Source organism: Sinohyriopsis cumingii, chromosome 16 (assembly GCF_028554795.1).
Source record: "Sinohyriopsis cumingii isolate HCF-2022 chromosome 16, ASM2855479v2, whole genome shotgun sequence".
Lineage (NCBI taxonomy): Eukaryota > Metazoa > Mollusca > Bivalvia > Unionida > Unionidae > Sinohyriopsis > Sinohyriopsis cumingii.
Genome location: NC_142976.1, coordinates 38,005,838 through 38,074,730, shown reverse-complemented (window position 1 = coordinate 38,074,730; position 68,893 = coordinate 38,005,838). Strand labels below are relative to the sequence as shown.

Here is a 68,893-nt window from a genome sequence, read left to right as displayed (position 1 = left end):
AAATCAAGCGCAGCAAGGATTTGTTCTTTATTCATTCACCCCGAAAGATGTACCACCTAGATTTCTAATCGTGCAAGAGCCGATCAATCCAGTCTATCTACGATGTCATAACCCGTGGCTGACCAGAATAAATTTCAAACTAACAGACCAGTCTGGTCACCTTCTTGATTTTCGAGGTGAAATAATACATATTAATTTACTTGTGAAATCCTAGAAGTCATAGAAATTGTAAGATTTCCACTTCCAACTCGTAAGATTTTCAGTCTTAAAGACTTTCAATTCGCCTTGATTTCATCAAGGAAGTAAAAAAAATATATATACACACACACTGACAATTAATCAAGTGAGTATTATATAATGTACCACCGCGTAAAATGTTTCATACATAACAAAGAACTTCTTGATGAAGCTGTCAAAACCGGAAAAGTTACCCCGGAAAAAATAATTGTTGACGAATACGGCACTGACGATTTTATATTAACTGATACGCAACTAAAAAGACTAAAAAAAGATCATATTGTGATCGCGCATTGCAGTATACCTCAAATTTTAGAATATGTACGTATATTTAGATCTTAGATCTTAAATATGTACCACCACATAAATGTTTTCGTGTATGACAAACAAGCGCTCGAGCAAGCAGTTAAGGCTGCATTTACCCAAGAAGAAATTAACGTTAAATTCATTATTGACGAATGCGGAGACGAAGATTTCTTACTAACACAGCAACAGTTAGATAGTCTCAGACGCGAGCATATTATTTCAGTTGTATGTGACCGAGATCAAATTCTCAATTATGCGCACTCTTGCATTAAATCCGATCGACTAAGGGAAATATTATCTAACTCGGACTGATACAAGTCATCTTGATTTTATCAAGGAAGTAAAACAAAAATATATCACTTTTTTTTACTTTCAATTTCATTTCCAAGTACTTGATTTCATCAAGGTGACTTCATTTCTAGGTATTTACTTCCTTGACTTCGTCAAGGGACATACAATTTTTTAGTTGTCTTACACCAGTATTTATCACCTTCCTTGTTTGATATTCTTGGCCTAATTCCAACCTAATTTTTTCAATTGCATGAGACAACGAAACAAATTCATTTATTTGTGCTTCTTCTACTGTAACCAGCGATTTATATAAATTCGTCTGGATACGCTTTATAAATCTGTACTGAGCAGGCAAAATATAACGCCCTGCGCATTTAGCTTCATGTAGTGATTCAAAATCAGACATAATTTTTTCAGGATTTAGTTCATTGGACATATTAAATCCGCGCTCTTCTAATTTTTTAATAGCAACAATCACATCATTGATATTTTCGTAATTCATATATATATATATATATATATATATATATATATATATATATATATATATATATATATATATATATATATATATATACACACACGTTTTAGGTGCGTTGTGGGCAGTCATCCCGAAAGTGGGTTTACGGGAAGGACATGATATAGTTTACATTTCAAATCAAAATACATATACATAGGTTGTATTTCTTACATAGTAATTATGTATATGTTGAAAATAAGTATATACACTTATGTTATAGTCCTATTCATGTTTTCGGTTCGTGGGCAGATATATATATTTCATGGGCAGTTTTGACCTTTAGGTTGAAGATGACAAAGTAACTGCCCAAAAATACGTTCACGAAGAACAAACATATAGCATTCTGCCCGTGAATAAGGCCACGGGAACAATATATAGCGTACTGCCCACGAATACGTTCACAAGTAACAAATATATAGCATGACTTTCCGGTGTGCGCGCGCAAAATGGTTGTCAAGACACGACGATAAACATTAATCTATTAAAGCATCCTTTGCAATGGCCAGCGTACATATAGCGGACGTGAGGTTCGTTTTTCACAGCTTGTTTGAAATAAATGGATGATTATATATCCAGTGTAACAACTTGTCTTGACAGCTTATGGATGCTAATGTTTGACATTTATTGTGAAGATGATTGTTCACTGCTTGTTGATGAATTCGTAGCTTCTGTTAATCGATGCTATAGCTCAATTTAACTGTCATACACTGATATGTTTAAGTCTGCTTGCACAGTTAACTATGCAGAGTTATGGAAATATAACAAATTGGTTTTAATAACTTTCAGAGTTTGTTTTACTATTACTCAATATTTGTTTGAAGTACTATAAAGGCTGTGATAGGTTGGGTGGCTTAGATTACAAATCAGGCCCTTCTCACTTGGGGGGGTGGGGGGTGGGTACTGCCCATTATGAATATTACTGGTCCTAGATGTCCAACCTGATATTTATGACATATAGGTTCAACATCTTACTGCCAGCAGAAATGGTGTTCTGTAGTATTTTTCCCAGTCAATAGTTTATGGATATATTATGTCATGTACTATGCTTGTTTAATTCTCTCATCTCAGTTCTGACGTTACCATTGAATGCTATAATGTTCCCAGACATCCGGTATTCTTGGTTATTAAAATTATATATATACACAGATAACTGAAGGTGAGTTCTCATTATTCCCTAACAATTGTAATTAGTGGGGCTGTAGCAATTGATGGTCTGAGAATTCAAGTTAACTGGTTCAAAACTTGGGTAAACAACAAACTGTTTTCTTCCTTTGACAGGCATCATAAAGTTTTGCATCTTTGTCTCTCTGATGACTGTGGTACACAAGTTACAGGCTTTGCCTTAGAATGAGCCTGATTTTTGATACTTGTTACTGAATGGGGTGGGGTAGGGAAGTAACAAAATTATTAAAGGTGGAATGTATGCAAACCATGCTGGAAATAGATATGTGCCAGCAACTGCAACATGTAAGCTTCAATCAATTTGGAAACTATAAGCTTTATCCTGTAAATATTAACAGTTCACACCCTGTATAAAAGGTGATTTTGTGTTTGATTAACTGGAACTGTTAATTTATTATGTTAAGGAATTTATTGTTTTAACCCTAGTAAATGTAATATAATTAGGTCAAAAGTTCCAGTTTGTTTATTGTTTCCAGAGTTGATTATTGTAACTGGAAGAACCTGTTTCTAAGTGTTAAATGAAACGAAAGAGATATTGTTTACTCAAGTGATATAAAATAAAAGTTTAAAATGAACTGAAAGAAATATTGTTTATTCAAGTGATACAAAATAAATGCAAAAGTGTATATTCATTAAGAAGTGTATTGTCAATTGCAAATAAATGAAGATTTATCTTATTTTGTTCTTTACTTGTGTACAAAATTATACCTGGATTGGGCAATAATTACTTGGACTCCATTTGGAAAAGAAAAATCTATATGTCCTAAATACCTAATGTTCATATCATAATGCTCTTTTAATGGATGATTATGCTTTTCAGCTGACGTTACCATATTGCCAAGTGAACTAATAGTATGGCCTTCGGTGTGGCCCACTAATCACATTTGTAAATGAATTATGCATACAATAGAGAAATAGCTCTTAAAATATCTTATGAGTTGAACAATGTGTGTACACAAATAAACATGAAGCAAATCTTTGAACTTGTATGCCACACATGCAAGTGAATTGGTGGTTTTCATATGTAACTTGTGTACTCTTATGGCTTTTGTCTATATTACTTTTAGCCATTTCTATTCACACACCAGAACACAACCTTTTTTGTCTGATTCAGGTACTAATGCAAAACTTATTTCAGCTGTAACTGAAGTATACAGAATTTTTCCTGACATTGAGGCCTACTGTGTAGACAGTATAGCTGTAAGTCATCAAATCAAATGGAAGACAACAGTGTGCAGTTGAAGAAAATGATATATACCCAGTACCATTTAGAGTTCTTAAAGAAAAGTCACAATGCACACTGATACAAGTAGTTTTAGAAAATGCATTTGTTCCACATACATTTTAACTTAACCCAAAAGTTCAGTTTCTTGCCTAAAATTCAATCAGATGTATGCATTTATTCCATAAAACACAAAGATATAATGAACCAAATCATTTTCATTATTGAGTTAGGTAGTAGGCTATGTTAAAGAGTGCAATCACTTTATCGATTTTTTTTTCCATTACATTTTTATTTATTATAAAATGACATTTCTTAGTGGAGTGCTAGCAACTGTAACTTGAGGAATATTTTGTACATGCTGGCCTAAGTGTCATGAATATACTGTGCTACATTTTGCTTTATTAGGTATAATACTATCATGAGACTTGCTTGATTAAATCCTGAATTTGTCAGTTACACTTACAAGTCCACTGGTAGAATTTAAAATCTGTGACAGTTTGGGAACTTTTTTTGCAGTAACTGCAAATCACTTTGCCTTCACAGTCAATGAATTCAAGCCATTGATAATTGTCAAACCACTGTGACTGAAAATGTGATTGTCTCTTAGTTGTGTCCTATTTGATAATTTTGCTGCCACAGAGTCTGGATTGTGTCTCTGAAGAAATAGTTCATCTAGACTCTGTTGCAGTATTACATTTTATATGTTCAATTTAATGAATTTTCTTTCTTTGAATCATTCTTATGTCATAACTTGCGAAAATAGTTTAGTTAACAATATTTATTCAAACAGAAAAGATAACCTCGCTTGACAAATCATCCTACTAAAGTGATCATGGCATACACTTTTATCTTTGAAATTCAAATATTGCCCACTCGTTAATTAACATAACTATAATATTGCACATTGAAGGTGATCATATGTATCATCAGTTTAAAAAAAATAAAGACATAATACTATCATTTAATCACTGCATACAGGAAACAGACACTTGTGTCTGTAAAATGCCTTTCATTGGATTACTTTGGTTTATTAAAACCAAACAGCAATCCACTCAGGATTTTCTAGGATAGATACAGAGAATATATTATGGTCATTCAGAACGCTATCAATACATCAGACCAGATTGTTTTTATTATTATTTAGGCAAAATAACTTAGTAAGTCAGATGGCAAACATGAGGATGGTGATAGGTTATGTGGAATTTGCATTGAATCATCTGATCCCAGAAGATTTGATACAATGTCACTGGCTGTGGTAATCATCAAGTGCAGTTGCACGGCACCATAAGACTTATCAAGATACCATAAGCTAGAAAGATGAAGAAAAAGAAAAACGATGACCCAAAGACAAATCCTGCAAACTGTGTGCAAAAATGATTCCACAGATTATAGATGAAAACTTTACTATATTTAGCTTCAAGATATTAATAAATTCGGATTACTTCCTCCAGTCTGCTACAGTAATTCATGCCCATTGCACTCATAAATTGATTATAGTCCTTGCAGTATTTTGTGTGGGCCACAATATTTTAATTGATGCAGCTGATGCTCCATTCTTCAGTTCAGTGTTGATTCAAACATAGCAATGTCCCTTTGGGATGTGTGCATAAATAAAGAATGCCTGTCCCTTCATTACCACACTTGTTGAATTTATCGTGTCTCTCTGAAAACTGTACCATGTGAGAAAGAATTTTAAAAACAAACTGGACATAAGTATTGCTAGACATATACTCAGACCTGAGACTTCATAAAAGACTGCTTACTTGTGAGGCATTATTAGTGCTAGGGCTTGAGGTAATAACTTGCTATATGTTTGGTAAGGCAAAATAAGGGGCCTTATGACTTAAATTGAAACTGTGAAAAAACAAAAGGTTCAAATGCAATAAACTTTTGTTTTTCCTCATTTGTTATATTACAGTGCCATGAAAGGTCATTTCTTTTATCTTTTTAATCCCTTGCCAATTTTAAGTCATCATCACTAACCAAGTCTCTAAATCAATTCTTGGCATATTTAGCTAAAATGGTGTCTACTGTTCCATTATATCATTGATTGTTTAGCTTGCTTGTATGGAGCTTAACACCATTTTTCAGGACATCATAGACTTTACATGGCAGCCAACATATTTATTGGAAGAAATCAACACACATAACGCTACTGGCAAGCTTTCTCATATACACACATTGGTTGGACTAGAGAGAGTTGATTAGTGATGTGTATGCCTAGACCATTCTATAATCCAGGGCCCCATGATTGAATACAGCTTAAAGAAATTAACCCTAATTCAATTTCCTTGTTGCATTTAAATCATAACACCCACCATGCAAAGTGACACATGTCTCAAGATTTTCAAATTTGTATATGTTTTGCAACTTTTAATTCTGAGTTGATGCATGTGGATGTGGAAATTCAGTTACTGAATACTTAGCTACTTATATAAGGAGCTCTCACACTGGTAAAAGCATGCAATTGGGATTGTATTTGCAAGAGGGCAATTAATTGTTCAAAATACTGTTTTAGCTAACTACATATGCGAAGGGTTGATGTATAAAAAAGAGGATCAAGAAATCCTAGCTGGTAAAGATAATTGTATCCAACTTGACAGAAAGTGAGAAGGCCTTTTAATTTTGTACAGCAGTTTCATTAAGGAACCAACTATAATACCATTAGAAGTTTATGAGCAGCAAAAACCACATTTAGGACCAACTAGACATCAAAACCATATGCATAGTTCCATTTACGGCCAACCAGACATCAAATAGGTCATCTAGTGAAAGCACAATGTCAAAATGACCAGCCATCTAGGAGAAGTAGCAAGGAAGGGGTTTTCCAGATGCCCATTAAAACAGCCATATTGGAGGTTAGATTGGCACTATTTTCATTTACGTCCAACTAGACATAAGAAGTCTTTCACTGATATGACGATTCATTCAGGAGAAGTAGTTATACCAAGATTTTCAGGATGGCCACATTGGTGGCCTTATAGGATGTCTGTACAGCACCATAATTCTCATTCAGGACCTGCTAGACATCAACATAAGTATTTTGTACACATGTTGACACGCTGACACAATTATCCATTCAGAAGTAGCGATAAAAAGTTTCTTAATATGGCTACTGTGGCAACCACATTGTATGTGTGAGTGGCACCATCTTGTTTTTTCTTCCAGATATTTTCACACAAATATCATATTTAAAGATAACATGAATTCATACAAGATCTTGTCAGTTTATTTCATAACAGATTTTTCCCTCATATTAATATAATCTTTTGAAAACATTTATACATTATAGTTCTAGAAATTTTTCATGCTCTCAGAAACTATTAAAATCACAGCAGAAAGTGTTATGTTATATCTTTATTCAGCACTGAAAAATATTTATGAACTCTTAAAGTTTTTTCCCCTATATTAACTTAATTTAATGAAGATTTTCAAACTATAACCTTTCCATTGGATTTATTTTTTCAAACATGGCGTAAAAAGTATGTTATAGTAACCAATTTTTACATTGCCTTCACCATTGCAGAAATCTCTATAATCAATTTCCTAGTAAAGAAAAGCCAAGAAAATAAATGGACAGTTAATATTCACTTCAGGATCACAGACCTGAGGCAAATATGTCATTGTTAAATCAAACATTTTTATTGTGTTTCCTTAGACCTAAATATATATATATACTTGCTGTTACTCTAAACGAAGGCTGGTGATCCAGTTGATAACCTTTTGGGGGTTTTAAGGATGTCTTTAAAATTAAGGCCTTAAAAATGTTGAGATCTTATATTAAAAATGACAATTTGAGCCTTGCAGATTCATGTCCACAGGTGCCCAAATAAAAAAAAAAAGGGGGGGGGTGCAAGGGGCAAGCTTGTTGGTGTGTTATAAAATAACTGACTTATCATCGGTGTGCTGACAGGTGATGTGTAATTAAATCACTGTTGTAATATTAATAATGAGTGAGTCTGCACAAAGGAATTTCATACAGCTAAACTAGCTCAACAACTAGAGGCAATTAAGAAATATATCCACATTCGTGATTCTGTCAAATGGCAGATACAACAGCATCAGGAAGCTCAAGTGGCATTTACAGAAGGTAAAGAGCCGCTATACTTGTTATCTTTTTAGGGATGTGCTTGGATTTTGCCCTCAAGCTGGAGCAGTCATAGGATATATAATAAATCGCCACGGTCGGAATTTATCCCCAAGCTGGGGTAATCGATGGGTAAAGTCTTATCCACAGTCGGGGTTTTATTCAAGCTTCAGGTGCAAGTTTTTGTGCATCTCCATGCCCTTGCATAAAACACAGTTACACGTTTTTTTATATAGATATTTTTCAGTTGTAGACAGGAATAATAAGTATTTGCGAGTGTTTGAAATGAATGGGTTCATTATGAATTGAGTGGCACTACATTTCAAAAGCAAAATTGGATTGAAATGCAAGAACTGTAGTACGGAATTAGTGTTGGTTCTGGATCGTAGAATGGAATTGTGTGTGTGTGATTGGATTTTTAACGTAGCTTGAATAATTTTTCAGTCATATTGCTACGATGTCTGCAGTGTGGCAGTTTATAGTGATGTATAGCACTGGGGCATCATGCTGCAAACATGTAGTATGATGTTGCACCCAGTCACATTATCCTGACACCAGGCCGATCAGTCCTAACACTAACCTCTTAATGCTGAGTGTCTAGCGAGGTAGCTGTTAATACCATTTTTGTAAGTCTTTGGTATGACTTGGCTGGGGTTTGAACCCATGACCTCCCGCTTCTGAGGCGGACGCTCTAACCACTAGGACACCGGAGTGGTCAGAATGGAATTGTAACAATTACAATGGAAGCAATTTGTATTATGCTTGTTGGGGCATTCCTCACTGATGGCTGTCAGTGACATCATCATGGGAATGTGTAACAGCCACATTTTGTAAGAACAAGGTGTAGTTGGTGAACAATACAGACACTTTTCTGCCATTTCCACTGGCATCATCTCATATGATGTTATTTAAAAAAACTTCCTACAACATACTCACAACATATAAAACCTATATGCAAATCTGATGAAAGCTGCTTGTGTTTCTGAAACACATATTCCATACTGGTGGCAAGAATGTCCAAATCTACATTACAAAAATGAAAACATTACCATCCATCTAGGAGTTGCAAATGTATGAAATCCTCTTGTTGGGTAGTTTTACTAACAGGCTTTACAGCAGGGCCTTCCATTAGATTTAAATGTGGCAGGTAAGTTGACAAAGTAGGGTGGGGGGTTGGGGGGACCTACCCCAATGGGGATAATTCATTTTTTTTTTAAAGTAGCATGGTGTAAAGTAAAAGTAGATGGGCTGATAAGGAATCCACTGAATTTACAGACTAAAGGTTCAGACATTTGTTTTTAAGAGAAAAATGAAAGAAGGAAACAATACAACAGATATTTTAATATGACTTTAATGTTTATTTTCTAGATTTAATTAAGATTATGATTCAGAATCAGTCTCCAACTCCACTGTAAAGTTTATCTATTACTTCTTCTGCTCAGGCACCTGCAAATTAAAACAAAATTGTAATGCTTAAATAAATTCATATCATCTCAGCACTAGTTACATATGCAGAAGTCATGTTAATCAGCATTATAAAAATGTATGAAATTTTCTTCACTGCACTTGTGCTTCCCTTACTATCGTTAAGCCATGATACAAGATAACTTTGCACTTACTTGTCATTTCTGGCAAGTGGATGGTGCAATCAATTTGCACAAAGATGAATTTATTTCATCCAAATATTCCATGTGAATAAAAATTCCAAATGGAGGCACTTGTCCGATCAGACAAGATATATGCATATTGTAGTTAGCTGGACTCTAGCTCTGATAGTCCTGGGCAATAGGATAAGCTGATTTTGTTATCAGTTTAGAAATGCATCCGCTTTGCAAATACTATGCTTTAAAAGACGAAACTGAATCCAATATTGATGAAATAAGAGTCATTTGGATTACCTTGTTTTTTATCATTCTGCGTTGGTTGGGTGCATATTTGAGGGTCTCTGATATGGTCTCTTCCATTCCATTTGCCTTTGCTTTGCCATTAGTTTTCAAGCAGGCTTCTGCATGAGTAATACAATGTTTTAAAATAAGTTTCACAACAAAGGATGCATTGCATTTTTCTAAATGCCAGCAATAATCAATGGAATATTTTTAAAACATGTACTTTGAAATGTGTCTCAAGTTACTTTATCAATTCATTTAAAAATCTCTGGCAAGTCACATGAAAAACACAATTTAAATCAAGCCATACTTACTTATCAAAGACTTTCTCATTCACATCCTTTACCTCACACAATAAATATCAGCAACACCAACATTAAATTCACACAATCAGTACAAAACCTAGGTGTTACTCTGGACAGTACTCTCACATTGCACCAACATGTCATGAACATATGCAAGGCTGCGTATCTTGAGCTGAGACGCATCAGCTCCATTCTCAGATATCTTTCAGTTGATGCCACTAAAACACTTGTGTGTTCATTACTGCTTTCAAGACTGGACTATGGTAACTCAATTCTGTCTGGTTCATCTTAATATCTACTGCAGAGACTTCAAAAAGTTCAAAACATAGCTGCTTGGATCATACTTAGAGTACCACAATCAGAGCACACCTCCCCGCTGCTCTGTACCCAACACTGGCTATCCATTCGATCCAGAATCAAACACAACATTAGTTCTCTGTGCTACGTTTCACTGACAGACTCTAGTCCAACATACCTATCCGACCTCACCTATGTGTACACACAAGCAAGATACTTACACTCCTCTTCCGACAATCATATACTCATTATTCTCACTATGAAAACAAAGTCACATGGACAGCATTCTTTTGCATACCAGGGCCCAGCAACATGGAATGAATTGCCCACTGAACTTAGACACAAAGACGCAGTGATCCCATTCAAGAGTGCTCTCAAAACTACTTATTCTGACTACAAAAACAAACTTAATGACTTAATAATGTTAACTACCTTAAATATTCTCAGCATGTTTTTTATGTTTTCTAATTTCATGGTGTTTGTTTTTGTAATCATATCATTGTGTATGTTTTTATGTTGTCTAATGTTGCAAAGCGCTTAGAGCTTCTAAAGATTAGGCGCTATACAAAGTCCTCATTATTATTATTATTATATTTAGCTTGGATGAATATTTTTTAAATCCGTGGCCATAACTAAAAAATGGGATTTTGTTTTATGATCATAAAAGTATGTTGGACACCATCCATGATGTACAATGCTGTCTGACATTTCTATGCACCTAAGGTTTCCATCTCAAATATTAAAGCAAAATGCATACCGAATTTGACAGATTGATGAAAATAAAAAAAAGCAATGCTTACCATTTGAAAAGAGGCAATTGTCACTAGAATATTCTATTCAAAATGATATTAATTTTGGACACAGGGGATACCACCCCCATGTTTTCCTGACTCGTGATATGTCGGCCTATTCTGTGCACAGCTTTAAAAATGTAATGTTTATCCATCGAGCTATAGAAATGAAATACATTTACTGTAGACTGTTTCTGTCAGCAGTTAAGTTGAGTAATTAGGTCAGGTTTATAGCTAGTTTACAAAATTCAATGTAGAATGCCAATAAATGACAAGATATATTTTTGCAAACTAAAGTGATCTTGAAAAAAGATTAGTAAAGTTTAACATTTTATAAAAAATAAGCTATTATGTGGAAAAGAAACAACAATGAAATAGGATGCAATGTGTTTACGTCTAGTTTTGGAAGGTACCGTCTCTAAGGTACCGTCATAATTGTACCGTAGTTTAATGGGTGGAAAGGCCATTGAAAGGTAAGGGCAGTGCGGAGACCATCGAGTATGTTCCAGAATAGCTGAATCTTTGTAGATACATAGATCCATTCGTAACTTCAGTCCGCAAGCGAAACACTGTACTTCGTATCCCAATCCTGACTCAGGTCCGAAGTAGACAAATCCTGTTCTAGCTAAAACATACGAAGAAGGTAATCCTTCCCTATCCGTAGGCCATTTTTGAAACGTGTCCAATCGACGGGCACAATCACAATAGTCAGGTAAGAAGACTGGAAAATGGTAGGGTTTGAACTTGGAGTTCTCACTGGATTTCTCACTCGATTCTTGCTGCGGCGAAGTCATCCTTCTGGTGGGTGGCTATCCTCTTACAACCAATGTTTTATACCGACATGTCCATACGGCAAAGTAAAGTGGGTGGGAAGCCGCACTCGCTTCTGCTACACGATTTGATAGACTTTTTCCAAGGGTCGACTGACGATGTGGTGTGTGGGTAAACGTACAATCTTGTTGGGTTGATAGGTGGTCACTTTCTCTAGACTGCAAGGCTTCTTTCAATATGCCAAAGTTGACCACTCGACTGGTACGATAATTCAGAGTAAGTCCTTTCACTTTACACTTCGTGTGCACTTCTCCTTGTTTGGCCCAGTATTCGTAGCCGTAATTTTTGGGACCACCACTAACGAAACTTAGAATCTTGTCATCGGGGTGCTTGTCTGTCCAGGCTCCTAAACGGTCTCCTTCGATGTCAGGGTGCTGTTGACTCGGGTGATCGATATAAATGCAACTGTCCATGTCAAAGTACAAGACACGTTCCCCTAACAGTTCTAAAGCTTCGTACAATTTTAAGCGAGCATGAGCTGTCATGTAAGCTGCAATGATGACATTTCCAAAGGGGTCATCTTCTACAAAGTTCAGATCTTCTTCGTAATTCACCAAGATCAAATCCTCACGAATGACGTCCACGTGTTTCATGAATTTGGCTTTGTCGTGAATCATCTGAAAGTAGCGGGAAGGTTCGGTCAAATACTCCGTCTTGGGTAAACACGGTCATTGTGCCATTTTACCCCACAAGCAATTTAACATCACTTTGGCAAACGATCGCCTGCCTTCGTTTTTCTCAATGTGATCTAAAGTAATGCCTTCTTGTGCCCAGAATTTCTCTCTGAATGTCTTTTGGTCTTCGGGAGTGTGACACCAGGACAGATAGCCACTGGCTTCTTGATCAGTTTCAAAAAGGCATCCACGTAGTCTGCGAAAATGCCTTTCTGCGTGGGGTCACCCTTGTGGAATTATTGTGTCTTGGGAAAGTGGCAAATTTCGTACACTTCTAACAGTTGGTATCCCATGTTCAGAGCTTTGAACAATTCTACGCTGACCCATGTCCCCGTCAAGGCCCATTCTTCCTGGGTGTGATGACAAGGTTGATCTTGGTTGCACGTTTCAGCACAAGTACGGCACAAAGGAAACATAAGTTTGCCTTGGCAATGGCGAGGTAAGACGGGATGGTATAGGTTCGTGGGAGGCAAAACTTTGCACTTGATCAAGCCTTCGTATTGTCGAATGTTTTTTAGGTCGATGTGTTCGGTGAACAATTGTGGGTGCCCTGCAGGAAAGCAACAATATTTGCACACGTAGGGATACAGTGAACACACGTCCAAGTATTTGATTTCTTCTCCTTTCTCTTCGTCAGCTTGGTACAGCAAACAGGTGGCATTGGTCCTTCCTCCGTACAAACTATTACTTGGGTTCAGGGGGTCCATGAACTGGTAACTTTCCATGAGGCGTTTAAACTCGGGATCGGTGTTCAAACGGTGATTGTATTTGTGTTCCCACATTTCCACCACTTGGTATCCTTCCTGTTCTAACTTTAGGCGTGGCTGATAAATGGCCTGGTACAAGTCTTCCATGGTTCGTTGTAAGAACTGATTTTTAGTGCCGCGGTCAGGGTAACAGACGGGACATCCGTGAAATAAGCAACCGTTAAACTCGTACATGATCTTGGGGTTTTCTAAGTCCCAGCCATTGACCGAATGCATTCCGATGATCTTTCGTCCTGTCCGTTGCGGGCATGCTGAATCCATTTGTCTTCCTTGTCGCACAAGTAATGCAACCAGCATGGGGCTTTGATCGAGTATTGACGTTTGACATAGTTGGTCGTTTGAGGACTGATGACAGCCACAGTGTTTTCAAGCATGAATCGTTGTCGGTAGACTAAGGAACACGCTTTGGCAATGGTGCAAGCCTCTTTTAAATGATCAACCCCTCTATGTTCCATGAACAGTTCTCAAAATTTTCCACAGCATCGCCGTAAAATGTCCATGTCGGAACGACGATACTTTAGCATTTCTTCCTGAAAGTCGAAAGGGTCGGAGGCGTGAGCCTGGTACCAAGCATAGAAAGTTTCTCGTTCGGTACGCATGTTGTCAGGGTCGTAATAGTGAGCCTGAGGCAAATGGGGTAGAACGGCGTGTTGATTGGCTTCTGTATTGAAAAAGTGTGGAAAGTACCCTTTAGCCATTTCTGTCATTCCAAACATTTTAGGCATTCGACTCAAAGGCATGGCTAAGTAGCTCATCGAATCTTTAAACTGCACTTGTCCCACTTGCATGAAAATGATTTTGGCTCTGTTCAAAGTGATTTTAGGACGCTCGATGCCACGTTCCGTATAACATCTCAAAAGAAACTGTCCATCGTATCCGGAGAAATTGTGAGCCATCACCGTGGCATGACAATGACAATCTCCATAATAATGTTTGATGTCCTCTTGGCTCCACGTCTTGTCGATGGGGTCTAAGACCCATTGTGTGAAATCGGCTAGTGTGTTCGGTCCTTGAAAGATTTTTTCACGCCCTCCAGGAATCTTACTGCAGTGAGGGCAATAACTCAAGATAGGTTCTTGAATCACTTCTCGCACGCTCGATGAGCCACGCAGAAATTAGGAATGTGAATACTGGTCTCTTGCATGCATTCGAAATCGAAAAAGATGAAATTGCCTTTCTTCTTCTTGTGACCATCCTCTTTCTCTGGTTGGGATTGGTATTTTTGTATGTAGCATTGGTGTTCCAAGTCCACAATGCAGTGAAAATGTGACATTTTTTCTTTCCTGAACATACGTGTGCCTTGGTACTGTTGATACATAGACCTTGTCCACACATTGGGCACAATCTCAGGAGTTGACAAGCACATTTCTTCTGTGAACCTTGCATCTTCAGATGTTGTTGGTAACAGGCAGGGCTGACAAATGTGCGCAGACAAGCAGGACAATGCACTGGTTCTTGCCCTTCGCTCAGACAGGGTTGAGAGGCCAAACATCCTGAGCATTTCGATCCACAGTGTTTGTGTTGCTCTCGATTATTATAACCATCATAAGTCACATTTCTCACAGTAATATTTGTATCCCAGGAATCCAGTGATAGTGGTAATGGTATCGAAATGGTCATCGTGATGATAGAGGTGAATGTATTTTCCATCCTTAAAGTCTTTCCCTTGAAACAACAGAGACCCGCGCACTTCTTGAGGGTGCACTTTCAAGTTGTATCGTGGAGCTAGGGCATCTTGCAATTTTTGCATCTCAGGAATGCCACAGGATGTGTCTTTGGACAGGCATGCTTGTTGTAACAGAAGTTCTGCTTCATTTCGTTGTTTGGCTTGGTTCGATTTTCGAATGTTCTCCCAGGCTCTTTTCCATTCTACCGTGTCGTTCTTGTCGGCATAGGTTCATCCCACCACGATGGCTCGGGCTAAACACATGTGGTCTTGAAAATTGTTAATTTGGACAAGACTTGTTTTGGTAATGCGAAGGTTGTTGACCAATAAGGTCTTTCTGCATTGTCCGGTCCCTTGAGGAGGAGAGACGTGGGTCATGTCCAGTGTGGCTTTTCCATCGGTGATGTCAAACTGGTCATTAGATTGTTGCACGTGTTGAATCTTGTCCATGACTTTGGAAGTGGTCAATTCTGCAGGGCTGCTAAACTCGATCCAAACAGGGGATTTCAAGCCGTCATGTTGTATGGAAAGTCTCAAGCGATCATCTTCTTTGGGTTGACATTGTCGCTTGAGTGTGGTGAGCAAAGAATCCCACATGTCGGTGATGAACCCTTTTGCTTTCTCTAACAGTACTTCAGTCTTGAAATCTTTAAACTTCACTGTGTATTTGTAAGCCGTAGTTCTAAATTTTCTAGAGGGACGCTTTTCCGTCTCTCGAATGTCATAGTACTTTTCAGGGTTGACTAAGGGTGGTAAACTTTGTTTAGAGGGTTTGGATTCTGGTTCACTCATGTCCTCTTCAAAATCACTGGCATGAATTTGTGCCAAGACTTCAGCCCTAGTACGAGGCGATAGATCACGTTTCTGCCTCTTACTTTCTTCTTCTTTCTTCTCAAATGAATTGGATCATTTCATCTCGATAGCAAAAAGTCAAATGACTAAAGTTTAAACACCATGGATTAATTTATAGTCATAGCAGACCAGCGTATATAAAGGGTATGTGTCTTGTCCTTTCACTATTCATTTCACTCTCAAACTGAGCACAACAATGGAAGAGACTACCAAGATCGAACGTTTCATCAGAGCTTTGCGAGGGGTCATTAGAAAATTCTCTTCAGACCAGCCGAGGGACTACTCTCCTTCCTTTCAAGATAAAAGTCAAGATACTTGCTATATCTGTCAGAAGAAAGGGCATTGGTCTTCAGAGTGTCCAGACCGTCAAAAAAGAAAAAAAAGGGGTTAGAAGAGACAAAAGTCAAGATACCTGTTATTATTGTCAAGAAAAAGGACATTGGTCACCAGACTGCCCAAAAAAGAAACAAGAGGAGTCAGAAGAAGAGAGGGATTCTTCAGAGGAAGAGGAAGAAGAAGAGGAAGAAAACAGACAGGTGAAGAAAAAGAAACAGGAGAAGAAAAGAAGGGAAGAAAGTGAGGAGGAAGAGGAGGAAAAGACTATGACGGTGAAGATATTAAAAAAACAGAGAGTGAACAATGAGACAGAATAAGTCTATGAACTTTTTAAAGTGCTCTGTTGTGAATTGTGAATTGTAAATATTTATAAAAGAATAAATTAATTATAAAAGGTAAGTGTCTTTGGGTTTTGATTTTAAAATAAGAACCTACACTCACGCACACTCATACACAGACAGGTACTATTGGGTAAAATGGTTTTTTTTAGTTATTGGCAATTGAAAGCCTATCTCTTTTCGAGAGACGTGGATGGCCCTGAAAAGGGCCTTTTTTGGTGTAAGGGGTGAGTTTAAACAATCAACTTTAACTGTCTTAAGCCTTTGCCATGGCCAAGGCCTACTTCTGGACTGCGTACTGTTGATGATGATTTCGTTGAAATCACTAAGGATGGTGCAGTAGGCGTAGTCACAGGGTTGGAGTGTTTAGCTTGGGAAGGTCGTATTCTCTTCGGCCGTAATAAAGAAGTCTGATACATCTGTTTCAGACTTCTTAACTAAAATGTCTAACAGTACCGTGACCGTTTGATTTTGACACCCTTGTTTCTTTGCTGCTGCGTCTTCTTCTTCTTGTTTTTTTCTTACCTCTTCTTCTTGCTGCTGTTGCTGTAGGAGAAAAGCTTGTTCCGCTTCCTTTTGCTGTTGTATAAATTTCTCCAATTCTTCTTTCTGTCTCTGTCTAAAATTTTCCATGTGCGGTAATGAAGGAGAAGGTGACGAAGGTTCAGGAACAAATTCTTGCAAGGTAAAAAAATCCACAAAATCCCAATTCACCTCTTCTGAAAGTAAGTCTGGGTTCCCTTGGGTAGTCTCCACCATCAGTGCACCCAAACTGATCGTTTTCTGAGTTTCCGTCATGTTGAAAAACTGTCGCTTAGATTGACTACGCACAGGCGCTAGCGAATCTATATAGACTATGTGACGTCACAGACTGCTCTCTTCGGATTGGACGTGGGCTGACTGAATTTTGTAACGCGTGTTTGGATTGGTCAACAAACTCAATCCGTTTCAATCCTTCCTCCCCCTATAAATAAGTACAGTTCACTGCATTCCTTCACCTGTTACTCAGCACCCCAACATGTGGACCGATGTACAATCTTCAACGCTTGTGTCTTCGATGATGTTCCGGACGGACATATCAATGTATGTCCGATCCAACTGGACAGTTATCCACAGGACAGACACCAGCCTGTGGATGCGAAGAATCTTATGTGGGGCATCAAGGATGCCTCAAAAGAGTCTTAATCTATGGTCCTGCAGTCAGGCACAGCCTAAGGTCAAGAAGAAGATGTCACAGATGCCCTTTATGTATATTAACATAAAACCAAAGGCCCTTTTCAGGGCCATTCCTATCTCTCGAAAAGATCTTGACTTTCAATTGCCTACCCCTTTTTTTATTTTTTTGTTTAAAAAAATAATAAAAAAATAGAGACCCCTCCCTGTTTCAATTTTCGCCTGTTCCATTTTCATAGACCCATCAGGTCGGGACCTTATTAAAATAGGGTCCCGACCCTGTTCCATTTCCCCTAGTCCCAAGACAGTCCCACGATTTATTCCCCATGTTCAATTTCCCTTGTCCCTAGAGTGAATAGTTTTTTTTCTTTCTCCCATGTTAAATTCCCCTTGTCCCTAGAATGGATATTTTTTTTTTTTCTCCCATGTTAAATTACATAGTCCCCAGAGTGGATATACCCTTTTTAACATGGAAGTTCCCTAGTCCCTAGACCGTCCCTATTCACTACTACCATTGTCATTACCAGCCTGAAACCCAATTTAATGCCATTTGTATAAATTCATTTCAAATAAATATTATGATATAGTTGAAGTGTAAAGTCAAGCAAGTATTCTGTTTGCAGATTTTACATTTTAGATATTATAGTAAAGTCATATTTTCTCTTGTTTAGTAAACTTTATTGCAACTGGTTCCAAAATAGTAAATCTTATTTAATGTTCATTCACCAGAATAGGTATTAATACAATCCCGAATTAACTGTATGGTACTAAAATATACTCTGATCTTGTGTGAGATTGTAATATACAGAACTATACCTCAAGACAACAATAATATATTGAATTTATATTGTATCAAGACTGTCATGGTTATGAACTCCAACTTTATTCAGGTTTTTTCATAATAAATGATCATCTTGTGCTATGGTTGAAAAGAAATCAAAGTTCAGTTTAACTCCATTCTCTCCACATTTGTAAGTTGTTAAGAGGCATACTCATCCTCAGTGTTATAGTAAAATGTAATCTTATTTGGATCAATCTTGGTGGTGTAATATATGAATGGAGAAAGAATATTATCATCCAGATTAAAATATGTTTTATTCAGACTCTACTAAAATTTTTAGTTGGATATGGGTTACGGAGCCTGATGTGTACGAACAAAGCAATGTGTACCATGACCTTTTTAATTTAACATTTTAAACTCCTGCAGAAGAAAGAGATTTTTTAGATCCATTAATCTGTATTAACAAAAACATTTCTTCAGTATGATTTTCAATTACTTAGTATTGACAAAACTCATATTTTAAAGTTGTTGTTTTTTTGTTTGGTTTGGCCTTTTATGGTAAACCAACACAAGTAAGTTATTTAGTGCCAAGACACTTTAAGTATAGTGCCTTGCCCAAGGACACACCATGGTAGCTAACCCAGGTTGGTCTGATGGTAGAATTTGAACCTACCTTATTTCACAGGTCCAGAAAGCTAACCACTGAGCCACTACAGCTCCCCATCTTATAGTGGAATGCTGGTATACTTTATGATCAAGAAGGATGGGTTGGGGTATGCATGTTGCATCTGAAAAAAGTGATGGAATTTTTGTTTACATAATATTTTAGTCATACAATATGAATCATTTTCTATAGATTTAAGATGTATCAGATCAAGTTAAGAAAAATCATATATTCTGTTTCCTGGGAATGTACTAAAATTCACTGTTATTGTTTGATTTTTTGGTAGTAAGCTTACTTGGTATTTTTTTCTTTTTAACTTGAATACCTAATTTGTTAACATCCTATTCTAAATCTTCAGAGTTCTGTCTATTAAGTGACAACTGTTGATACATGTAGGGAAGTTTTTGTTTATATCTTTTGATTTTTGTGATTCTGGAAGTTGCAGTATTTGTTGTTGTATTATAACCATTTCAGTAATTTAATGAATGCAGAGTATACTGCTCTATAAATGAAATCTAAGTGAAAATAATGTAAAAGTATGTTTCACTGCAAATATAAATTGTTTAAAATAATATATCATTTATCATATGACTATTCAATTGTGGTAACTAGTATTCCATCCAATATCTATATATTAAAATATGTCTTTTCATACAGCTGGTGATCATTTAGATACAAGTCCAATTGAACATAATCAAATTATCAATGCAGGTGTTTTTATTAGTAGTAGTATTGCAAGTATAAGTGTTAGTATTAAGATTTCATATACAGGCATGATAAGTGTATCATAATGTTTAAATGATGCTCCTTGTTACAACATAAAATATGTTCATTGAAACAAATGGTTCACTGGTAAATTGGCAGCAAAGGTCTTCACTGAATTATGTTGCATAAACTATTTTACAATAAAACATATATGATGCATCTCAATTATGATGAATGTGAGGAGGAGGATTAATAATAATGCAATTTAAGTTATCTTCATAACATAAGTTCTAGCAGATGTGTAATTTTTATGTGGTTCATCATCAGTTTGAAACTGGTCTGTGATTTCTGGATCTGGACATACCTGGTCCCCTGCTGTTGTGCTGCTATGGTCTTTACAGTTCATTAGGATATCAGTTACACTTGGTTTACATTTAGAACCCCATGGGATGGAATGCCCAGTTTGAAACTGAGAGAATGGTTAATTATCCATAATATAACTCCTGCAGTTATTATTAGGTTTGATATCAAGGTCTTTCTTTAAAAGCTTTTCAACTCAGGTTCTGTTCTACCATACAGATAAATAAAGTCAAATTCAAGGCTTTCAGATTTGTCCAGTTTGTTTCATGTGTTGCGGCAGACAGACTGTATATTGCCACTGTACCATATAAATATCAGTGCTTAGTCTGCTCTCAGTTGCTGTGGTTTGATTAGTTACAAGTGTCATCACATGTGACTAATTATTGACCAATGTAATGAAACTTGTATAATTAGAAGGCTGTATTTAAAAACTCTAAAGACCTTAAAAAGAAAATTGGATCGGGGTAAGTAAAACCTTTTACTTTGACCATTTGGCTAGAAAATAATTTTCAATAAGTTTAAATTGGATAATAGTAATATAATAATTAATTACACAAATCAGAATAAAAGCTATTTGCATATCCCCTTACAGCTGTTGCTTTTTCATAGTACTAAGTAGAATAAAGTATAGTTAAGACAGATAGCTTTAAGCTAGAATTAAACTCAAATAAATTGCAAGAAATCAAAACAAACCCAGGATTAAAACTAAAGAAATATCCCGTCATATATACCTTACATCAAATAAAGAAACTCAAGATGGATAACAACAAAATTAATGTCACATCATCAAATAGTTATCTCAGCTGCCTGGTCAACCTAAAGGCAGATAAACTAAGGCAAACTTACTCCGAAGCAGTCTCATCCCCCCTAAGAGAAAAACGACAGATACAGTTCTTAACGCCAATTTTCAACTCGACCCCAACTGACTCGATGAGTAGACTCTACCTGTCACCAAGCGTAAACGAGAATGTGGACAATCTACCGAGTAACCGCAAAACTACATCCGACATGAGTACCCAAACTGAGGAACAATACTCAACAAGCACAAAAACAACCCAGACCACGCTGGTTAAAAACACTAGCAGCCAGGGGACTCAAACTGAGAACCTACTAGATGAAACAGAACGCCCTCACCCTACCACAAATAAAGCAGTCACACACGACTCAACAAAAGGTAAGAATAATAGGAAAACCAAATCCCAAATACCAGTTAGAAAGAATAAGGAACACACTAACTGTCAGAATACAAGACCCAGCAAGCCGGTTATGGACAACGAAACAAAGTCAGCTAAAGAGACAAACACCAGGGGAAAAAAGACCAGTCTGCAAAATATCCAAAACAAGAAATACCCCGCTGAACTGACTCTCTTCGTCAAGGGAGTAAATTCCAAAATAACGAAGTTAGCCTTTAAAACCATAGCATGGCAATTGAACAAACATCACCAAGGAGAATTCACGCTTAAAAGCACTAGAGACGACTTGCTGATAATCAAATGCACCACTGAACAACAGATTGCCAAATATATGGAAATTGAAAGAATAGGCCAAATAAATGTTCAGGTCACTAGACACAACAGAACAAAACAACACATAGACCCAAACCCCCCAAAAACACACAACAAAGGAGTCATATACGTATCAACTCAAAATAAAACCAATGAAATAGTAGACTACATAAGGAGTAAAGGACAGGAAGTAGAGAAAGCAATCTGCCTAAAAACAAGAAGGGGAAAGGATAGCACTGCAGTGGTACTCTTTTTTAAGGGCGCCACCCCAGAAACTATCAAATTAGCCGAAAAACTCGAGGCTAAAAAAATTTTTGCTTTCAAAAACAAACCACGGTTCTGTGGCAACTGCAAAAATTGGGGGCATTACTCTAAGAATTGCGGAAACCTATTCCGGTGCAATCAATGTGGTCTTCACCACCCAGACCGGAAAACATGTAGCGCCACCAATCAGCACTGCGCTAACTGTAGTGGTAACCACAAACCAAACCACGCAGAATGCCCCAGGGCTCTTAGAGAAGCCCTAATAGTCGAATATATGATCTCCCATGGGGTAAACTATAAGCAGGCCAAAACAAAAATCAGGATACCAAAAACAAAATAAATAGGTAGCACCCTCACTGGTAGGAAACACGCATAAAACGAAAACAACAGTAAATTAAACAAACTATTAAGACTTTTTGCACTAGAGATGGATTCCAGAGCAGAAATCAAAATATGGCAATGGAATGCACGCGGCCTTAGGGCCCACGCTGACCAACTAAATAACAAAATACTTGAACAGGAAAGAAAACCAGATGTTATATGCATACAGGAAACCCACCTAAATGATACCTCACGTATCCCAAACATCATAGGCTACAACACCAAATACCTAAAGCATCGATCCCCCACAGCAAGAGGAGGGGGGTTAGCAACCTTTGTTAGAGATGGAATTACATCAGAAATGCATAAATTAACAGATAGTAGACCGCCCAATGACTTCGAAATACAGATAGTCAAAATAACCGCTCAAACTAAGCAGGTACTAATCGTTAACCTCTATGAAACAAATGAGCAGCGCAATTTAAGTGCAGACGAAACAATCAAAGTGATTAAAGACTGTGGAGAATGAGCAGCAGAGGGGGCGAATCGGACATTTTGTCCAATCGTTATTTTGCTTAATTATTACTTTCTGCACTCAACGATCTAGTGTCGTCAGCGCCTGGTAAAAAAAAAACGACGACGTCGTTGGGGGATCGTCGCGTCGTCATTTGGTTTAATTAACACCTTCTGCGCGCCGATCCCCAGCGTCGTCAGCGTCCGGTAAGCACATCGACGACCGCGTCGATGTCATCGCCCCCTCTGCTGCTAAGTGGTTATTTACAATGATCTTACAAACAGAGTGATCACTAACTCCTCCTCCTGTAGATCAATTAGGTTATTTGACTGATCGGTGAGTTTAAAATTAATTCTCGTTAAAAACCGATCATGGCATCGCATATAGACCGGATTAATCGGACTCTCAACGATTAAAAATCCCGGAGGGGCTGTTGGTGAAAACGAATAAAGGATATACCCCTGTTGAGCTTGATTTGATTGCTTGGTATCCACCTGATAACTCCCTTCGATAACATCACACACTAGATTGATCGCTATCACCGATGCGATATTTACGTTGTATGGAGCAATATGCCTACCACCATCTCCGTTATCGTGTCTGAGGATAGTTGATGGGGCGAAAAAATCATTAAGAGACTTTCTTAGTTCTGGCGCGTTGTATTCTGGAAACCTAAAATCGGGTAAATCGGCTTCTGTGATATTATACTCGGTTAGGAATTTTTGCTTATTATCATCGCTGTTAGCAGATATTATCCCGACGATTCGTTTATTAATATATTCCATGTCTGATATAAGTTGATTTAACACCTCGATGTGTTTTTGTGCTTTTGTTTTCCGTAGTTGTTCTAGTTGTGATTGGCAAATACGATTAATCTCAGCAAACGTATTAATGATATCATCTAAACTAACTGCGAGCTGGACGTGTGATTCAGGAGTGTCCTCATACAAAAAATACCATTGCATGGTATTCCTGTTTTGAAATGCAAACTGACTGAGTAATAACGTGTTTTTCATAATAGACAAATTATCTCGATAACTGGGATTAATCTCATGATACGATCGCGCATTCGTGTAAGATTCCGGCGGACTTTCATGAGGTGGATTCTCAGGCCATCCTAGTATGGTTCTTATTGAACTGTTATAAATATCAACCATATACCCCGGTGTGCTTATTTCAATCGTCGACGATAACGTCGGTTCATGAACCGTAATAGCGATTTTTGATTCCTTTCCTGTGATCGATTTTATCCTGCGTTGAAATTCTTTATTGATTTGCTCTATTTGGTATGACCCAGTTGGTATTGTAACCTCCTCCCAGTTTGGGGTCCCATCGGGTTTATTTGTCCGTGCAAAAACCAGCGAGTTATTAGGTTGTTGTCCGTTAAATGCGTCCGCTCGGATATTAGGCCAACTGTGATATACTCGCAATTTTGCCAGCGCTATTTCCTTTACTGGAACCGGTGATGGGAAGTTCACACTGAATTCGGGTTTCGTTGACGTTATTGATATCATATTTGTTTGTACCGGAGTGGTGTTCTCCGCGATCCGCTGAAGTAATTGAAACCCTTCGGGGTTCAGCGACATTATTATTATTTGTTGTCTTTAGTGTCTAATTTCAACAACCAGGTGGTTTCGGCTTCCAGTTGAAAATCCTCGATTTTTGACATCGCGGAGCTATACAACTGGACCATCGTGGAGAATTCAACATCGGATACGAACAAATTATCAATCGATAACGAGATCAACCCGGATAATTTCGAGTATGCGTCGGATACTATTTGATGTTTTACTGTATACTCGTTGAGTTTTTTCTGAAAACACGATGATATCTTCCTAGTGATTGCGTTGGCAACTCCAGCAACTGTTGTCATTGCGGAGACAGCGATTGGAACAGCGATCGGGGTTATCGTGGTCACCGTGGATAAAATAACACCGGCGCCAGCTACTATACCCGACACCGAGTACACGACCGCGTCGATGGTGGTTATTTTACGACGGTATTTTTTTATTTTTACACGGTATTGTTCGGAAAGCGTTTTCAAGTTCGCGGAGAATTCTTTTGCGGTATCGAATCGATATTGATGTGACGTCGGTGATACCTCTGATTCAATTTCCTTGGTGGTCATTTTTATTTTAAAAGAGCTAGTGTTTTTAATTACTTAGATTCGCTACAAATTCCACATACCATGTGATGTTTGCCCTAAATAGACTGCTATCAACGGCTTTAATTATAAACCGTTCGATTGTATCCTTGTCGATGATTGTTGATATTGTATTGTTAAACCCGGATGAACTCGGCGATGATATACTGAACTGCATCGCCGAAATCAATGTCAATCGATAAATGCCCTTAACAATTGCGGTGACATCTATTGCATTACGCGTAGGAGTCCAATCGAATGATCCGTATTGAACCGTGTATACGCCACTGCCGATGATCCCATGAGGTGTTTTCATTTTTTCGAGTTGCTCTGTCATTCTAGGTAGTTTGTCCTTAATCGCTTCAACATCAGTTTTGATTGTTTTTATTTCCCCTCCATACGCGTCTACATTTTTTTTGTTCGCTTCAATATTAGTTTCGAGTTGCTCTGTTATTCTCGGTAGTCCGTCTTTAATCGCTTCAACATCAGTTTTGATTATTTCTATTCTACGCAAATTCGCGTCTATATTATTCTTGTTCGTTGCAACATTAGTTTTGATTGTTTCTATTTCCCGTGTATTCTCGGTCATACTTTTTTTGTTCGCTGCAACATCAAGTTTGATTGTTCCTATTTCATATGTATGTACGTCTATACCTTTTTTGTTCGCTGCAACATCAGTTTTGATTAATCCTATTCCCCGCCAATACGCGTCTACATTTTTTTTGTTCGCTTCAATATCGGTTTTGATTGTTCCTATTTCCTGTGTATGCGCGTCCACACCCTTTTTGTTCGCTTCAACATCAGTTTTGATTGTTCCTATTTCCTGTGTATGCGCGTCTACACTCTTTTTGTTCGCTTCAATATCAGTTTTGATTATTCCTATTTCTTGTGTATGCGTGTCCATATTATTTATGATCGTTGTAACATCAGTTTTGATTGTTTCTATTTTCCGTCCATGCGAGTCTACATTATTTATGATCCTTGCAACATTAGCGCCGATTATTTCTATTTCCCGCTCATGTACTACTACACCATTTCTGTTCTCTGCAACATCAAGTTTGATTGTTTTTATTTCCTGTCCATACGCAGTGATATCATTTATAGTTGTTGTAATCTCATCCGGTCTGGTATTTTTTTTACCAAAGAATTTATCAAAGTTGTCATCGATCCTGTTAACATTTTTCCGTAACGAGACAAATTGGCCCGACAGCGTTGCAAAATCCAAAATAGCACCCATTATTGCTGCAAGATTTGGTTCGGTTACCGCCGGGGTCCCGAAAAAACTAGCGGTAGTGAGTTGTATATCGGTGATAGATTTTTTCACCTCGGTGACAGATTTTTTCACCTGCGCGTCAAGTTCGGTCACCGATCTATCCAACCTTATAAAACCGTCTTTGACTAATGTTACCGCCGATATATGTTCACCCGGTTTGAGTCGTCCGTCGCCGGTATATAACGCGATAGTGTCCTCGGCGGCATCACGCTGTCGTGTTAAAACATCATTCAGTGACACATTACCGGATTTCAATTTACCCTGGCGGTCTTGAAATACAACTATTTCGCCTGGGTCAACACTGATTAAATTTAACATATCAGCGATTTCATCCTCAATTAGTTTTTTTATGTCGGCGGCGGCCGTTTCCGTGGATTCTTTCAGCGCCGAAACCGGTCGTCCCCAAATATCAATCATCGTTATTGTAGAAAAAAACGATGTTTCTAATTAACCCGCCGGGCCTCTACGACCCCACTAGTGTATTCGTTTACAACCACATGAGGTGGTTTTCGCGATGATGAAATCGCCGCGAGTACGTTCAATACCTCACGGCCGCATATCGGTGGGTCACTTAACTGCTGTGTTGGCAGCGTGGAATAAAAAACCCGGGCTGAACACGCCGGGGCTGAACACGCCCGGATATACCGCATGAACTCTTTCGGCGGAGCTAACCCGTATGAATCAAAATAGACGATCGCACGCGGATCGATCGCGTATGCAACCCAATGAGTCCCCGCTCCGGAGGACCCATCGAGGTTAATTATGCCGGTTTCAATATTCCTTGGTGCCGCCGGTAATTGATCCCTCATAAAAACACCTCTGAAGTTTTTTATCGCTAGCGCGTTTGCGGCGTCTATTAAATCAAAATTAGACATTGGAGTCATAGACTCAGGAGTCATTGACTCCCGAGTCAATAAACGGTTCCCGGTAGTCTTAGACCCTTTCCCGAATACCATGAATACGGGGTTCCCGGTAGTCTTAGACCCTTTCCGGCCACGGGTCGTTTTTTTTTGTAGCCTTTCCCGGTTGCCTTCTTTAATGCCATTCCCGCCGCGGTACCAACGGCCCCCAACGCCGCCGCCTTAGCCACTGCTGGTGCGGCCGCGGCAATCAACGCTGGAATCGCAGCTAACAGCGGAAATATCCCACCGGTCTTTTCCATGTTTTTAATTGCTGCGGCGGAAAAATCTATTTGAACACCCTTTTTATTCTTCATCGCATCATTGAAATGTTTTATTTGACGCGCCGTCAACGATATCTTATGATTACCACCCGCCATCTGTGACGGCTTCAGCGTTATTGTGGTTCCGCATTGTTTAGCCGACTTTGATCGTAATTTCTTGACTTGACCATCAGTCAACTCTACACTGACGACACTATACGACATTTTATTGTAAACGCGTTTGTGTTTTCAATTACATGTTTTCCACTGGTGCATCAACGATTCTCATTCGTCCACCAACGCCTTCCAACAGCATTGATTTATCGCTGAGAATGACAGCAACCGCTCTATAATTAACACCACCCGGGGCTATACGAGCTCGGAAGTGTATATCAACGACGGATTGTCTCGTTAAATCAAGATGTTCCAGCGAAAAATAATAAATCGGATACAGGTTTTTAAAATCAAGTTGTGATATTTGCAAACCAGTGTCGACGTTTTGATCACGACCCATATACGACAGCAATCGATGATACACACGTGCGATATGGTTGTCGCCGTAATTAAGCTGTATATCCTCGGATGGTTCCTGTTGCCCGTTTATTCTCAGCGAAACCTCCATGACTCCTAATCGATCAAATATCATATGGCTGCGTTCTTGACTGCCCAATCGTTCCCTATTCTGCAGCGCTATGAATATATGACGCGGGGCTGAAACACCCTGTTTTGACGCCAGGTGCCATGTAAACGTATCGGCGACGTTATCCTCTTTAGCATCAGTTGTTACCGCTAGCCAACTCAACAGCGATTTCCCTCCCTGTTCCATAAATGCTAACAATCGTGCTTCCGTGGTAACTGATGGAGTCAGCACCGGCATCCACAATGCCATTTTAGTTAAAATGACTTTACCGGCGGCGACACCAGCAGCACGCCATATTGCATTGTTATCATCGCCCCTTCGCGTCAGCGCGATTGTATGCTTAGCCCCATAGATAACTTTTCTGACATTTCTGCAGAATCCAAATATGTGATGGAGTGGAATCGCGCATGAAAACTTTCGGCGTGGTCCTTGCAACATTCCTACTCGTGTTGCGAATCCTAGATTGAAATCATTGTTGGTGCTTTTTATAACAGTGAAATTGTCACCTGGTTTTGCTCTGCGGTCTGGGTTAGCTGCTTCATCCTGGTCAGCTGCGGTATTTCGTGGTGTCAGCACGTTAACGTACTGAAGATGGTCAGCGTTATTGGTGGTGTCCTTCGAAAACATCATAGATGGGCCCGCCGATCTTGTATAATCATCCGAGTATCTCGCCAACCCAATTATCGTTGTTGCAACATCAACCTCGCGTTCTATTGATTCAATTTCTCGCCCGTCAATAAGATATCTGGCGCTCTCAAATAACGCCATGATACCGTTGTTGACGAAGCCAACTCGAACACGATGGTCATCTGCGTATGGTGCATTATCGGCGGCATTTGTCACGAGTTCTCCCTCGATTTCGATAAACGCTTCACACGGCAAAAAATATTTACTGGTATCTTGGACTTGAAGTTCAATTCGCGATCGTAGGTCAGGTTGCGCTGCATAATAAGAATAATATTGATAATCACGGACAGAATCATCCCTGCGTACTGGGGCGTCCATATCAAACGCGGGATCAGCGGTACGCGCAAACATTCTATTATTTATCATGTTGATGTTTTCAATTGCGATTTTTTCGTCGTAAATTCTTTGAATTTAAACCACTCCCCGCTATCGCGTTCATGAGCGCGTTGGTTGCCGCATCGGCGGATGGCGAAGTCGTCGCCAACGACTCTAATTTTTCTTCCACGGCGTTATTTATTACTTTACTGACATTTGCAGGCATCACTGTCGTTGATGGCATTACCGGTGGTTTCTGTTTTTTTCTCCTGAATTTCACCAATGACATTAGTTTGTCCCGCGCGGCTGAAAACGCCCTTCCGGCAACATCTCCAATGGCACTAATACCCTTATCACGAATAACATCAATAGCCTTCATTCCTAATTGTTTGGCTAACGGCGCTACTTTTGGAGCCATTCTTGTAAATAACCCCGCAATGGTGCTACCGAGACCATCTCCATAGTACGCGCGGTAAACAGGCAATCGCGAGTTTACCAAGTAGACGAGTACTGGTTTATCATGGTTGTAGTGTATGATCATCCTTATTAAAAACACCAGTTTTCCAATTAATCATCCACGAGTTCGTCTATGAGCGTTCGATATGCATTAATGTCCATAATACCGCCTGCAAATAACCGCTTGCAAATATCAGCGGCCTCATTGATTATTTCCGTAGAGTTATTTCCGGCTCGTTTTCCTCCAATTAGTACTTCCAGCCGTGATATATCACTGAGAACACTATTAGGGCAGGTAACGCCGTAGGATTCTTTACCAACAGGGTATCCTTTTCCTTTTTTTGGTGTTCTACTCTTAACTTTCTCGAGGAATTTATCGTAATCGGGATCACCACGATGTGGTAATGCTTCTCTATGTTTACTCGCTAAATACACTATTCTTGCCCAGTTCTCCGTCGAGGTTATTTTTTTCTTGTAACCTTCATTGATATACTCATCTCGAATGCTCTTAGTTGATGTTGTAGCAACAAAATTAACTAATTCTTCATCGTCGTCGATGTCTCTAATTTGATCTATTGCGGACTTTTTAAGAACATTACGGGGTATATTTCCCTCTTTCTTTTTTTCTTTCGATGTTTCTTCGGGTGTTTCTTCGGGTATTTCTTCTTCTGGTTCTTTCGCAGTAGCACCTAATTCTTCCTCGTCGGCCATTGTAACATAAGGTTCTTGTGGTTCGGTTATAGCGAGTGGTGGTGGCCTCCGTGTTGTAGCAGCCGCTATTTTTGCAGGGAGTGTTTCTAAAGACCTTTTTGTTTGTTTTGTCTCTGCCGCTATCTTTTCAAGCGCACCAAGAACGGGTACAGTTGCCGCTGTAACATCCTTAGTCGCTTTAGTTACCGGGGCAAAGAGTTGTTCGCTTCCAACAGTAAAATCGGTTTGCATTTGTTGTCGCGTTTGAAGTTTCTCTCTCACCCTGTCTCGTAACGGTATAAACTTTTTAAGCGCTGCTAGCCGCTCTCTGGCTAGCCGAGTAGTAAGTGATTCACCTACCATTATTGTAAATTGATCCGCAATTTTCTAATTTTCCACCGAGTGTACCATCGGGAGCTCCACGGAGTTTTCGTCTATAATCCTTCTAATGTTTTTGATCTTACTAGAAATCTCCCGGCGTCGTTCATAAACACGTCCGAGTTTTTTTCGTATTATTTCAACGGCAGTAAATAGTCCAATGAATGCATTTGCGTCATTGTGGTACAGGTTCTCATTAATCGTATGTTGTAATCGTTTTATAAAAAAATACTCGCGGGCCAGGGTAAAACGCCCCCGTTTCGACTGTTCGTTAATAATCTCATAATCGGATAATATTTTTTCACTGTCGAGACCATCAGATAATTCAATTCCTTGATTTTTTAATTTTGAAATCTCAGTTAATATATTATTGATGTCTTCGATATTCATTATTCTTATAAAACATCTTATTTCTAATATCAAAAATTTTAATAAAATTATTGGGGCCATTTTTGACCCCGTTTTTTGTATGGACAGTACAATGCCGTAGATCTCCACTCGAGTGTTGTGGCAGATTGCAGGCATATACATATACTTAATTAAGGACATTCACATCTTGGAACCCCAAAGCATACATCTCCGGGAGGGAGGCCTAGGGTGACAAACGTCATCGTAGACCGCCCAGAAGATATGCTTGGGGGACATCACTACATGTACTTAATTAAGGATGAATATATTTATAATGAAATGATTGATGGATGATGGGACGGCACAAGACAGCACAAACATAAAACGGCGGGGCGGAACTCTACGGCCAATTCAACCAATCAAAAGCAACCCAATTAAATTAACCCGGTTGCATGATTGTAAACAAAAGACAACCACACGCCCGGGTCAAGAGCGTGGGTTAGTTTTGATTAGTTGAATTGGCTTTCGAAAGCCCCAGGCTTATAACGAGTCATCTTATATATAAAGTGACTAATACAGCGGCGTCAGTCACAAGGTGTGTGTTAATTTGAATTCCCTTGAATCGTTTGAATCCTTAAATACTTATTAATGGTGTTTCACGGCATTTAAATGAAACCAAATACTCAAATAAAACATTAAAAAAAAGAATACAGCTGTTAGATAATAGCGTGTATTTCATTAGTTTTCATCGTAAAATGATTAATTAATCGCAACATTAATTGGACTTCAAGGGACGCAACATTAATTAGACTTCAAGGGACGTAACTCTTGTCATGCGACGCTATCACAAAACGAGTTATCTCCCTTTGATGTTATATATGAAAATCGAATTCTATGACCCGTCTTTTTTGAGATCGCTGTTTGATATATTCGTTCTGCAACAAATTGTATTGAGGCGATACAAATGTCAAAATATTTTCCTGCCTCATTCATCGACTGAAATATTTTTTCCTCGTGAGTTGTTGTATCAAATGACTTTACGGGTTTTGCTTTCTTTGAGTATTTACCAGTTTGGCCTTTTTTACTATTTTCACTCTGAGAGATGGCTTGCAGATTACACAGTCTATTATTTTGATAATTAGAATCAATGTGATCAATAACGAGACTATCTTTGATCAATCCGTGGAAACATTCATAGATGATTCTGTGACAGAGATATTTTTTCCCTCCAGCAGTAAACATTAAATACCCGTGATTGTTTTTCCATCCAACCGGCTTCTTCAGTCTACGATTTCTAACAATACCGTCGCGAGATGCCTCGTAATTGACGAGCAGGGGATGCGGCTGAAATTCTTGGTCCATTTGTATAATAATACTACTTGTCTAATTTATTATTTGGTTTAATTATGAATCTTTCAACGTAGTCTTGGGGGGTTTTGATGACGAAGTCGGCGGTGGGGTTGATGACGGCGTTTTTAATTCGCTTGTCATAATAGCGTTTTAGTTCCCTGTATCGCTTTCCGCCACAATTGATACACAACTGTGATTTTCCTCTTACACCGACGTGGCAAACCAAGCACGGGAGGGGGCCAAGAGAACCATTACGAACGCTTTGTAAATGATACCCGCAGAATTCACCTCTACATGATTTATTGCACGGGGTTGTCGACCCAATCATCAACCATTTGCAGTGATTCATTATACTATATTCTTTCATTTAAATACTTGTTTTAATTATATGGATGAGTTTGAGAGATTAGCAGTAATTAAGCCCTGGAAAAATATTAAGTTCAATCTCGATAGAGTCCTCAAGGACACACCAAAAGCGTTAATAAACGATAAAACCCTGTTGAATAAAATACGCGATTGTATCAATGAATTCAAACGTGATGGTGCATCTCATAGTTGGTCAACATTTCGAATTGATGGTGTTGTTGATGCTACCATGAACGACAACCGCGCAGCAATGATAATATCACAACTTGACGGTAAAAAGTATTTCTTCAGAGTAAAATTCATTGTCCGGGTGGAATCAGGCGATTGGATCATGCGTGATAAATTTGAACCAGTTCTCAGCGACAAGAAAACAGTCACTGTCAGCCGCGACTCCAAGCCGGGGTTGTTAACCGGAATTGACAAACCATACTATGAACGAGCGTATCCTGAAACAGCAGTTGTTTATGGAATATACCCGTTAAATAAGAAACCTGATATCGGAAAACTGAAACCGATGAAACAGTCAACTGGGATAAATTGTGTAGCAGAACGAATAATAGAGCATTTTACAAATGCATGTCGAGGAAACAAATTGACTGATTTACGACGTAGCAAAATCAACCAGTGGGAACTAACCGTAAAAGAGCGTGGAGCAACCATCAGCGACATAGCGAGATTAGAAACATCGCTGAGATTTCCAATAACCGTTACAACGATAACCGGTGAAGTATTATACGAATCGAAGTATAAATCGAAGGGAGCCCCAATCAAAATTATTGATCATAACGAACACGCATGGACGCCCGTGATCACAATATTTCCACGGGATAGAACAGTAAAGTATATACCCGAAGAATTCCTGGGAGAACAATTCTCCAAGGACGGTTTTCTCGCGGAGAGGAAACTATTTGATGCTATTGCCTACTTGTGTAAAAACGACCCTGTATCAATGTGGTTACTTCGCAGCGCTGAAAACGATGCGGATACCTTTGATCAGTTTGTAAGACCAAACGGTGAATTATATCGCACTGAAGCATTTCACAACAGGATGAAAAAAACCGCCATAGAATTTGAGGAGCATGATGAACAACTGCTAACAAATTGTTTTACGATTCCATCGGTTGTAGCTCATGTTGCAGCAAGGAAAAATGCGTGGAGACCAACGCGCAGGGAATTTCTACCGGATGTACAATCCAGTTGTTTGGAATACTATCACGGTGGACTATGGAACACTGAATACAACCGCGACGCTATGATCTCGGTTGATATGGTTGCCTGTTATCCAGCGAGTTTTCTCGGGTATGGATCCGCCGCTGAGTACTTTAGACGATTTGGACACCCCAGTCATGAAATGACTCGTGTTGCTATTAATGGACCACTGCCTGATTTTGATTTAACCGGATTCGCTCGCATAGTATCATTTGAATTCGCGGCAGGACTCCATCGCTGTTGCTATATTTGGATCGGTAGACACATGGCTGAAAAGAGATGGCTGCCAATAGCGCTGCTACGGTATATGATTGATTGTAGCATGCTAGTTTCGTTGATTGTCAGTGACGCGATTATATCATACCGGGCACAGACTGAAGTCTGGTTACCAGAACCGGAGTGTCTAGATAGCATAATTGACGAGTCCAGAAAAAACATTGATGCCGACGAGGAATATATCATCGAATGGTCCAGGAGGATATTTAACCAACGAAACCGCGAGGCAAAAGATCTCGGTAGAAGAATAATTGGTAAGTTCACACAAGGTGGAAAAAACCACGACTACAAACGATATTGCTCACGGCTGATTATAGATGACGCAGAATATGATTTCGTAATCAAGGACACAGTGGCAAAAAATAGATACGTGAACTGCAAAACAGCTTTCTTGTCCAATGGAACGAGGTTGGGTACAGTTGTTACCTACAGCGATGGAGACAGCCCGGCGTATCCACATTTGAGGGCGTCTATGCTGGGATATGCCGCTATCAATTTATTCTCGATGATAAATAGATTCCCCGATACCGCGGTTAGAGTAGCCGTTGATTCGTTTTATGTTGACGTAGCGTATAAGGGAAACGTAGCCGAGTTTACTAGTCCGGACGAGAGTTGGGGTACATGGAGAATTAAAAATGAAATACGACGCGATTATTCCCCGTCAGCAGATGTCACCGTTGAGAACAACTACTTACGCGGTGATAAATTGTCAGAATGGTCTAATGCACCATCGTGTTCTGATCCAATTTGTAGACACAAGACGGTTTATTTAAGCGGCTGTGGCGGGTCAGGAAAGACGACTCGGGCAATTGAATTATTTCGAACGCGGGCAAGTATAATCGTGCTTACACCGACTCATAGACTAGCGCGAGAGATAAAACAACGAAATGTTGACGCCGTTACTTATCACAGCTTCTTTCGATACAGCGGCGGTGAGTGGACTCCTGATCGAATGGGTGAAAAATTTATTCCCGACATTATCATCTGGGATGAGATATGTACTGTTTCGTTAGATACTTTACAAATGTTTCTTGAGTGGTTGCTGCGCGCGAATACAGCGGTAATCATGTGTGGGGACCATGGCCAACCACCACCATTTGTCGGCGAGGGTCCACATGATTGGTTAAGGGGTTTTGTGGACTATTATGAAGAAACCGATACTGATTACCGAGCACTTGATGAACAACTGCGCGAGGTTAAGAAATTAATCAGATTACAGCCGGATAGAATTCAATGTGAAATAATTCGCGAGGTGATTCCGGAAACGCCGTTAAATGAATTTTGGGAAACATGGAGACCAAACGATTTGATTGTAGCGAGTAGAAAGATAGTCAGAGACACACTTCAGCGGAAGTTGTTTACGTTGCATAAGGAAAAGTTTCCAACGCGTCCAGTGCCGTTATGTTATAGACCCGCGGACACACGGCGGCAGAACATTGAAGTTGAAATTCCAGGCCGGACAGAAAAACAAATTCTCGTGCTGAATGATATCGTGCTCGTTGATATCAGCGTCGTCGAGGACGCGCTACGTGCTGATAAATCCCCGTGGACGCTAGGATACGCAACAACAATACATTCCTCGCAGGGACTAACCATCACGGACACAATTGTTTGGATAGTTGATAATCGCATCGAATGGTCGAATCTAGTCTATCTTGCAGTGTCCAGAGTACGAAGGATAAATCAGCTTCGAAGAATTGTTATTGACGAAGCCACCGACGAAGCCGGCGACAAAGTCACCATCGATGCAAGCGTCATTGATAGAAAACTCTCGGGTTACCGCCAACAGGATAAAAAAAAACAGCGGCGTTTTGATATTGATGCCGAATTAATAATCTCGCTACGACAACAACAGAATAATCACTGCGCGAGTTGCAATTGTATAATGAGTTGGCGTTATTCGGATAAAGACACTCGCCAATTTACCGTGGATAGGATCGATAACAGTCTCGGTCATGTCAAAAACAATGTGAGGTTGACCTGTCTTGAGTGTAATAGACGCAACGGCGCTAGTTAAGACCACGCGGGGGTAATTGAGTATCGTTAGGTATCACTTGTAGTTGCTCGCGTGTAAATCCGCGCTGAGGAGCAATTGAATCCAGTCTATAGATCGGTGGTCTACCAGTTGATCGTGTTATCGTTGATATGTTATGTGTGGTAACACTCCAAATAGGATCGGTAGCCCTTTTTTTACCGCCTTCAAGCTCTCCTGGTTCATATAGATATCTAACAGTGACATCGCCAAGAATCGGCTTAGAAACGCTATTTATTTTTAATTTTCCGGGTATATACTCGTATTTAATCGCGTCGCTGGGCTTCATGTTGATTACTCGGGTAATCTCGTTATTTAACGCTGCAATTACACCTGGCAACCTTTTAACCCATTCACGAGATCGTTTTTCTTGGATGAATTCCTTCGCGTATTGATATCCAAATAACCGTTCAGCGAGAGTCCGATTGAATCGTTCAACAATTGCCTGATCACGATGTAGCGCAGTATGACCTCGTCGTATCGCGACGCTATGATGTTTCAGCGTTGATAAAACAGCGCCGCGAAATTCACTACCAGGATCAACTTGTAATAGATTTGGCCAGCGCAGAGGACCTCTTCGATAAATCCGCTCAAACGCATCGGCTACTTCAGTTGCTGACTTTGTTTTCAATGGTTCCGCTTGTTTGTATCGACTCGCAACATCAACTACGGTTAGCGCGTATTTGTAACCGTTGTCATGCGGCAGAAATAGTATATCAGCCTGATGAACTTCATTAGGTACGCTGACATCAAAGCGCGAGAAGTTGATTTGTTTAGGCGGTGGTAGATAGATTTGCCATATAGCCTGTTTGGATAACCAATTAGCCGCAGTGGCCTTTGTTACCTTTGCAGCGCTTGCAAGCTTACCAATTGCGGCCTTCCCCTTCCAGTATCCTCTCGGAGAATAATAGATGGATTCCATGTTGTTATTATAAACGCTATCGTTTTCAATTACCAGCGCCAGAAGCTCCGCTTCCAATCATTAATTTACCTTTCATAGCCGATTTTACCAACCATGAGGCCAATTTTTCTTTGACGGATTTATCAGGAATAGCATTTAGCGCGTGAATTAATTTTACATCCGCGATATGACGCTGTTGCAGATCGCTACTTTTGTAAGCAACATCATGAGCATGACACGCCTTATCGATAGCGTTTATTGGATACTCACCGGGTTTGGGCTGATTTTGATCATCGAGTCTAATATCTAATCGTGTTCCGGGGCCACAGTAGTTATATCCTGGGAGGTGTTTTTCTCCTGGATACTTTGCCCACGGTGTTCCGGGGAGTTTTGCCAATTTGGCTGCGATGTCACCTCCTCGCTTTTTTTAAAAACATCTCCGGGTCTAATAGAAATAAATCTAAATTTCTTTGTACCGCATTGTACACACTTACCAGTAAGCGCCGATCTGTTATTTCTTGTCGTAACGGTTGTCATATCATTTGTGCCAGTACGCACTCTACACTTCACACAATATAGATCCATAATTTATGTATAGAGATATGAATATAATTGATTTTTCGGCGACTAAAACAAGAGAACCAGTTAAGCATGTTGCAGCGTTACCAAACTCGATCCGGATGATTATCATCGGACCATCTGGATCCGGCAAGACGCAATTGTTACTCAATTTAATAATGAGATGGATGAAGTGGGATAAGTTGTATTTGGTTGCTCCTAGCGTAGATGATCAACGATGCTACGAGGTGTTGAAAGATTTCAACGAGAATGCATCAGCGATCGCTAAAAAGAATGTTATTGAGTTTATTACGGATATCAATGATGCACCGGGTATTGATGATATTGATGGCGACGTTAACAATCTAGTCGTGTACGATGATGTTATGTTAGACAATCAAAAGAACCCAGCTAGGATATTTTCCAGAGGCAGGCATAAAAACACTGACGTGATATATGTCACTCAACGATACACTCAGATTCCAAAAGTAATCAGAGATAACTGCAATATTCTTGCTGTATTCAACGGCGTTGATACACACACGCTACGAAATATCTGGCAAACTTGGTGTGGCGGTGACATGGACTTTAATGGTTTTCGAAACTTTTTTAGTCATGCTCAGTCGACCCCACATGGATTTGTAACGATAAATTTACATGATCCTCGGACACGATATCGTATCGGACTTGACCAAATATTCGGTTAGTTGTAAATAATTTTCATTGTAAATAACCACTTAGCAGCAGAGGGGGCGATGACATCGACGCGGTCGTCGATGTGCTTACCGGACGCTGACGACACTGGGGATCGGCGCGCAGAAGGTGTTAATTAAACCAAATGACGACGCGACGATCCCCCAACGACGTCGTCGTTTTTTTTTTACCAGGCGCTGACGACACTAGATCGTTGAGTGCAGAAAGTAATAATTAAGCAAAATAACGATTGGACAAAATGTCCGATTCGCCCCCTCTGCTGCTGAATGGGTGGTAATATGCGGGGACTTCAATGCGCACAATGAACTATGGGGGAGTCAAAAGACGGACATTAAAGGAAAAATTGTAGAAAAATGGGCACAAAAATGCAACTTAGTTTTTCTAAACAACGGAATGCACACCCGGATAGATGACAGAACAGGCCACACATCAGCAATAGACCTATCTCTATGCACACCAAGATTAACAGGCATTTCTGATTGGCAAGTTGATGAAAGTGACCCTATGGGAAGTGACCATTACCTTATAAATATAGAAATACAAATTAGAATACCTCAAAATAAAGCGTCCTTCACACCAAGATGGAAATACGAACAGGCCAACTGGATTAGGTTCAAACAGATAGGTGACTCAATCGACCCAGAAACCATATATCACCGGGACATTGACACCTTTAATGACAAATTAATAGAAACCATTAACACAATGGCCCAAGAAACAATTCCTAAAACTAAAGGAGTAGCACCCAAACCCACGGTGCCCTGGTGGAATAATGAATGTAAAATAGCAATTGAAGAGAAAAAAAGAGCTCTAAACAAATTCAAAAGAACTAAAAATAATAGGGACTTTAACTACTACAAGGAAAAGGAAAATACTGCCAAACAAACTATTATGATAGCTAAACAAAACTCATGGACAGAATTCTGCTCAAAACTAGATATTAACACAAAATCGAAGGAGGTGTGGCAAAGAATTAAAAAAATGAGAGGCAAAACTAAATCAATAACCCCCAACATACCTGGACAAAACAACAAACATAAGGCAGAATTATTCGCAAACTATTTCGCCAACATGTGTAGCAATACCAACTTAGAGGATAAGTTTAAAAATCATAAAAGGCAATTTGAGGAAAGCAACTCTGACAACATAAAGGAAGCAGGAAATAATGACGGCCCACTAAACCTTCCGTTTACAGAAGCCGAATGGAGAAAGGCCCTCGCCGGCAAAAAGACCACATCCCCCGGGGAGGATACTTTGGGGTATGAAATGTACAAGAACCTACCCAAAAAACTTGTCACAATTGCACTTAACCTCATTAATAAAATATGGGAAACCGGTACCATACCTATAAGATGGAAAAAGGCAGTAGTGGTCCCGATTCTTAAGCCTGGAAAACCCTCAAGCGATATAAAATCATACAGGCCCATATCACTAACAGACAATATATGTAAAATAATGGAAACTATGGTAAACAACAGGCTGAAATACCATTTAGAAAGCAAAGGACTACTAGCTAATACACAGAGCGGGTTTCGCAACTACCGAAGCACAATAGACCAACTCATGAGACTAGAAACCGCTGTCAAATTAGCATCTAGAGAAAAATTTTAAAAATCCAGATATGTTACAGCCATCTTCTTAGACATGGAAAAAGCATATGATCTAATGTGGACTAAGGGACTGATAAGTAAACTTAAACCATACGGAATAACTGGCAATATATACAAATTTATTGCTAACTTCCTAACCGATAGAAAGATACAAGTCAGACTAGGACAAGACTACTCCGAACGATACAAACTGGAAAATGGCACGCCACAATGAAGCGTAATCAGCCCAACTTTATTTAATATAATGATAAACGACCTGGAAACAGCGGTAAAACCCAACCACCTTGACTTATCCCAATTCGCCGATGACAGCGCCGTATGGAAAACTGGCAACCCGGCCAGCAGAGAAACGACCAAGCACTTACAAAAAGGACTAAACGATATAGGAAATTGGACAGATAAATGGGGATTTAAATTGTCACCTCTAAAAACAGTAGGCATAGTTTTCAATCCGGGAGGTGGCCACCCCCCACCCACTCCAAACTTAACCCTAAAGGGGGTACCCATCAAATTCGAAAAACAAGCGACACTCCTAGGTATGGTATTCGACCACGAACTCACGTGGGCAGCTCATATCCAAGAACTCGTAACGAAGTGCAAACGAGACATCAACCTCCACAGAAACCTCAGAGGGGTGAATTGGGGGGTTGATCAAAAAACACTCGTTACCCTATATAGAGCACTTATAAGAGCAAAATTGGACTACGGTTGCCAGGTATATGGAGCGGCGAACGCCACGTTACTAAAGAAACTAGACACAGTCCAATCAAAAGCGCTAAGGGTATGCACCGGCGTCCTAAATGGTACCCCCACACAAGATATCTTAATAATAGTAGGAGAACCCCCGCTAGACCTAAGGCGGAAGGAATTGATGCTGCGATACTCGACTCGAATATCAACACACCAACCCAACCACCTCACGCTACAAGCCCTCTTAGCATGCGACAAACCATTCGATACAAAAGGAAAAAATAAAAAAATACCTAGTGGGAAAATAATTATAGAATTAAAAAGGAAATTTCAAATCGCAAATATCAACCCAGAAAAAATAAGGTACTACCCAGACCCCCCGTGGACCTGTCCCACACCACAAATAGATCTTAGCTTACGTAAACTAGGACAAAAACAAAATGACCCGATAGGACTAAGAGCATCAATACTAACGTACATTGACAACAAATACGAGACATACACGCAAATCTTCGCAGATGGATCAAAAACCAAAAATCCAAATAAAACTGCAGCAGGGATAGTGATCCCAAAATTAGATGTCGCCGTTGGAAAAAGACTCCCAGACCAATGCGCTATATACACGGTAGAATTCATGGCAATACTAATGGCATTAACATACGTCAAAACATACCCCACAACTAAGGCAGTCATTCTAAGCGACTCTTACAGTGTACTACAATCGTTAGCAACAGACCAATCCAAGAGCAGACCTAATATGATTAATCATGCAAGATCGCTACTTAAAGAGATTGAAAAAAACAACAAACACGTTGAATTCGTATGGATACCCTCTCACATCCATAATCCCAGGCAATGACAAAGCAGATGCAGAAGCAAAAAACGCCACAAACGAACCAAAAGCCCAAAATATAGCATACAGCGTCACTGAAATCAATAACATGGGACAAGATCAATGACATGTGGCAAGAGCTATGGGAAAAATCGGATGCAAACAGTCTAATACACACGATGATGAAAAAAGTAAGTAGAAAAGTCGAAAGTCCGACCTTCAAAAATCCATACGATATAACAATAATAAACAGAATAAGAACAGGTAAAACACTATTGGCAGGATGCGCAGGGAAACACATAAAAAGGGGACCAACCGAAAACTGCCCCTACTGCCCAACTCCAGAAACAATCGCACACTTAATAAATATATGCCCCAAATACAACCAGGAAAGGGCCGAACTAAAATCTCAACAGGAACAAATAGGAGAACGGTGGACATACCCGGAGTTACTTGTGGCAAAAAACAATAACATAGGAATGACCTATAATAACATCATGACATTCATTAACAAAATAGGCAAAAGGGGACAAATCTAAACCGAATGAAGGGTTGGGTATAAAGAGAGACCATGTAAAGAAATTAAAACCAATAAACCTAAAAGATCGAACCAAAAAAGAAAAAAACCAATCAAAATATTACAAATCACTGTTTGGGAATTGTGACGGCCGGCTCGGGCTAGTGGGTTCACAGACTGACACCGCCGCTCATAACCCGAACAATAAAAACCAGATAAGGACGAATATTACAAAATCACTGTTTTGGAATTATAATGGCATGCTAGGCCCCGTAGGTTCAAAAAAAAAAAAAAAAAAAGAAAAAAAGGAAAAAAAAAAAAATATTAAAAAGTAAATCAAAGACCAGTCAAAATATTACAAATCACTGTTTGGGAATTGTGACGGCCGGCTCGGTATCGTGGGTTCACAGACTGGCACAGCCGATCATAACCCGAACAATAAAAACCAGATAAGGACAAAATATTACAAAATCACTGTTTCGGAATTATAACGGCATGCTAGTAGGATCAAAAAAAAATAAAAAAAATATAAAAAAATAAAAATAAAAAAAATATACATTAAAATAAATCACAAATAGCTAAGCTAAACAAAAATAACAGGTAAATAGCCAAGTGGTCAAAGCGAAGGGAAACAAAGGCAATCAAACCACCTCCCTCGAAGAAAACATCTCACGGCGAACATGGCAGTATCAAAAGGACGAGAAGACCAAAACAGAAACGGACACGGGATAAGGCAGAAAGAGCTGAAATAAAGAAGAGCAGGAAAAGGCACAGAATGAAGTTAAACGTCCTAAGGCAGTAAAAGAAGAAAGAACAGGACACTTGCAGACCTTGGGGAATGAAGGCAGAAACAATGAAAAGAGTATGCCTCAAATAATCAAACCACCCCCACCCCCCAGTATGAAAAGAATTGCCTTCCCGAAATTAAACAAAAGAAATAAGGCCACCCCCCCCCCACATCTACTTATAAGTGTGAATGAGAAAGTGAGTGTGAATGTGTGTTGTCGGGATATGTGGGAAAAGCAGAAAAACGAACAAAAATGTCTATAGCCATCACACAAATATAGCATACACACTCCCTACCCACCTTTTTTTTCTTTTCTTTTCTTTTTTTTTTTCTTTTTTACAAACAAATTTTACCACATAGGGCTTTCATTCTGACCAACGAAAGCCCTCTTTTGACCAACAACTTACTGGCCCTGAAACACACTGATTGGTTTAAAGCCACACGTACGAAATACTTAACCAAATTGAGATCTCCAAAACAAAATAAAGGGCTACTAAAAGCCTACTAGATGTGAAAAAATTTTCGGAAAATTCAAGTACGCAAAGTACACAAAATTTAATAGACCTTACAAAAGATAGGAAAATTCACAACTCAGGAATATCTGAAGCGTATGTGACAATCACATGTTTGGCAAGATAGTACAGGAATAGCCCAATAAATATAGGGAACTGGGCATTGATTGCAACAAAAATTTCATAATACTGCTGCTGGTGTGCTTCGGTTACTGCCTGAAATGAGAGAGGAAGGAGATGCAGGATGCAGAAACAGACCACCAACGGAGTACAACGATGGAGAAGGTTGCAGCGACGAGAGCCTGGGCGGGACCTTTTGGGGCACCTGGGCTTCGGCTTGCTTGCTTGGGGGCATTGTATAAGTTAATCGCTAAATTCAAAAAGTACACAAACGTGTACAAACTAAACAGTCGCACATACCGAAAGGTGCACGTGACTTTAATCCAATGAATGAATGAAATGTGTGCTAGAGGGTAGGGTTAGCAGTTATACTCCCAATTATGTTTGTGATGAGCAAAAGCAGCTGCACAAATTTGAGCTTTTAGTTTGGTTCTGGTAGGGTCAAAGGATGCAGGTACATTTTACATTCATTTTTTACTAGAAATAGCTATTTTCAATATTTTTCTGTGACAAGGCAACTAAAAGAATCAGTATGTGCCTTATGCATGAATAAAGTTCACTAGTACTATAACAAATTAGCATACTTTTCATCACCCCTCTACCATCAAGATTTTTTTATATTTACCTCTGTAGCAGACACAAATAAAAGTCGGCAGCTCATTTGCAGACTAAGTTACGCATATGATCTCCAATGCTCATCTAACTGTGACAGGCAGTCACCAACAAGCCAACCTATTTCCATGCCTAACTCAAAGTAAATCTGAACCACATTATAGATTTAGCTTATGTGTAAATTTATAAATGCTAGGCTTGTGATAATTAGGTTCATGCCTTCTACCTTAAAAATTAGAGGGATGTCAAAATACGAAACTATCCAGTGAGACCCATGATGTTAATTTTAATCCCTATGGGATTTGTGACATAAAAAACCCAAATGCTTTATGTATTAAAAGGTAACTAATGGGGGCAGGATCTGCAGTGAATCAATGGTTAGTATGCTAGACTCCTGATAAAAATGTTTGTGTTAAAATCCTGTTATCAAGTCAACCAGGTTACCTACTGCAATGTACCCTTGCCTTACTCCAATTCCCTCAGTACTCAGTAAACAACTAGTGTTGCTGTACATAACAAAACCAGTCCATATTGATTTTACATATTTTACTAAATCCTGACAAAAATAATTCTCTAAATAAAGAATGATTAATATGTGATGGTCTCGCATGTAATCAAACTCTTCCAAGCTTTTAATGATATGAACCGATTTATCAATGTTTATCAAATTTGCATGAAAAACTATTTCTTATTTGTCATCAAATATGTTCAATGTTTTGATCATATAAGCATTTCTGCTACATTAGATCAAAATAATCTTTTTGTCAGAAATAGAGCCCTTATAGTATTTGCAAGGTCAACCAATCAGATGCAGAATTTGAGTTTAATATGAATGAATATTTTTTTTACAAAATTGCTCTTTTGCTATATCTTGATGAGATAAATCTATTCACCAAGTCTGATGAAATTAATGAGAAATAGTTTTAAGAGCAGTAGCAAGAATGGCTAGTGAGATGTAGAACCACCACATTATATGCATAGATTTTGCTTATAGCCTCAGACATACAAGCAAATAATTAAACAAGTCAGATCTAAATTGGATCATAAACACTGTTGTGCAAATCATAAGAAACTCTGCCAATCAGATGCAAGGTCACTTCACTACCATACCTTTATCACACTCATAATAAGCATCATTGTGAAACTTGACTCTATAAGCCCAATGGCCAAGCATGATCAAACTTGAATCAGCAGTAGTGGTTATAACCTCATGTATTTGTATGCATCTTCACTTCTTCAATCTAGATCTCATTTATATAAGCATGTATTCTACGTTTAGTAAAAACTGCACTACATGTATAAATATTGCATGCGGTGGTAACATACTCAGATGAAAGATCACCTTATTATTATTAATGGTTAACACTCATCAAACTTCAAGGACAACTTAATGATTTTAGCCTATATTGTGGAAGTATGGCTTTTAGGCTGGTTAAAAAACTCAACTAATCTTATACATGATCACATGTATATACTTGGATTTTGCTCATTATTAGATTTATCCAAGATGTTGATTTAAGCCCAAAACCAAGTTTTATATAAACAAATTGATCAGAACTATGGACTCCAAAGTAGCTAATTTCTTACTGTTGAAAGTCAGAAGGGGATGTGAAATAAATAACACACTCTGGACCATTACATAAACCCACTTAGCCTTTTGACCAGTTGAGATAAAATATCAACAATAATGTTAAATAAGATTGATAAATTATGTTTTCTCACATTACCTCTAGCCCTTTTCAACATGGATGGTATTTTTCTTCCACATATGTCAGCTCTTAATTAGTGGCCCTTTCCCATCATGAATGTTGTAGGTGAAACTCTCAGAATTAGGCTTTTTAATTTATATCTGTAGAAGAAAAAAACTATTGGTCTGCATATATCAATGTCACCATTTCTGTATTAGATTAAAATACCATGTGTGTGTGTGTGTGTGTGTGTGTGTGTTAATTTTAGAATTTAAGCAAACTTGTCTCCATGTGTTTATTTTAAAACTGATGATGATAACACATAACAGGTTCAATGGATAAAATGTTATTTCTTACTTCTTACAACTGCTCATTATATCTGAATTTACATTCAATGTTTGTTTTAATTAACATATTTGGGATATTGGGCAAATTATTTATTTTGTAGTTTATCATTATATCATTTACCAGTCTTTTATCATTCAAATATGTAATATAGTACCATTATACTGACTTCATATTCTATATGATATCCCAGCAATACATATTAAGCAGATAAGTGCAAATAAAAATGTTCAGAATGTAAAATTTACTCCAAGCTCAAAGAAGATCAGCAAAAGATAATATCCAACAAATTACCAAACAAAAAGCGAAGTTAACGCAGTTACCTTTATTATGACGTCTCCAACACCAACGGTACTGTACAGCTACGTCTTCTGAGTTTTACCGTCATCTTGTCTTTCAAACCAGAATTAATTTCTTGAGCTCTTACAAAATGAAGAAACTTTTAAATACTATAATTTAAGCAGCTTCTTTACATGCCATCAGATAAATTATGGCACAGTGTTATGTCTGTCAGCAAAACGCAACTTCACATTTGGACGGCGCGCTGTGTGGGCATCGCCGACACAGCAACTGACATGAATTCTCTATTAGCAGACAATGATTCGGAATAAATCCTTCGCAAATCTAACATTCTCGATTTTTCATAGTTCCACTTTTCATTGTTGCATCTGTTTGATTGTACAATTGCTAATGATGTTCAATGAATCAACTTCAATTCATCTGCTGTCTGAAATCCCGGTTCAGTTGGTATTTTCTTCCGCGCATGATGCCGTGTAAATAAAAGATACGGTCGACATTCAAAGTGGTTTAGGTTAATTTATTATTTTTCTTTATTAAGGTCATTTGCAGAAAGTGTTTCGCTAGGGTGAGAAAAAAAAATATAACAAAAAGAAAACTTTCTTTTCCAACGCTAATACTGTATATATTTCAATTTGTGATTGATGCTATAAATAACAAAAAATGATAATAAAGCATTTTAGCCCGTGGCTTCGGCACGGCACTCGTTTTTGTGGGTTTTTTAAAATGTTGTTAGTGTTGTTTTGGGGTTGTTTTTTGTGTGTGTACTACACTAAAAAACATATCAGGTATTAGGCCTAACGTAGGAAAAGAAATTATCCTCTATTTATTACTATTCTTACTGTCAAATGACGCAAAAGTGATCAAATTGCTATTAAGATTTTGTTTTGTATAACACTTACCGCTCGTTTTCCTCGAGATAAAGCAGCCACTTCAAAATGATTATAAAATCTGTGACAGATGAAAAACGTGGTTTAAATAATTCGTAATCGCCTGCCTTAAAATACTGTAGGAATTTGCTAATGTATTTCATGGCCCTCGTTTGAATAGATACCAACGATCATGTATATCGACCAAATTTTGTATATTCCTGCCCACAATCATGTATTTTGTATTAAACCGTATATTACACGAGCGCTCTGTGGCAAACTCGGGGGGGGGGGGTCTCTATTATACCCAGAGGCGTAGCTATGATATTTTGCGCCCGGGGACGAACTATAAAATTGGCGCCCCAGCCCCCTCCCCGTTTAATCACATTTTTGAATATTACCCTTGTTTACTTATTATAATGTAACGTTGTAAGCCTCATTTTGGCGCCCCTGTACCTTGGCGCCCGGGGACATATGTACTCCCCTTCCCCCCCCCCCCCAGCTACGCCTCTGATTATACCTGCTGTATCAGTTGAGAAATATATTGAACAGATCAGGCCCCAATACTCTCGCTCTGAAAAACATTAAAATAATTATATGCAGAATATCGGTAGGTCTCCCTCTTGCCGAAAATGTCAGCACCATATATATTTTGCAAGTAATGTAATGGGTATAATAACACACACACACACACACACACACACACACACTTTTTTGGGAGTGGGGGGGGGGGGCAACGGACAGATGCCCCCATTTCCCCCAAAAAATAAAAAGTATTTTATATTTGTGTATTTCCCCCTCAGATGTGTTCTACGTTTTATTAAAACAAAATTTTATATAAAAAATTTAGTTTTTAGAATTTTTGATGGGGTATTTATGTTTCCATAGTGTTATCTAAAGGGTTGTTCGTCCGAGTCTGGTTTCCCTCACCTTGCTCGAAGTTCATTCCCTTGAAATGTTTTGTAACCTTTGCTATATGTCGCCTAGGTCTCAGTGTTTGCTATATGTAATGGTGTTATATTGTGTGTATGCTATATTTTCTTTATGTTTGAGACAGCAAGTATAGATCAAATATCTTTCCCAGTTGTATTTCTTCCTTTATGATGTTATATTGTATCTTTTAATTTGTTTTATGGTTTTCTAATTTTGACGATGGAATGGTGTACTATTTAGATTTTGTTTAAAAAAAATAATTTCCTATTTTATTATTCGAGTGATAATATGTGTCGTTCCTCATAATAGTCTTTAAAGATGTTGATAGGTAGGTTACGCTCGATCCAAGGTTCACGCTTCTTTATTCTCTATGTGTTTTTCCTGGGTTGCGTTAGGCCTCCTTTATTTAGTTTATCTGATTATGCTTTATTGAAAGATCCAAACGTTTTTATGAGACCACATTATTCTATAATGGTCAACCATGCAGTGCGGGAGAAGTTAGTAGGGTTTTAAACTAAGTGTTATACAGTATGTATTTGTGTCTTTATTTTGTCTGTTTATGTTCTACATTGGATGTTTTCAAAGACTCATGATGGGCCTATGCACTTCACTGAGCCCTGTGACTTAGCCCCATGATGTCATCGCCATTTACTTCCCCCTTATATTTTCCCTGTATCCCTTCCTATATATGTCTTTAGAATTTTCTTTCAGAGAAAGAAGAAAAAAAATTAAATTACAAAATTCTTTTATTTTTTTCTTTCTTCCTTTCTTCCCTTTTCTCTTTTAAAAAAAAAGTTATATGGGTTTCTTTGAAATATTTGAAATAGAATTTGAAATTTTCTTTGAAATATGGCTGTTGTGGGGTGCGAGGAGGGGGTATGGGTATGGCATCAGCTCGCAATTGCGCTACGCGACCCTTCGGTCTGTAATACCTATTCCTCCCTCCCCCTCTCTCCCCCAATTCCAACATCAATTGCGTTATATCAACCTGACGGTAAGTATCTATTCGTCGTAAGACGTACTGAGTTCTTGTTGTGGTTAATATTCTTATTTTTACGACGTATCTTATTTAAAAATCTTTATCACCTGTCCACAGGATATCGTCGTAGTTACTATATAGTCTATACATTTTAGAACGATTTTGTTTTCGTAGTCTAAATCTATGAATAAAATGTTATTTTTGTTATACTTATATTTTTTGCAAATTTTCATTATTAACTTTATCCTATTATGTTTAGATTTATCACATTGGACAATCGTATGTAGTTTGGTGAAGTTCGCTGTTTTACATAAAGGGCATTTCGGCATTATCCTCAGCATACGATGTTTGATTGTTTCTTCGCCTGTTAGCCAGGTGTTGTGCAGGTATTTAAAAATTATACTTTGTGTTTTGACAGATCTTATTTTCCCCAATTTTTCCAATTTTTTGTCCAATTTACCCCCTCAGTTGTCCTGCTCTACTCTACATTTTATATTTTTGGTTACCTCCTCCCTAATCCAAGCGTGACTTTTACTTATTAAATTTTGCATAAATCTGTTTTGTCTCTATATTTTAAAATTAGTTCTCATATGTTTGCGTGGCACTTCGATTTTTTTATATTAATTTGTTATTTTTGTATATCTCTGGTCGGTTTCTCAAGGTGAAGCCGAACCAGTAGATGTACGGTGCTTCTCACGCTGTAGCCGGGTCTGAGTGCATTTTTTTTTTAATCTATTGATTATGTTAGTTAATTATAGTAGTAGAGGGCTCGGCAACCCCAAGCCCCCTCTACTTTTGGCCCTATATAATGTCTCTTTTTTTACATGATGCATTTTATGATTCCATATATAATCTATTATTTCGTTGTCTGTTTTGTTTAAAATTGTATTATCCATATCTATGGATTTAATTATGTAGTTAATATTTGAGTATAAATAAGTCTTGGCCACTTGGGCCCGCTCCATGATAGGTAATGGCGCCATGGCCAGATTTTCACATTTTCTCTTATTTTATTGATAATATGTTCATAATTTTCTACAGCTTCTTTTTTTTATTACCAAAGTAAACCCCTAGAGCCTTTACAGTGTCTCTCAGTAAGTGTGTGTGTGTGTGTGGGGGGGCGATAATCCAGGGTGGTTGCCCCTCCAGTTAACTATTTTTAAGATTTCGTGCTTGTTGTGGTTTATTTTGGAACCCGACGCTTATAGCATTTCCCCTCTCTTATAAAGATGTTGCAATCATATGCATGTTAGAGCATTTTTTAATTCTTTTTTAGGTTTGGTATTTGTATGCCTTGTATAATCAGGGGCGGATTAAGGCTCACTGGTGCCCTAAGCACTGACAAATCTTGGCGCGCCCCTCTTTTCCACGTACACCTGAGAAGATAACCCTATGGTGTAACATGATCAAGAAACAGAACATCATGATCAATTTGCACTAGTTGTATCAGTTTTTTTTACAAATCTTCATTCTTTTTTCTTTCTTTCTTTTCACCCTTTTCTCAACTTTGTGGTGCCCCCTTTGGCCCTGGTGTCCTATGCACGTGCTTAGTCTGCTTAATGGTTAATACGCCCCTGCTTGCACATCTGGGTTGTTTCTTATCGTGTGACGTAGGATTTATATTGCCATTACGTATTCTAGCATTGATAGTGGACATCCTTGTATCACTGATCGTTGTATTTCAAATTCTTTCGTGCATTTCCCGTTTAATTATCCCAGTGTGTAGGATTTTGGTCCATTTTGGAAATTGGGTCCGAAACCAAATTTTTTAAAAACATTCTTTATACAGTTTTGTTCAAATCAGTCGAAAGCTTTCTCCTGGTCGAAGAGTACCATAGCACTCATCATACCAGTTTCATTTATGTAGTTAATTATAGTTTTAATGTTTAAAATATTGTTTTGTATATCCCTCCCCCACAAGTTTGATTTACATTAATTATCTTGTTTATCCTACCCTTTACTGTATTTGTTAAAATCCTACTTAAAATCTTATAGTCCGTGTTTAAAAGTGATATAGGCCTCCAGTTTTTAATCTCGTCTCTATTCCCTTTCCCTTTGTATATAATTGTGATAACTCCCTCCCTCATAGATTTAGTCATTTTATTTTTACTTAAAACTATATTATTATACAAAGCGTTTAAGATCGGCGTCAGTTCACCGTGGAACTTTTGGTAGAATTCCACGATGAGTCCATCTTTCCCTGGTGACTTTTGTGAGTGTTGATATACTTTTTGTGATTTCTTCATCTGAGATGACATCATCACATTGGTCTCTATGTACTGCTGATGTCATCTCACAGTCGACATTTTTTAAGTAGCTGTCGATTGTGCTGAAGTATATGTTCTGTGTGGTGTGTGGTGTATAGTTCTTTATAATATTTGGAAATATTATTTAGGATATCTTCTTTTACAGTATGGGTTACATTGTTTATTTTGATATTGTTTAAAATTGTATCACCCCCTTTTCTAAATTCTTCTCGCTTATATACGTTTTTTGCCTCGTTGTAGATCTCTGTAAATTTTCCCGCCCTTATTATTCTCCCCTGATTTTCGTCTTCTTCAACGATTTTAATTTTGTCTGTCAATCGTTTTTTTTTTCTTTCTCCATCGTCGTTTGTTGTTTTGCTTAGTTCTAATTTGAGTTCGTGTTTGTCTTTTTTTTCTGGGGTTTTTCCGCCCTCTATTTGAGTACTGAATATTTATTCCTTTTATTTTGTTTTTTAAAACATCCCAATCAATTATTATATTAATATTTTCTTCATTTTTGACGGTTTCAATTTCTTTTTTTAATTATTATTTCGACATATTCTTTGTCATTTAAAATCTTATTATTTAGTTTCCATAGTCCTGACCCACATTTTTCTATTTTTTTCATTTTTAGGTCAATAGTGAGCATGAAATGGTCTGATAGCTTTTGGTTGGTTATTGCAGTATTAATATATATTAATGGATCATAAAAATTTCCGTAAAATTTATCAATCCTGCTAGACTGGTTTAATTTATAGTTACCCAGTTGAAATCTCCCCCTATGATTAGATTTTCCATCGAATATTGTTGTAGGTAGGTGTATAAGTTTTCTTTAAAATTAGTTTCTTATTTCTATTAGCTGGCATGTACACATTTATAATATGCCAATTAAACATTTTAACACGTAGCAACCGTCCCTTAAAAAATTCCCCCCTCCTCAAACCTTTCCCAGCTTTTTAAAAATATTATTGTTGCAACCAACTCTAATATCATTATTTGCAAAATTGTTGCATATCTTTATTGCGTTAAGTTTGTCTTCTACTAAAATGTCGAACTCTGGCTTAATTCTATAGTGTGTTTCTTGTATCATTATTACACCAAAGTTTGTTTCTTTGGCTACTTTGTCTGCTTTCGCTTTGTCTATCCCATTGCTGTTGATAGTAGCGATCCGGAAATTTGTTTCTTCCATTTTTGCTTTACTCCCAGGTGCCGCATCACTTTTATATAGAATTTAATTGTATATATTTCAGTTAAAGTTATTATATTCCATTTGTTTTTGTACACACACACCAGCACGCTCGACAAAGAGCGCTTGAGTAATATACAGTTTGATACATCCTACATGGTAGTGGGCAGGAATACATATATAGGTCGTTATCCTTCTCGACCGAAGTAGTAACATTGTTCCAATGCTAACACTCGACGTCCTCGATTTGTGCTTCATCGTATTTGCAGTCTATACACTTAAAGTTACAATGGAAAAGTGTACATGAACATATTTATACCATAGACAGAGCCTTGAAGTACTACTTTTTTCGGTCTAAAACTGTCCCAAAAAAAAAGAAAAAAAAACCCCAGCATGTAATAGTTCATTTCGATACAGTTGCACAGAGCATTTGACGTTCATTTTGATGTCAATATATATTGATATCGATTAAGTGCGATTTGTTTTCAAAGCTGCTTTATTGCTGGTAGTGCTTCTGTTTTCAAGTTCGATATATAATATACCCATGGAGCAGTAGTAATACAGAAATCAGAACAACAACCATCATCATCATCATCGGGAGTATTATTATCGTATATGTTGGTCACATCGATGATCATTAATAAAAAGCGGTTGAAATATGAACAATATTCCATCTCTTCAAATAGCAAATAACTAAGCAAAGTGTGTGTGTGTGTGTGTGTGTGTGTGTGTGTGTGTAATTTTTAACGTAGCTTTAAAAAAAAATGCAATCATATCGCTACCATGTCTGCATTGTGACAGTTTATAATGATGTCTAGCAATGTGGCATCATGCCACAAACATACAGCATTTTGTCCCACCCAATCACATTATCCTCACACCAATATCTTAATGATGGGCGTCAAAAGAGGCAGCTGCTAGTACCATTTTTATGTCTTTAGTGTGATTCGGCAGGGGTTTGAATCCGCGACCTCTCGCATCCAAGGCGGACGCTCTGTACAGACACTGCACCACCTGAGCGATCGCTTAGCAAAGAATGTACGATACTGTTTCCTGTTGTTCATAACAACTCGACCTGGAGACCCACCTGACGGAAAATGAAAGCGCATTATAACGTTATAATATACGAATCCGGAATTTTTTTTGATTATTATAATTTTCAAGAAAGTTAGTGCCTTTTAGCATTTGACAAAGTGTGCTTGCAGTTGCATACTAAGGGGAGGGGGAGTTTACAACATACTTCGATGCTGACTACTGATTTGAAGCATAAAATTAAAACTAAACAACAGCATAACATGTTTATATATCTTATTAAATACGTCTTCATTTGTCTTTCCGTGCGCCAAAATGCCTTCCTACACGAACATGTTCCATATAGGTAAATAAGTTGTACCAATCGTAAACAACCACCGATTTCGACATATATGATATCAATTTATAGGTTTCTCATCAGTTTAAATCGATCTGTGCAAAAAAAAAAAAAAAAAAAAAAAAAAAAAAATAATTAAAAAAAATGTGTGAAAATGAATAATAAAAAAGTTGCTATTTGCGACTCATTGTCGCTTGCGACTTTACCGATCTTCGTATCCTTGATGCTTCCATCCTTCCCGTTTAGGGATGGTAGCACCTACTTGGATGCTAATACTATAGATTTGAAGCATATAATTAAAGCTGTACAACAGTAAATAATATGTTTATGTATCTTCTTATTAAGTACGTCTTCATAATGTATGTTCGTGCGCCCAATGCCTTCCTCTACGAACGGTTTCGATATACACGAATAAGTCATACCAATAGTAAATAAACACCGATTTTGACAAATTTCATATTAATATATAGGTTTCTCATCTGTCTAACTCGATCTGTGCCAACAGACATGTGTGAACATGCAGAATACAAAAAAGTGTACTTTTTACTGAATATTGGGTTCGACTTTACTGATCTTCATTGCTACGTTCATATACCGTTCCCGTTCTGCGATGGTAGCACATACGTCCATGCTAATACTATAGATCTGAAGCATAGAATTAAAGCTGTACATAATTATAAAATATGTGTATGTATCTTATTAAGCACGTCTTTATCTGTCTTTCCGTGTGCCTACATCTGACCTATACGAAAGTTTTCCATATGGGCGAATAAGTCATACCAATCGCAAAGAACGATTTTGACACGTTTGATATCAGTTGATAAATTTTTATCAGTCTAAATAGATCTGTGCCAATATAAATGGGTGAAAATGCAAAATAGAAAAGTTGGTATTTTTCACTCAGTATCGCTTGCAACGTTACCGATCATCGTATCCTTGCTACGTCCATCTGCCATTCCCGTTTTGCGATCGTATCACATTTTTTCGATGCTAATTCTATAAACCTGACACATATAATAAAAGCTGTTCAACGGTAAATAATGTGTATGCGTCTTATGAAGTACGTCTTCATTTGTACGTCCTTGCGTTTAGTGCCTTCCTAACCGAATATTTTCCATATAGGCGAATAAGTCATACCAATCGCAAACAACCAACGATGTTGACAAGTTTGATATCAATTGATACGTTTCTCATGATTCTAAGTCGATCTCTGCCAATAGACAGGTGTGAAAATGCAAAATAAAAAAGATTGTTCTTTTTACTGAATATCGGGTGCGACATTACCGATCTTCATATCCTTGGTACGTGAAACTACCATTGCCGTTTTGCGATTGTACCACATATTTCGATACTAATACTATAAATTTGAAGAATATAATTAAAGCTGTACAACAGTAAATAATATGTGTGTGTATCTTATTAAGTACGTCTTCATTTGTCTGTCTTTTCTCCTAATGTCTTCTATACGATCGTTTAACAAACAGGTGAATAAGTCATTACAATAGTAATAAACACCGATTTAGCAAAATTTGATATCAATTGTTAGGTTTCTCGTCAGTCTAAATCGATACGTGCCAACAGAAATGTGTGAAAATGAAAATAAAATAGTTTGTATTTTTGACTCGATATCGGTTGCGACTTATACGTGCCTCTACCATTGCAGTTTGCCACGGTACCACATATTTCAATTTTAATATTATAGATCTCAAACATATAAGGAAAGCTATACAACAATATATAATATGTGTATGCATCTTATAAAGTACATCTTTGTGTGTCTGTATGTCCGCTCAATGTCTTCCTCAATGAGCGTTTTCCATATAGGCAAATAAGTTATAACATTAGTAATTTTTTAAAAACGCGATTTAGACGAATTTGATATCAATTGATAGGTTTCTCATCAGTCTAAATTGATCTGTGAAATATATAAATGTGTGAAAATGCAAGTAAAAAAGTTGATATTTTTTACTTGGTGTCGCTTGCGATATTACGGATCATCAACGGATCATCATATTCTATATTCTACCTACGTGCCTCTACCCTTGCCGCTTTGAGATGGTACCATATAATTCGATGATAATCATTTGAATGTTAGTGCTCCTAGATCTTTACAACACGAACGTTTATCTTAGAGTCGAATAAGTCATACCAATCGTAAGCACACACAGATTTTGACAAATCTGGTATTATTTGGTAGGTTTCTCATCAGTCTAAATTGATCTATGCCTACAGAAATGTGTGAAAATGCAACCTAGAAAAGTTTATATATTTTACCCAGTATCCTTTGCGACTTTACCATTACCAATCTTCATATCCTTGTTACGTGCCTCTAGTATTGCTGTTTTGCGATGGTATCACATACCTCGATGCTGATACTAGTGATATGAAGCATATACTTAAGCAATAAAACAGTAAAAATTATGTGTATGTATCTTATTAAGTACATCTTCATTTCTCTGTCCGTGCGCCTATATCCTTGCAACATGATCGTTTTCTATAAGGCTAAATATGTCATGTTAATCGTAAAAAAAGCTACAAAGATTTGGACCTATTTGATATCCAGTCATTGGTTTCTCATTAGTCTAAAACGACCCGTGTCAATATAAATGTGTGAAAATGCTACCTTGAAAGTTGCCTTTTTTGTCTCGGTATTGCTTGCGACTTACCGATCTTCATATCTTTGCTACCCGCTTCTACCCTTGCCGTTTTTTGATGGTTTGTATATAACCAAATAAGTCATGCCAATTGTAAAGAACCACCGATGTTAACACATTTGATATTAGTTTATAGGTTTCTCATCCTCCAAATCTTTCTGTTTTTAAGAAACGTTTTTCTAATTCAACTAACGGGTCATCACGCTAAAATTACGCTACTGACAAATGTCACCTTAATATCCTACATACTAAACTTAGACAAGCAGGTAGTCTCCTGAAATCCGACCTTTACATGGTGAATTTAGTTAACTCTTTCACGTGTGCATGTGCTTATGATAATGAAGAAGTTGAACACTTTGTCTATTGCCCCTTACCTAATGCCAAAGATCCCAGCTCTTTCGCTCTACCTTTCAATACACTTCTTGGTTAAGTCTAGATTTATCATTGAAAAGTGACGTGACTACTCACCTACAATAAGATGTCTTTCTGCTTGTGTGATGACCCGTTAGTTAAATTAGAGAAACGTTTCTTAAAAATAGAAAGATTTGGAGGATTTCGGATATCATCAGGCAGAGAGTTCTAAAGACGAATCGTATATGGTAAAAGGTCGTGTGAAAATATAAAGTTTGGTTGAGATTGGTGTGATACTTTGAGAGTAACGTAGACGATAATTAGATGCCTCATATCTCCTTTGTGGAAGAAGTTCGTTTAAATAGTTAGGTACTTGAGTATTTATAATCGAATACATAATGCATAATCTCTTCCTTTTCCTTCGTTGTGCAAACCAAGCAGTTTCCGCATAAAGAGACTATCTAGAAGAATTAATGGGTATAGATCTGGAACGATCCGTGCATCTTCCATCTGATTTCCCCCCCTTTATTCTGATCTTTCCGAATCTTCAATAGAACAATTATCCCAGACTCCAGAAGTATATTCTAAGGTTGGACTTATGAATAGTGTATATAATTTAGCTGAAGTCAACAATTATTCTGCATTTAGACGGTAGTGTTTTATCTCCTTTCTTATACATCGGTATGTCATACGCTAGCTTGCACTGTGTTAGGAACACGCTGGCCGGGAGTGATTTATTTAAATGTATTTGCAATGGAACATACATTTCTTTAACTATACTTGTACAAGTTTATTACTTATTGGATTGGTTCCAGCGGTTTTGTTTAGGTCAAGACTAGTTACTACATCTATAATTTCTTGTTTATATATAATGATGGCAGAAATAAAAGTTTCATTTCTAACTTCAAAATGCGGTAACTGTTTATCATAATTTTTTAAACGTGTAACATATCAAACTTCCGAGTTCAACAGGTCGCACTTCTCCTGATCACTTGTTGCAAATTTAGATGATCATTTCGTACGTTTCAGTGGAGGTAATAGGTTCCATGTCTTTGTAGAATGTACTTGTTATCTCATTATTTTCCAATAAGGTCGAGGATTTGATCCGATGGCAGGGGTTGAACCTGCATCCTTTCGGTCGCAGGTCTGAGACGCTAACCACTGAGCCAATGTTGCTCCTCTTAAGATTAATATACCCATATGATATTTTCCAGTATCATACGTAACTATATGATACGTTTAATAACACCCAGTAACTCAGCAAATGCCGGCATGACGACATATGAATTGAAGGTGTAATGACGAATGTAATTTAAAGTCAATTATGTAACCTATTTTTATGCTTTTTATTGAATATCATTTCTGTCATGTGATACACATAACATAATCTTACATTTAAGTTTATTTAAAATGAAATTTATGAAATTCGTTAAATAGTTTCAATCTTTTGCGACTCTCGTGAAAAGATCCTTCATTGCTGTTCATGTAATTTTACATGTCATTATATTTCTTTATTGATTTGCACTTTGGTTACAAAAGAGACAACTTTTGCAATTTAAAACTTATTTCATCTATACTACACTAGTATAGCTCATGAAATGAAGGCAGTTTACTTGGCCTCTAATTCATCTATAGGGAATGATACCTGCGGGAGACTGCTCTATCTGACCAGTGTGTAACTATGGAAACGGTAATTTAGTGACCTCTTCTCCAGCCTCGAGCTTTAGGTTAAGACTGAAATTCGCTGTCTTATGTAATGTTCTGTATCTGTAGTTTAAAGCTGGGAGAATTATACAAAGAGAATAGCAAGTAAACCCTTCTGTAAATGGAGCAAACTCGCACTTTTACACTGTAAAACTAATTTATCTTACAATCATTTATGAATAATTAAAAATTACTGAGTAGTAACTAAGAATATATAAATTCTTTAGATGGAGACCCAAATTTCATTTTTTAAATTATCGTATTTTTTATGTTTACTTTCCAGATACATTTTTTTAAAAATTCTCAAGAAAATATGAAATCTGACAAAAGATAACGAAAGTCTTATTATTTTGATTTTTTGTAAAGAGCAAAGAAAGAAAACTATTAATGACATAAGCTTTCATCATGACATATACACACTAGCCTGCACAGAAGTACCTTTATGACAGTACGGTTAAAATAGAAATAAATATGCATATACAGTTGTAAACTTTCCCGATTTATGACTAAACATTTATACTGTGATAGGGTATTCTTAGTAAGTAAAATGTGTATTATACAATGAATGAATAGGAGGTATTCGATGAATGGACTGCACGCATTTCAGGTGCAGTGGCTACTCAAGATTATTTACTGATGCACAAACTAGTTATAGTTGTCATACTGGTTGTCATTCCAGGGATACTGACAGTCAGTGATTTCCACCTTGTAAAATCTTTCCTCTAGGGCGGACAATAATAATAGTTTATGAAGCTGATTTTATTAGCAATGGTTTGCAAAATAACAACAAATATCCTTGTATTTTATCAACTCATTATGGTTCCGCTGCTTTGGTAGAACAAAAAGGAATGTTCTTTATTGTTTTATGAATTTTATGCCCTGTGACAATGGCCAACATTTTGTAGGTCACGATCACTTTGGCATAAACTTATTTTATGCATGGCAGTTGGAAACTACGAAAATCTTCTTAGAGGCGAGCTGTATAATCGGCAGTTACATTGTTATTCTGAAAGAGTTCTGATAACTAAATAAATAAGTAAATAAATAAAAACACCATCTTTTATCATTAAAAGTTGCCAAGTGTTGTTTATACATTGTACGTGGCGTAATTCGTAAGTTTACTCGGCATATTTTCAACTCGGTAACGCCTGGTAACGGTCATACTTTTACCTAAATATGTGGGTCCTTTGAGAGCATCGTAAATGTATGGAGGAAAAGAAATAATTGTATTTTATGCTCATCTCAAAAGATTTGTTTGTATTTCTGCGAAATAGTCATGCCTAACCAGATAATAGCACAGACCCCCCCCCCCCATTGTAACTACAAAGCCTTGAGCAAGTGCGAAGTTACCAGTTAATTTTATTGTTTGTTTCTATTTTTCAAGTTGTCTTCGTGTGTGCGCGCGTAAATTGAAAGCTTGTTATTACCAGTCAATATCGTCAATCATATTTGCTCCATTATTCCATGCAGATAAGAAAGGAACTAATTTTGTGTTGAATTTGTGCCCCCCCCCCCCATCCCACCCCGCCCCGGCACGGTACAATAAACAAACACTTGATTGAAAATAAAATAAAAGAAACTAACCTTGCATTGTTATAATGTATTCCTTCTTTTTTCATCATGCGAAATTTACAGAACAAAATATATCAACGAACTCCGTAAATGTAGCGGATGCCGGCATGCGTATGCATCCTTACTGTGTGTGTATCGCTAATGTCAGATAAAAAAAATATCGCAAAAGAGACGAAAATATCACCAGATTGCTTGAAGGCGCCTGCCATTCACGCATGATAAGTTTCAAGGTGCAAACGGACCAAGATTATATTGTATCCAGGTTAACTATACGACGATATCTCGCAAATAAAAAAAAAAATCATTATTTTAAAGAACATACAATGTGAGTGCAAATGATAATCTTTCGCAGGTATGAGTTACGAAACTATCATGGGGGGGGGGGGGCACCAGACAGATGACCCCCACCACATAAAAAATAAAGTGTTTTCATGTACTCTTGTATACCCCAAGATGTGTGTGCTTGTTTAAAGTTTAAAAAAGGAATTTTGATCAAACTTTTAGTTTATAATTAGTCCTAGTGTTTTCTAAAGGGTAGTAGTCTGAAACATGGGTCTTATTCCCATTTTCAGATTTCATATCCTTGATTTTTAGTGATCTTTGTCAAGAATTTTCTATGTTCCGTGTATGCTATGTGTATCAATGCTATGGTGTGTGTATGCTATATAGTCTGTGTGTAGGGACAGCAATACTATGTCAAATTTGTCTCTGTTGTCTTAATATATATTTTCTATGGACTTTTCAAATTTATTTGTTTGTCCTGGTATAAATTTAGTTGCTTTTGAATTAATTTGCAATTTAGAATTCCGGCGAGATGAACGGTATACTACCATTTGAAATTAAAATAAAACCTTTTGTTTTATGTGATTGACTATGGTGTGGTGTTTCTCACATTAAAGTCTATTTTCAAAATGAGGTAGGCTGTATTCGAGTCAGGGTCCGCACTTTCTTTCTTTATTTATTTGTGTTTCTCCCGATTCGAGTTAGGCCTCCTCTCTAGTATTTAATTTATAATGTAAAAGAAGTAAATATCCAACCCAAAACCCCTTAGGAAGCTTTATACATTTACTGGTTTGGTTTTAGCATGAAAAACATAAGTGACATCTACAAAAATAATAAACTGGTAAAAAGACTAGAAACAACAAGGACCTTTAGAAGTATAAAGGAACTTTTATGTAAATATAGGGAAAATGAGGAACTTTGGGGAATTGAAACTAAGGAAACATATAATTGGATAAGGGAAAATTTAACCTCTAAAATTAAAAATAAAGTAGAGGAGGAAATATCTCGGTTAATTGGGACAGACCTTAGAGGTACTGGACCAACATCGGCTCTCCAAAAATACAAAGCTTGATATTCAAATATCTACACGACATATGCATACATGTAAATTATCTCATGTGCAAATGTGCGAACTTCACAAAATATCATGCGATTGCACAGTGCGAGTTTAGGAAACAAGACAGGATACAATTAATTATGGAGATATCCAAGAAATAAAAATACAGAAGAAACCAAGTTTTATATCAAGACGGCAACTTTAACAAAACTTTAATAGGAAAAATAACAGATAACATAACTAAAACCATGATGGCGTGTGACCAAGTCATAAACATAAAAAAAATGAATAGGCAAATTTTTTTGTAATCCTTTCAAATTAATTAGAAAAAAGAACTTCTAGGAAGATTTGTGAATGGGAGGGACGGGGCTGCAAAGGGTGAAAAGAAGGGGAGGGAGATGGGGCAATGGATAATCTCCCCTTAAAGGGGACCATCACAAAGTGAACCCTTGCCCTCATACCCCCACCCCGGATTGGAATCTGCTGTAGCCGCCACCCTTTTAGATTCTTATAAATTTTCCTAAACAGCTTCAGTTTCTTTTTATTATCCATTACAATTAAAATTAAATAATTAAATAGACTTTAATTATATTACGTAAACTATCACAAATCCTAATTATCGGGACAGAGAAACTATATGGGAAAAGAACGAGATAATGACGTCATGGGGCTATGAAAGAGTCGGGAAAAACACCTCATATAGGAAACTTTACATACATACACGAAAACAAAGGATCTAATAAGTCTCTCTTCTAATTCTATTTGCTCAAAATGTGCAGCTCTCGCACTGCACGGTAAATCCCCACTGTGTGTGTGTATGTGTGTGTGTGTGTGTGTGTGTGTGTGTGTGGGAAGAACAACCATTTTTAGAGATTTTGGCAGAAATCCAATAAATAATTTGAGACGGCCTAACTCTAGGTGGGAGAAATACAAGCAAATAAAAAAGTGTATGGACTCCAACTCGAGTACAGCGGATTTCAATTTACAAATCCAATATGTGAATAATGACACAATATATTTGCACACAGAACACATTAAGTTTTTTTTTTCTTAATTAAATTATAATACACCGTTACTTAGCCAAAATTCAAAAATATATTAAATAAATAAAAATAAACCTTTTCTTGATCCGATTATAAGGTCCTAAGATTACTGGGGAGATTTGGGAAAAAATAAAGGCTATCCCAACATGGAAGCAAAATATAGCATACACAAACTATAGCATATATATATATAGCACACACGGGATATAGGCGACCTCTAGCCAAGGTCAACCAAGAGTATAGGGAAGGGATTTCAAGTCAGGTGATGGAAAGATGGAAACCTATTCGGAAAAACAACCCTATAGATAAAACTAGGTTTTAAAAGAAATACCCCGTTAAAAAGGAGAATTAAATTTTTTTGACCTAAATTCTTTTGCATAATATAAAACATACAACACATGGGGGGGGGGATAAATACACATAAAACACTATAATTTTTTGGAAAAGTGGGGTGGGGGGTCTGTCTGGTGCCGGCCCCCCCCCCCCCAGTACTTCGTCTTGTGGGGATAAATGTACGTCATTTCCTGCTGGCGTCCTCTATAGGTGGAAAATCGTATCTAAGTAACAGTGATGTATACTTTTATTTCGAGAAATTAAATTATTTTTTCTGTACACTTTATAGGTTTTTTTGGTTCTTTTTGTTCAAGTATAACTACTTTTAATCATGTTATGCAAATCTGATGTATAAAGAAAAATGTTGGTGCATGGCCGGTAACTTTTATACGTCATGGCAACGGAAAATAAATTCCGCGCATGCGCATTTTGTGTGGGAGCACCAAAAAAAACCCCACACAAAAACAAGCAATCTACTAAAACAAGCCATTACGTGAGAACTTGGCCTGAAAAGAGCAAATATAGGTACTATAAAATATTGCTAGTCTCGGATTTGACAAGCCTTAGTTTTTTATGCTGATGAAACATTTTTCAGTAGAATTTTTTTTCCTACAGTTTAAATGCCTAATTTTACTGTTTATAATCATACATGTTCAAATGTACTGGTCACATATAACAATATCGTCGAAATATTAACTGATACCATGCTGGATTTATATAGAATGTCTAAATAATCATAAAACTAAAGGTGTAATTGATTATAACCAATATATATTTTTTGTAATAACAAGATAATGAGATCCGAACATTGACCAAACAGTACTTAGAGAAATTCAATATCGATTAGTTCATCCTCAACCTCCAACTGATATACTTTATTGCAAGAGGTAAATGGTACCGTATTGAAAGACGTGTTAGGATAAAAGATACCGTTGTTAAAGAATATCCTGACCGACTGAGATCTTAACATCGTACATCATAGCTGCAAACAGTGCAAGCCAATATACACATTTGCATTATGCTCACGCAAGAAATATTGTATCAACCAAATGGGTTTCTTGACCGAGCGATGTCAAGCCCTTGCGCGAATCCCGCTACGAGTCATAGGTTTTCCCGATTCAAAGGAATCCTGTACAACTACTTCTGCAAACTGGAAAGTCCAACGCGTCCAATCTATCAGTAATGTTACTCTAATTAATACATGACCACAAATCCCAACTTCCCAATTGTATGTCAATGTCACAACTGCAAAGCTTCTCTTCGTTAACTTTCCGTAACTTACCGCCAGTATTTCACGCCGTGAAACTATACAACTCAACAACCTAATACAGGGAACCGTTTTTACTACGCCACCTTAGGCCTTTTAAATCATGATTTTTAGCTTCATTTCGCCTGTAACTTTGTAACATATTTACCACCACAGCAACAATAAATGGCGCCCGCCGACGGCGGAACAGTCCTTTTCTGTTGATTCCATTGTATAATTTACCAATCTCCAGTCATAAATACTGCACCTGGAGTCACACGATCAATTCACGCAATTAGATTTGAATAGGGACTACTGAGTGACAGGGATACTCATGCGGCTCTTACCTGAATTCACCAAAAGTAAACCATGTCATCTTGAAACTCACTTACACTTCACTCCGTAACGTTTGCCCCTAGTAATTGGCTAATTATTTTGGTCTAAAGACTATAATCCCAGCACCGACTTCCCATATTCAAGCAAGTATATAAGGAATCCTTAAAATGGAGAGCGGTAAACAAATGCGCATACTCCAAAATATATTACAATATTATACATACCTTGGAATTTTATTAACTATTTTTGTTTACATATTTTCATTGTACTCGTGGATGGGTAATGTGATTTTGCGTTCTGCCTTGCTTTTAAAATGTATTGTCTTTGGTCAACAAAAGTTGATTTAGAGAGGATAAGAAAAGAAGTTTTGTTAAACGATGATGGAATTAAATAAACACTGGGGACAATATCGTACGTTGCACATAAATCGCAGAGATTAATTGAGATTTTGCTTAACGGTCAATCAGTCCGCACTCGAAGTAGGGAAATAAGCGAATAGTGCAAAAGCCGACCATTGTCTGATAATCGACGTACATCTGCCACAGCCATATATTGTAAAAATCCCATTACTACAGGTAAAAAAGAATTAACTACAACTGCTTCTTTGGGGCGTCATGTGTGACCAGTGTATATTAGTACTGTGTTAGAAAAATATTGCGACAAACCAAAGTAAAGAAAACAGTCACTTTTATCAATCAGTCCATATCGTTTTACAAATTATACTGAATAACTGACTTCAGTAGAACTCAGAAGAATGTATTCCTGTAAGCACATCACGATTGCGGTGTTTGTACATTTATATAAAGTGGGATCATTTTACAAGCAAAGTATACATTTAAAAATTAACACTACAAATGAGACAACGCTTAAGTACATACGGATTATAATCGTGAGATGGCAAAGAATGGTTCATATGTTGAGAGGTAACCAATACACCAACAAAATAAGAGTTTGTAAGAACATCTTATTTCCTTCTTAGATATACTTAGCCATAATGCAAATTGTTTCCTAATATGAAACATGTAAACATATTCCGACCATGCTGGAAACAAAAATAGTAAATTTAATTTAGTTCAGCGTAAACTGTAAGTTAGTTCTTTCCTTTTGGCATGGTGTCTGAATAAAAAAGTATATTTCTCAAATTTGCTAACCACTACACTGTCATTATGTAATTAGATACCTAATTGATGTACCATGGTTGTATACATATATCTATAAATATATATAGTTTTGTGGACATGTACGGTTGAATAATACCATCCCGTGTTTGTGTAGGGAAATGCGTACATCACAATCGCACTCGTAAATTTGAATCAATACCATCTCATGAATGGTTAGGGGCCGTCCATTTAGTATGTACGCATAGAGGGGGGGGGTAACCCAAATGCATAGGCTTGAGCATGGAGGTATACTGATAATATATGTACGCATTTAAGGGGGGGGGGGCGCTGAAACCTCGAAAATAAGTTGTATAATACGTAACCTGTTCGACTTGGTTCAGTAGGCTTTTGCATTTTAGCGGACATAAGACAAACTTGTCCCACCCAGTCACACTATCCTGACACCAGGCCGACTAATCCGAACACTAACCTCTTAATGATCGGCACCAAAAGAGGCAGCTGCTAGTACCATTTTTATGTCTTTAGTATGATTCGGCCGGGGTTTGAATACGCGACCCCTCGCATCCGAGGCGGACGCTCTATAGACACATTGCACCATCGGAGAAGTCGCTTAGTAAAGAATGTACGATACTGGTTCCTGTTTTTCATGACAACTCGACCTGGAGACCTACCTGATGGAAAATGAAGGCGCATTATAAGGTTATAATATACGAGTCCATAAATACATAAATATTTTTAAATTATAATTTTCGAGCAATTAGTGTCTCTTAGCATTTAACAAAGTCTGCTTGCAGTAGCGTACTAAGGGGAGGGGGGTTACAACATACTTCGATGCTAATACTACTGATTTCAAGCATAAAATTAAAGCTAAACAACAGCATATAACATGTTTACATATATTATTAAGTACGTCTTCATTTGTCTTTCCGTGCGCCAAATACCTTCCAACACAAAGATTTTCCATATAGGTAAATTAGTTGTACCAATCTTAAACAACCATATATTTCGACATATATACTATCAATGTATAGGTTTCTCATCAGTTTAAATCGATCTGTGCCAAAAAAAGTCGAGAAAATTGATAATAAAAAAGTTGGTATTTATGACTCATTATTGCTTGCGACTTTACCGATCTTCATATCCTTGATATGTGCATCTACCCTTCCCGTTTTGCGATAGTAGCACATACTTGGATGCTAATACTATAGATTTGAAGCATATAATTTAAGATGTACAACATTAAATAATATGTGTATGTATCTTATTAAGTACGGTTTCATATGTCTGTTTGTGCACCCGATGCCTTCCTATCCGAACGGTTTCCATATAGGTGAATAATTTATACCAATAGTAAACAAACACAGCTTTTGACAAATTTCATATTAATATATAGGTTCTCATCTGCCTAAATCGATTTGTGCCAATAGACGTGTGTGAAAATACAAAATAAAAAAGTTCCACTTTTTACGGAATATCGGGTGCGACTTTACCGATCTTCATATGCTTGCTACTTTAATACACCCTTCCCGTTTTGTGATTGTAGCACATACTTCGATGCTAATATTAGAGATCTGAAGTATAGAATTAAAACTATACAATATTATAAAATGTGTGTATATATCTTAATAAGCACGTCTTTATTTGTCTGTCCGTGCGCCTAGATCCGACCTATACGAAAGTTTTTCATATGGGCGAATAAGTCATAACAATCGCAAAAACAACGGTTTTGACACATTTGATATCAGATGACAAATTTGATTTTAATTGATATGTTTCTAATCATACTAAATCGATCTGTGCCAATAGACATGTGTGAAAATGCAAAATAGAAGGTTTTGTTCTTTTTACTGAATATCGGGTGCGACTTTACCGATCTGCATATCCTTGCTACGTGAATCTACCATTGCCGTTTTGCGATCGTACTACATATTTCGATGCTATTGCTATATATCTAAAGCATATAATTAAAGCCGTACAACTGTAAATAGTATGTGTATGTATCTTATTAAGTATATCTTCCTTTGTCTGTCATTTCGCCTAATGTCTTCCTATACGATCGTTTTCCATACAGGTGAATAACTCATAACAATAGTAAATAAACCCCGATTTTGACAAATTTGATATAAATTGATAGGTTTCGCATCAGTCTAAATCGATCTGTGATAGTAGAAATGTAAGAAAATGCAATATGAAAGTTTTGGTATATTTGACTCTGTATCGCTTGTGAATTTAACAATCTTCATAACCTTGATACGTGCATCTTCCATTGCCGTTTGTCTCGGTATCACAAACTTCAATGTTTATAGTATAAATCTGAAGCATACAAGGAGAGCTATACAACAGTATATAATATGTGTATGAATCTTATTAAATACATCTTGATGTGTCTGTATGTCCGCCCAATGTCTTCCACAGCGAGCGTTTTCCATATTGTGTATTGTTCCACTTCCTATTTTTACACTACCTAATTTTGACCTAGTTTAATAAACACCCATTTCTACAGAGGACACATCTGTCGCAGCCTCGACATTTTTTTACACTTATCAGCATTGAGTCACTCGGACAAAAAGATTTGTCAAAAGTCATATCATTATTATTAATGAAGTGAAACAAGGACACATACGATGAAAAAAATAATACATTTCTCCAATTCACTTTTTTCCAACCAGGAAGTCCTCTTAAAATCTTTACCAACTATTCTGACAAGGCAAATACAATTCGTTCCATACCAATCATCCAGTCTGCTACTCAACATGTGTTAGCTATGTGACTCACAGCTGATAACTGCATCTCCATCACCTTTTTAGAATTGTGTTTTGTGTTTTACGTGAATATGTCATTACTGATTTTCTGAGGTGGTTCTTGGGTATTTTACTTTGGAGTAATGAACATGAAACACACGTTTATGGTATATTTCATAAATAAATCAGCATCCTCTACATTACTGCTAATTTAAATAAAATTACGTGTATTACTATTAGGATTTTTCTCTCAAAAATAGGCAATTTTACTTTAATAGTAAATTTTCAAACGTCCATTAAACTAATCTTGATATTTAACTTATTTTGACAAATTAATTCTTTCTAAATGTCTTCTGTCTCCTATTATTTGCACTATTAGAGAAATAAGTTATGAAGTATGCAAAACAGTTTTGTACCTTAAACAGTACATGTACATTAAAGAATTGGGGTTCTGCATATTCACAATGCCATTTAATTATTGCAAG

General features: G+C 37.5%; 1 long non-coding RNA gene across 1 annotated transcript; it reads right to left on the bottom strand.

Annotated features, from left to right (window-relative positions):
• Positions 1–9,183: 9,183 nt before the first annotated feature.
• LOC149780235 (uncharacterized) lies at positions 9,184–46,812 on the bottom strand. The gene is made up of 5 exons (XR_016415032.1): positions 46,413–46,812; positions 45,784–45,905; positions 19,219–19,333; positions 9,747–9,853; positions 9,184–9,294 (listed from the first exon to the last, which is right to left on the bottom strand). It is a non-coding gene; the product is annotated as an uncharacterized LOC149780235 (long non-coding RNA).
• Positions 46,813–68,893: the final 22,081 nt, after the last annotated feature.